Source organism: Gossypium hirsutum, chromosome A12 (assembly GCF_007990345.1).
Source record: "Gossypium hirsutum isolate 1008001.06 chromosome A12, Gossypium_hirsutum_v2.1, whole genome shotgun sequence".
NCBI lineage: Eukaryota > Viridiplantae > Streptophyta > Magnoliopsida > Malvales > Malvaceae > Gossypium > Gossypium hirsutum.
In genome coordinates this window covers 84,122,023-84,194,111 of record NC_053435.1, presented here as the reverse complement: position 1 = coordinate 84,194,111, position 72,089 = coordinate 84,122,023, and the positions used below count along the sequence as shown (strand labels likewise).

At 32.3% G+C, this 72,089-nt stretch overlaps 4 protein-coding genes across 4 annotated transcripts in view; 1 reads left to right on the top strand and 3 right to left on the bottom strand.

Moving 5' to 3' along the window:
* Positions 1–3,051, top strand: part of LOC107951310 (boron transporter 1) — a 3,735-nt gene extending 684 nt beyond the window's left edge. The window contains exons 2-11 of the mRNA XM_016886312.2: positions 1–19; positions 103–295; positions 405–543; positions 630–962; positions 1,057–1,230; positions 1,318–1,413; positions 1,497–1,634; positions 1,816–2,135; positions 2,233–2,500; positions 2,591–3,051. The exon at positions 1–19 is cut by the window's left edge and continues 64 nt beyond it. Of these exons, the coding sequence (XP_016741801.1) occupies positions 1–19; positions 103–295; positions 405–543; positions 630–962; positions 1,057–1,230; positions 1,318–1,413; positions 1,497–1,634; positions 1,816–2,135; positions 2,233–2,500; positions 2,591–2,875 (1,965 nt within the window). The 3' untranslated portion in view covers positions 2,876–3,051. The remainder of the gene's footprint in view (positions 20–102; positions 296–404; positions 544–629; positions 963–1,056; positions 1,231–1,317; positions 1,414–1,496; positions 1,635–1,815; positions 2,136–2,232; positions 2,501–2,590) is intronic.
* A 31,886-nt stretch (positions 3,052–34,937) lies between these two features.
* On the bottom strand, positions 34,938–35,526 carry LOC107922654 (protein NIM1-INTERACTING 1). The gene has a single exon (XM_016852784.2). It carries the CDS (start codon positions 35,376–35,378, stop codon positions 35,010–35,012), a length of 369 nt encoding a protein of 122 aa, XP_016708273.1. The 5' UTR covers positions 35,379–35,526; the 3' UTR covers positions 34,938–35,009.
* Positions 35,527–53,660: 18,134 nt separating this feature from the next.
* LOC107938494 (polygalacturonase At1g48100) lies at positions 53,661–56,302 on the bottom strand. Its single transcript, XM_016871669.2, has 5 exons — positions 55,591–56,302; positions 55,339–55,506; positions 55,160–55,204; positions 54,420–54,627; positions 53,661–54,331 (listed from the first exon to the last, which is right to left on the bottom strand). Exons 1-5 carry the CDS (start codon positions 56,002–56,004, stop codon positions 53,745–53,747), a joined length of 1,422 nt encoding a protein of 473 aa, XP_016727158.1. The 5' UTR covers positions 56,005–56,302; the 3' UTR covers positions 53,661–53,744.
* A 2,780-nt stretch (positions 56,303–59,082) lies between these two features.
* LOC107922663 (shaggy-related protein kinase alpha) lies at positions 59,083–62,925 on the bottom strand. The gene is made up of 13 exons (XM_016852796.2): positions 62,668–62,925; positions 62,059–62,270; positions 61,862–61,954; positions 61,712–61,771; positions 61,329–61,601; positions 61,120–61,194; positions 60,601–60,657; positions 60,367–60,507; positions 60,229–60,279; positions 59,977–60,072; positions 59,811–59,894; positions 59,586–59,688; positions 59,083–59,491 (listed from the first exon to the last, which is right to left on the bottom strand). Exons 2-13 carry the CDS (start codon positions 62,170–62,172, stop codon positions 59,409–59,411), a joined length of 1,230 nt encoding a protein of 409 aa, XP_016708285.1. The 5' UTR covers positions 62,173–62,270; positions 62,668–62,925; the 3' UTR covers positions 59,083–59,408.
* Positions 62,926–72,089: the final 9,164 nt, after the last annotated feature.

The window sequence follows — 72,089 nt, the reverse complement described above, 5'->3', positions numbered from 1 at the left end:
CAACTTGAGAGAAATACAGGTATTATATGATTTTAAATCTTTTATATATGTGTGTGCGCGTATATATATGAGGCACCTGATCCACCATGTTTTTATCTGCAGATGGAGTTCTCAAAGCAGTTCAAACCTTAGCATCCACTGCAATTTGTGGGATCATACATTCAATAATAGGTGGTCAACCATTGTTAATACTAGGAGTTGCTGAACCAACTGTCATTATGTATACATTCATGTTTGACTTTGTTAAAGACAGATCGGACTTGGGTCGGGACCGGTTTCTAGCCTGGACTGGATGGTGGGCTGTGTACCTCATCTTTTTTTATCAAATAAGTTTGTTCATTATATTTTGTTGGGGGCTGCTATAATTTGATATAGTTGCCTGGCTTTTTTGTTTAATTTTGTAGGGTGTGTGTATGGACTGCAGGGTTGCTGTTCTTACTAGCAATCTTGGGAGCTTGTTCCATTATCAACCGGTTTACTCGTGTCGCCGGAGAATTGTTTGGTCTGCTTATAGCTATGTTGTTTATGCAGCAAGCTATCAAAGTAAGATCAATATTGGTATATAACATGATGAAAACTTTTATTGAATGTCATAAATTAGGCTTTATAATGGTAAATTTGAATTGCAGGGCCTTGTGGAAGAGTTCCGAATTCCGCACAATGAAAATCCGAACTTGACACAGTTTATACCTTCATGGAGGTTTGCTAATGGCATGTTTGCTTTGGTACTGTCATTTGGCCTTCTTTTCACCGCGTTACAAAGCCGAAAAGCGAGGTCATGGCGCTATGGAACGGGTTGGCTTAGAAGCTTTATAGCAGACTATGGTGTACCACTTATGGTACTAATTTGGACAGGAGTCTCCTATATACCAACCGGAGATGTTCCGAAAGGTATCCCACGTCGTCTCTTCAGTCCAAATCCTTGGTCCCCCGGCGCTTACGAAAATTGGACGGTCATCAAGGCATGTTTAACTAAGTACACTTACCAATCAATACTATATATATGCTCTTGTCTCCTTACAGGACTAACAAAAACATGTAAAAAAAACCTGACAGGACATGCTGGATGTTCCGGTGGTCTACATTATCGGAGCCTTCATTCCAGCCACAATGATTGCAGTGCTTTATTACTTTGACCATAGTGTAGCATCTCAACTAGCTCAACAGAAGGAGTTTAATTTGAGAAAACCATCTTCTTATCATTATGATTTACTCCTTTTAGGATTCTTGGCATGTATTAAGTTCCATCTATGTCTCCAAATTTCGCCTTTCCGATCAAATCCTTAACACGAATTTCGGGTGTTTGTTCGGTGGCAGACATTGTTATGCGGTCTCATTGGCGTCCCTCCGGCAAATGGGGTCATTCCACAATCTCCAATGCATACCAAGAGCTTGGCTACTCTCAAGCACCAGGTAATTAAATTCATTAAATTCTGCGTTTCACTCTTATGATTATCACAATGTTTTGCTGATAGTGATTTATGGTTATCCCGCAGCTGCTTCGTAACCGGCTGGTCACAACAGCACGAAAAAGCATAAGCAAGAATGCTAGTTTAGGACAATTGTATGGAAACATGCAAGAAGCCTATCAACAAATGCAGACCCCTTTATTTTACCAAGAACCTTCAACTAGAGTAAGATATTATTTAATTTCCATAATCCTATAAAAAGATATCATACTTTAAAAAATTCAGGGAGACAGCAGTGAATATAAAAATCCATTAATACTTTTAAAATGTTCACTAGCATGCTTGCTGCCATAATCATGCACGTTATTTTATGATTAATTAATGAAATAAATTTTGTCTTAAGCAGGGACTAAATGAACTAAAAGAATCAACAGTTCAAGCTGCAACGTGTTCAGGCAACATCGATGCCCCATTCGACGAGACTTTATTCGATATCGAGAAAGAGATTGATGATTTATTGCCTGTCGAAGTAAAAGAACAGCGTCTAAGTAACTTGTTACAAGCTACCATGGTAGGCGGTTGTGTTGCAGCAATGCCTATACTTAAAAAGATCCCAACTTCGGTCCTATGGGGTTACTTTGCCTTCATGGCTATCGAAAGCTTACCGGGGAATCAATTTTGGGAAAGGATCTTATTGCTCTTCACGGCACCGAGTAGAAGATACAAGTAAGATAATTCATTAACTCATCTCTGTTATTTGCTTTTATTCGAGTTGAAATCGAAAGTTTTCTTTATAACCAAGAAAGGTTTCGGTTTCTTGCAGAGTTCTTAAGCAGAAACATGCAACATTTGTGGAGACTGTTCCATTCAAGACAATTGCGATATTCACCGTTTTTCAAACTATTTATTTACTTATATGTTTCGGGTTAACTTGGGTACCGATAGCCGGCGTTATGTTTCCTTTGATGATCATGCTTTTAGTCCCAGTTAGACAATACTTGTTGCCCAAGTTTTTCAAAGGGGCACATCTTTACGATTTGGACGCCGCCGAGTATGAAGAGGCACCTGCTTTGCCATTTAATCTTGCCACGGTATGATCACTTCTCCAACGATCAAAACATTCAGGTTCCAATTTAATCATATCTAATTTCAGTTACATCTTTTATGTTTTGAACATACAGGAAACAGAGTTGGGACACGGAGCATCATATGAAGGGGAAGGTGAGATATTCGACGAAGTTATTACTCGAAGCCGAGGTGAATTCAGGCATACCTCCAGTCCTAAAATCACAAGCTCCACTTCTACACCAGCAAACGACCCTAGAAGCCATCTAAGCCCACGCCTCTCGTCCAGTCCACATCTCGGCGAACTAAGAGGAGAAAGAAGCCCTCGGGCAAGAGGAAATGAACCGCACAGTCCAATGACCGGAATAGGGAGGAGCCCTCTTAATCCGTCACCGAGTTAATATGGAATGTTGTCGAATATTAAAAGTGGTTTGGTCATTTTCTCTAGTCCTTATCTTGTGTGTTAAATGGGTTCGCTTAGGTGCTTTGTAAAATGTTCTCTTCCAATTTCCTTTGTAACAACAGATTTCATTTACTTTTCTTGCAAGAAATATATATAACAGTATTTCTTTTTCCCCCTAAAGTGTGTGATATTAGTTACAAAATACACATAAATTGCATTAATTTAAGAACCATGTATTTTCACTATTAAAACATGTTGCAGCTCATAAATACCATACAATTATGACAAAAGTAGCATGGAAGGCCCTATATGAGGAACCAGATTACATTTTACCTCATTTACTCATTAAATGGGTAAATTAGTCTTTTCTACTATTACAAATTGGAGCTGCTGACAAAATAACCATACAATTTCACGTGACGTGCTATGTGTACCTTATTCTAATGTATAGGGACCAATTTTTAACAGTGGAAATGAATAGCATCTTTAGCACAAGAGCCGATTTGTTTTTTGATTTAATGTATAGAGATTAAGTTGCCCTTTTTTTTTAGTAAAAAGGACAAAATGCAATCCGACTCTTAGTATAAATGTCTCTATGATACTTATACTCTCGAAGAATCTTGGTTTCCTTGAATTGTAAGCAAACATGAAAAAAAAAGCAACAGAGGGGTCAACTCTCAAATACTATCATGAAAGCATGAAAACCAAAATTACAAAAGGAAAAAAGCAATGACCATAATTATTATTACAGATTTGAGGTCCTACATTCTCAATCACAGGGGAGAAATATGGCGAATGCAATATGTGGTCTACAACAGACCCCTTTTTGTCACCAATGAACTAGTGAATAATGTAATCATATTTATCGTAATTGTGGCCATAATATAAATTTAAAAACCGCGAAATTATAAGTATATGTACTGATGCATGGCTACATCAAATACTATTATCAAACAAATCATGGGATTAAATTTACCATTTGGTACTTATATTTAGATTAAATGTTAAATTTGGTATATAAGTTTTTTCAAATTGATAGTTAATTTTCTTTTTGTCTCCATACAAATATTTAAATTTGACTTCAATGTTTAATTTGATACTTGAATTTTTTTCTTGTCCCGATTAAATACCTGTGATTTTTTTTACTAGAGAGCACATGCGAATTATTTTCTCAACTAAATGATATTGTTTGGTTTGAATACGAAATTGAGCATAACCCCAAGTCAAATCAGAAAAGGAAAAGGAAATAACAGATATAGTTAAAACCCCAGAAAGAAAAGCAACTAACAAGATAAAACTGACCATGAAGATGAACAATTACAAAGAGCAGACATCAAAGGGAAAGATTGAGATCCAAATCTTGACGTTGATTTGTTTTGTTGCTCTCATGTTCATCATTGTTGTTCTTGGAAGAAGAAGCAGGGAGAAGTGATGAAGTCAGCTCCCATGTAGCAGCAAAGGTGGCCATGCAAGGAACGTGCTTCAACAGCAAATTGATGCAGCAAGCTGAAGCTATTCATTTGGTTTCCTTAATTGAATGTTTTGTATTTAGTTAGGATCAAACTTAGTTGGTAGCTGCATTTTGATGTAATTAGGTGCTGAATGACAAGCTTAGGTAGAAGTTTTTTGTTTTTCAATCAAGTTTACCAAGTTACTAGGCATTTTAGTGGTGTTAGGTATGTTAGTAGGTGATTACTTGTTTGTTTTACTTATTGACTGATATATGTAATGGCTTAATGCCTTGTTCATGTGTTAATGAAAAATATCAGCTCATTTTCATTCAATCTCTTTCTCTCTTTTCTGTTTTCACTTGCTAGCTTCATCTTTCTGTTTTTTCTGCTTTCGAGTTTGCTTCTTCACCAAGCCTCGAGGCTTACTACTCAAGCAAGACTAGAAACAGCTTGCTGCTGCCTCTTGCACCAACAATTGGTATCGAGAGCTCTTGTCTTAGTGGACCTGTTGCTTCAAAACAAGGAACTTGATGGCTTCTTCAGGTTTTTCACCAGCAGCCCCACCAGTCTTCAATGGAGAAGGCTTTCACATATGGCTGGTCAAGATGAAGACTTACCTACAGGCCTTCGATCTGTGGGAAGTTGTCAACACAGATACTGAGCCAGCAACACTGAGGGCTAATCCCACAGTAGCTCAGATTAGGCAACATGCTGATGAGAGGACCAAAAGGCACAAAGCCATGTCCTGCATCCAGAACTGTGTGTCAGATGTCATCTTCACCAGAATCATGGCCTGTGAGACTCCAAAACAGGCCTGGATAAGCTTAAGGAGGAGTTTCAAGGCACTGAGAGAACAAGGCAACAGCAGCTGTTAAACTTGAGAAGGGATTTCGAGAATTTGAAGATGAAGGAAGAAGAAACAGTGAAGCAGTACTCAGATAGAATTATGGCAGTGGTTAACAGCATAAGGCTCCTAGGTGAGCACTTTGATGAGGCAAGAATTGTGGAGAAAGTCCTCTCCACTTTGCCTGAGAGATATGAGGCCAAAATATCCTCCCTAGAGGACTCAAGAGACCTTGCTAGCATCTCTTTGACTGAGTTAATCAACACCTTCTATGCTCAGGAACAAAGGAGAGCTAGCAGAGCTGAAGATCACCAAGAAGGTGCATTTCAAGTCAAGGCCAGAGAAACCTCGAGCACTAATGCTCAACGAGGCAAAAAGCCTTGGAAGAACAGGCCTAAGCCTGATGCTGCAAGGTGCAATGACCAGCCCTGCAGATATTGCAAGAAGCCTGGCCATCCAGAAGACAGATGCTGGTTTAGGCCAGATGCAGTATGCCAACACTGCAAGAAGAAGGGCCATGTTGAAAGGGTCTGCAAAAACAGAAGTAAGCCAAGGCAGAATCAACTTCAGCAGTCAAAGGTTGAAGCTCGAGTAGCTGAGGACAGTAGTGATCAAGAAGAACAGGTCTTTGCTGTTTCTTGTGTAGCTTCTGAGAAGAAATGCTCCAAAGGCTGGTTGCTGGACAGTGGTTGCACTAACCACATGTCACCAGATGCCTCCTTGTTTAAAACCTTGGACAGAAGTTATAAAACCAAGGTCAAGGTTGGAAATGGTCAGTTTATAAGGGCTGAAGGAAGAGGAGAAGTGCTGATATGTACTCCCACAGGCAATAAGATCATTCCAAATGTGTTGTTGGTACCTCAGATTGACAGAAACCTTCTCAGCATAGCTCAACTGCTCGAGAAAGGTTATTCTGTTGTGTTCAAGGATAAACAATGCCATATTACTGATCCAAGTGGATCAAGCCTTATGACAGTCACAATGACTGATAAATGCTTTGAGGTTCACTGGGCAAATGACTCAAACTCAGCATACACAGCCTCTGTTGAAGACTCCAAGCTTTGGCATCAAAGGCTTGGACATGCCAACTTCAGATCAATGGCTCGATTGGCCAAAGAGGGCATGGCAGAGAACTTCACCAGCTCAGTGGAGCATGATGATGTGTGTGAAGTCTGCCAAATGGGGAAACAGGCAAGACTGCCATTTCTTACAAATTCAGCTTGGAGAGCTACTGAAAGACTGCAGCTGGTGCACTCTGATGTATGTGGCCCGATGAGGACTGAATCACTCAGCAAAAACAGGTATTTCATCCTCTTCATTGATGATCTTACAAGGTTTTGCTGGATTTTCTTTTTAAAACACAAGTCTGAGGTAGCTCAAGTGTTTGTGAAGTTTAAAAATGCTGTAGAAACAGAAACAGGTTGCAAGCTGAAATCGATAAGGACTGATAATGGCACTGAGTACACTTCAGCTCAGTTTCAAGCCATTTGCAATGATGCTGGTATCAAACATCAGCTTACAAATGTCTACACACCTCAGCAGAATGGGGTAGCTGAAAGAAAGAATAGAAGTCTGATGGATATGGCCAGATGTCTGCTGTTTGAGAAGAAACTGCCCAAGACCATGTGGGCTGAGGCAGTAAACACTGCTGTTTACCTTCAGAACAGGCTTCCTACTAAAGCTCTTGCATCCGAGACACCTTTCGAGGCTTGGTTTGGTTTCAAGCCTTCCTTGGCACACCTGAAGGTGTTTGGTTGCCTGTGTTATGCACAAATACCAGCAGCAAAGAGAGACAAGCTCTCTAAAAGAGCTCAACCAGGTGTTCTAGTAGGCTACAGCTCAGTCAAAAAGGGCTACAGGGTTCTGGATCCCTTGATAAACAAAGTCCAGGTGAGCAGAGATGTCATCTTTGATGAGAAAGCCTGCTGGAATTGGGAGAAAAATGAGCCAGAAGCAGTTTCAGAAGACCTAGTGCCTAATCAAGCTGAACTTGAGCAGCTAGGACCTGAAATGGATGTTGATGATGTGCCTGTGAGAGGCACAAGGCCCCTAGAAGATATTTATGAAAGGGCACAGGTTGCAATAGCAGAACCTAGCAGTTTTGAAGAGGCTGAGGCAGATGAAGGTTGGAAACAAGCTATGGTTGATGAAATCAACATGATTGTAAAGAATCAGACATGGGAGTTGGTTGAAAAGCCTGCCAACAGAAAGACTATCGGTGTAAAATGGGTCTATCGAGTGAAGCACAATGCAGATGGAAGCTTAAACAAGCTAAAGGCCAGGCTAGTTGTAAAGGGCTTCAGTCAAAGGTATGGTCTGGACTACATGGAAACATTTGCTCCAGTAGCCAGACTCGATACAATCAGATTGCTGATTGCAGTTGCTGCTCAGAACCAGTGGACAATCCACCAAATGGATGTCAAGTCTGCATTCCTCAATGGATTTCTAGAAGAAGAGATATACATCGAGCAACCCCCAGGTTTTATAGTGCCTGGTAAGGAACATTTGGTGTATAGGCTAAGAAAGGCCTTGTATGGCCTAAAACAGGCCCCTCGAGCCTGGTATGCTCGAATTGACTCATATTTGGTCAGTTTGGGATTTGAAAGGAGTGCTAGTGAGCCAACACTCTATGTTAAGAGGAATGGAGCTGAAACACAGCTTATTGTGTCACTATATGTTGATGATCTTCTAGTGACTGGAGGAGACAAGTTTATGATGGTTGATTTCAAAGCAAGAATGAAGGAAATGTTTGAGATGTCAGACCTGGGATTGATGACATATTTCCTAGGAATGGAAGTCAATCAAATAGAAGGAGGAATCTTCTTGAAACAAAAGACATTTGCCTTGAAAGTGCTGGCTAAATTCTCAATGGAGAATTGTAAACCAGTGAGCACACCAATGGCTATTGGCATAAAGCTATCGAGCCAGGAGGAACATGAATCTGTTTGTGAAACAGATTACAGAAGCCTTGTTGGGTGTTTATTGTATTTGACAGCAACAAGACCTGACATTCTGTTTGCTGTAAGCATGCTATCAAGGTTCATGCACTGCTGTAACCAGCAACATTACAAGGCTGGGAAAAGGGTGCTAAGATACATTAAAGGTACCTTAAACCATGGAATACAGTTTAGAAAGGCTGAAGAGTTGAAACTGATTGGCTACACTGATAGCGATTGGGCTGGTTCAAACGATGACATGAAGAGCACTTCTGGCTATGCTTTTACACTTGGCTCAGCTATGATTTGTTGGAGCTCAAGAAAACAAACAATGGTGGCTCAATCGACAGCAGAAGCAGAGTATGTAGCAGCTGCCAATGCTGTTAATCAAGCTATGTGGCTGAGAAAAATTTTGAGTGACTTGAATCTACAGCAGAATGAAGCAACTGTGATACATTGTGACAACAAGTCAGCAGTTGCTATTGCTAAAAATCCTGTCTTTCATGGCAGGACAAAACATTTCAACATCAAACTCCATGTGATAAGAGAAATGGAACAAGCTCAAGAAATCGAGCTAATCCATTGCAGTTCTGAAAATCAGATTGCCGATATCTTCACAAAGCCTCTTGGTGTATCAAGATTTCTAAGCCTGAAGAGGAAGCTAGGAGTCTGCTGCATAGAAGCTGAGGAGGAGTGATGAAGTCAGCTCCCATGTAGCAGCAAAGGTGGCCATGCAAGGAACGTGCTTCAACAGCAAATTGATGCAGCAAGCTGAAGCTATTCATTTGGTTTCCTTAATTGAATGTTTTGTATTTAGTTAGGATCAAACTTAGTTGGTAGCTGCATTTTGATGTAATTAGGTGCTGAATGACAAGCTTAGGTAGAAGTTTTTGTTTTTCAATCAAGTTTACCAAGTTACTAGGCATTTTAGTGGTGTTAGGTATGTTAGTAGGTGATTACTTGTTTGTTTTACTTATTGACTGATATATGTAATGGCTTAATGCCTTGTTCATGTGTTAATGAAAAATATCAGCTCATTTTCATTCAATCTCTTTCTCTCTTTTCTGTTTTCACTTGCTAGCTTCATCTTTCTGTTTTTTCTGCTTTCGAGTTTGCTTCTTCACCAAGCCTCGAGGCTTACTACTCAAGCAAGACTAGAAACAGCTTGCTGCTGCCTCTTGCACCAACAAGAAGGGATGTAGCTGCAGTGGTGGTGGTATTATTATTTGGTGGAACCTCGGCAGCAAAGTCTTCCCATTGAAAAGAAGGGATCCAAGTTGATTTCATGGCTACTTTCTCCTTTGTATCTTGAGACCCAATCATCATCTGGTTATGATGAGCATCTCTAATATTTCTTACCAATGTGAAAAAAGCATTCATCTCTTCTTCATCATCATCATCATCATCATTTTTATTATGCTCAACTGGTGGGGTCTCCTTTGTTTTTGCTTCCATGTTTTTCCTCTTCATCAAACCCTTTTATGTTTTATGATTGTTTTACAATTTCTTTTTTAAGAACACTTGGATTTGTACTTAAAATGAAGGAATTGTTAAAGAAGAAAGAAGAAGAAAGTAGGAAGAAAGACAATAATTTAAAAAAAAAAAAAAGAGATTACGGGAATCAAGAAGATTATGTTCTTATAAGAAATTACTAATTGGTCCTTTGAAATTTCCACTACAACCACCTTCAGCTTGGACTTGTTTATATAATTTGGTAAATTTAATTGAAACCTATAGAATCAAATGACTTAATCCTACATGTCGTGTTTTAACTTTGGAATATGTACTTACGATAATATATCATTCGATACTTAAATTTAACATTAATGTTTAGTTTGGTATTTGAGTATTTTTTTATCCCAATTTGATACTTGAATTTGACTTCAATGTATTAATATAACAATAGCTTTAATGTTCAATTTGGTACCTAAATTAAATAGTGTCATGTGGCTCAATGAATATTTAACACGTGTGCTCTGGTAAAAAAAAGTATATACTTAATTGAGATAAAAAAAAAGCATAAATATCAAATTAAATATTGAAACCAAACTTATGTACTTAATTAAAAAAAAAGTTAAATAACTAAATAAAACATAAGTCCTTCGAGTATTAGTTGGCAGAGTATAACTCAAAAAAAGAATTGAATACTTCTAAGTTCTCCAAGATTTTGTCAACTTCAAGATCTTCAAACAAAAAAAATATATATGTTAAAGTATATAGGATGTCCCTATATTATAGGGATTAGATCCAATTAGTCCTTCTATTATTAAATGGGCTGATTTAGTCTTGATATTATTAAAAGGAATCAAATAAGTTAGAAATTGTAATATAGTTAACATTTACTATATAAAAAAACATCTTTAAAAAATTCTTTCCAATTACAGCTCAATTTTAAGCAAAAGATTTCATTTACAAAATCATAAAAACTTTAAGAGTATGAATTCTGTTAGACCGTAAATACTCTTTTCTAATTTGACTTTATTTAGTTCTTTTTAATAGTATAAGAATTAAATTAATTTATTTAATAATATAGAGACTAATTTGATCTAATCCTATAATACGGGGACTTTCCAAGTAAATTCACCAAAAAAATACACTCAAATCAGTCAGTGACACGTAAGGTCTTCAAGTGACCATTTTTAATTAGGGATTCAAAGATTAAGTGGAAGATTATGAATATATAAAATAAAAAATAAGATGTAAAATACAAAGAATATTATTCTCCATTCTCTTTGCAAAGCACTCCATTGATTTGAGCAGGGCGTAGCTAGGGAATTGTTGGGATGATTTTTACTTTTTAAAATTTATTTTAAAAATTTAGTAAAGGTAAAATTGTAATTTGACCCTCTTAAAATAATAAAATTTAATTTAATTCTTTAAAAATTATAAATATATACTGTATTAAAATGATGAAATTACATTTTTATTATTATAAAAATTATAATTTAATTTTGACACCTTAAAAGGATTTTCTGACTTCATCTCTAGGTTAAAAATTATATAGTTTTGTACATTTGAATATTTTAAAATTAGATGGGCCAACCGACCACAGCTCAAGAACAATAATTTCTTGAGAGACCCAAATCAAACACAGGTCCTAATATGTGTTGTTGGACTGCATGGAACTACACTTGGGCTTAGTGTTACATGTAACACTGATTTACAACTTTTATGAGATGGATTTAGGATTGTAATTTAGACATTAGTGCTTTTATGTTATTTGAGTTAGATTAAAAAAATTTTAAATTTAATTTGGTATTTATGATATCAAATTTGAGCATTGTAACACCTGTTTTGAATTAAAGATGGTAATAAGACGAGGTGGGTCAAATTTTTGCCTGCTCCAACTTCAACTAGATGTACTACTCATATGTCTCGAATCTAAACCTAAATTTAACCTAATTGATATGCAAATTTTCATATTTTAATACAATTTTTTTTTATCTAAGATAGTGTTGTTATGTATGAAATATAATTTTATTATTTTTCGCATTAAATTGTCTTTATATTTCATTTATGCTACGAAAATAAGTAAAAAGGCTTAACTTAGGAGCAGTGGCGGAGCTATGGCTGGCAGGGGCACAGTTCCCTTAAAATGGAAAATTTTTTATTTAGGTCCTTTATAATTTATAAAATTTTAAATTAGTAATAGTAAAATTACACTTTGACCCTCTAAAAATGATAAAAATTTAATTAAATCCTTTAAAATTATAAAGATATAGACTATTAAAATTGTAAAATTACGTTCTTACTATTGTAAAAATAAACAATTTAATTTTGGCCCCTCAAAAAAAAAAATTGGCTCTGCCACTGCTTGGGAGAAGAATATAGAGGTGCGTGGCACAAATAATAGAAACGAGGATCTAATATTAATATATTATATATAAGACTAATTTTGTAATTATCTCAAGCCAGGGTAGGGTGGATTTTCTCTAAACCCGACGATAGCTTCACTTGATCACTATAAAAAAAATACTTGACTTGATCTACCCCGAACCCGATTTCAAAATTAAAAAATTCAAATCTATCGAGTCAAGTCAAGTCAGAACCTATCTAATATAATTTTTTTTCCATCCTTAATTAGAACAATTCACAAATTTAATCAAGCTTTTCATTTTATATATTTTTATATTATGAAATTATATTTTTACTACTATTATATTATAAAAAGAGTTTAAGTATGAATGAGCTTAAGTTTAAGTACGATTAAACTTTATATTCGAGTTTGAGATAGACAAAATTACTTTATCTTAAAAATTAACATTCAATCGAACTCAAATCAAATATCAAATTAACATTAAAATTTTAATTTTAATTACTATTCATCATCACATTAGTGATGGAAATTTCGTCATTGAAATACGAAGGAACCTTCCTATTTCATTGTCAAGTTTATCTTTATTCCAGGACGTCCTTCTTATTCTTAGGCTGGGCGAATTTGGAAATTGCACAATATTATTGTCAGTTGTCAATTGTGTCCTTATCCTTTTTTTTCTTCTATAGATTTCACACTAAAAAATTAAGTATATTTAAAATATCTCTTATCTTTGTATTGAATTTCATTTCAATCGATATTTTTATTATTGTAGTTACGAATAATTATATATAAAGTTATTTGTACACCCAAAACAATTATAATCAAACATCAATTTACTAAAATCGAAATAATCAAATCGAACTTTTTTCGTGAATATTTTGATTTTAAAATTTTCTGAAATTTTATTTATAAAAAAGATTACCATTGTAATTTAATATATCGGCTCTTCTTTCATTCTCCTCTATTTTTTAGATTTGGAACAGACCATCAGATCAAATCAAGATTTAGTTAGAGTATTAATTTAGAATAAAGGATTCGACCGGTTGACCCGTGAATCAATTGAATCAGCCGGTCGAACTGAGTTTAATTATCTTACAAGCGTATTTACCTGCTTGAAATTTTTGTTTTAGTAGCAGCAAATGACCAAAATATATAAATCTCAAAACCCTGTGCCTTTTACCATCCTAGCAGGCAATACTTTAGGTTTTAGGTTTAGTTTTTTTTTAAAATTAGATTAATTAATTTAATTTGTAAGTTTTAACTTATTTTTAATTTTTCCGTTGAATTATTTGCAATATATTTTAAACCAGATTGGTAGTCGAACTGGTCAAGCCACCAATTCGTCGATCCAACCAATTCGTCTAAAAAATTAAAAGAATTTTAAAAATCTCAGTTCAACCACCGATTCAATTGGTTTTTTAACCGGTTCAATCATTTTGTACCGATTCTCAATCTAATCGGTTCAAATCCACTTTTTAGACTAGTACTCTAGCCGGTTTCCAATCCGACCAACCGTTCGGCCCAATTCCAACAATATTGGTTATTTGAGTATTTAATATTAGGGTAATTAGTTTTATATTTGGAATTTTGTTGGGTTGGGCTTTACATGGGCGTTAGGTATTTGATTATTTGGAATAGGGTTTGGAAATGAGTTCATGGTTTATTAATCACAAAATTAATTCACTTTTTTTGAAAATTCAAAATAAAAAAAATTAAATAAGCTGTCAAAACCAATTCTTTATATAAAATAAATGGAAAATTTGATTAAATCCATTTTATTTCGGTTAAATCAATTCGAATCATTTCGATACATTTGGTTAATCAACTTTTTACTTACCATTAACTGAATCTTATTACTATGAGGTTAATTTAATAACTGAACCCTAATATTATTATTGTCGTTAAAAAAATGCTTTTTAATTATTTGCGGGGATTTATGTTTATTTAAAGTAGTTAATACTTCATCCAATTAATTCATAAATTTAATTAATATTTTTATTTTAAATATTATACATATCAAATTATTATTTTACTTTTTGACAAATTATTAAATCTTAATTAATTTAAGCTCAAGTATATGAATTTAGTAATGAAATTTGATTTCAACAAACTCAAACAGATTATATTTAAAAAATAATATTCAATGAAGTTCAAATTTGATTTTTCTTTTTCATTATTGTCCATTGTTTTTAGAATTAAATTGGTTTGGCCATGTGAATTAGATGTCGAAATAAGGGGTTGAACCGATTAATTCTTGAACAAATTAAATTTACGATTGAACTGAATTAAAAACCAATTAAACTGATTTAATCTATTTTTAAATATATTTTTAATAATTTATTAAATTAAACTGAAAATCAATAATTTAACCGAATCTAATTTTGAAAATCTCTTAGCGTAAGAAGCAACTTCCTATTTCGTTATATAAGGTTAGGATGAAGTGGGCCCACATAAATAGGGGACATCACCAGTTGTGTCTCTATCAAATTAACTCCCACTATATTGAGTTATTGACATTTCCACCCAAATACATTTATCAAATCAAATTTGTTGGTGTAAAAAATTCCAAATGGAAATGCACAAAGAAACTTATTTAGTAAAAATATTATTTATTATGTTACAATAGTGTTGAGTTGTTGGTTAATTGTTCTGAGTTGCAATGAGATATAATTGAAATTGGAAAATAAAAAAGTATATATGTAAATTTGTTAAGTAATTTAAAATCTCAAGGTTTTATCTAGAGAGTAATTCCCTGTAAGGTATAAATCAACTGTACAAGATATATCCTTTTCACCAAGAGCAAACGTTTGGTTAGAGATATTGTATAGTTTTGCATAGAAATCAAATGAGGTTTCATTTTCTACCATTCTTAGAGTGTCATACCTGGCCATTAATATCTGAAGTTTGGATTATTCAACACCTGAGGTCCTTTAATGTGTTGTCTCAAATATGGTTCAAGGGTCACAAGCAATTTGTATTTTGAAATTCTTCTAAACTCATAGGGTCCACACCATTGAAGATGACATTAAGAGTTTTGAAATTCGCATTAGTTAGTTAATGCTCCTCTATGGTCCAAATGATCTTTTAGCTAAGGGTCGATTTTGATGGGCAATGTGTTTATCTATTGTTAGTGTAAAAACAGTGATGGCGGTGAGATTAAATACTGTAGCGTGAGATAAAAAATAGGCTAAATATACTACACCACATTCCACTGTCTATCCAAACTCATCCTAAGGCATCCTTATACCATTAACATCAATAGTTGGTGGCTCCTAATGATTAAGTACCGCTCTCTATGTCTTTTCATCTAGAGACTATAGAAATGCTCTCATACTTGCTTTCTAGTAGGTGTAGTTGAAGTCATTGAGCATAAGGGTTTAGAGACCGAATTACCTTTCATATTTTAGGGTTGTACCTTAATATTATTATTGTGGTTGAAAAATGCTTTTGAAGGAAAAAAACTGTTCAATTATTCGCAGGGCTTATGTTATTCAAAGTAGTTAATACTCCATTCAATTAACTCAAATTTTTTTTAAATTTTAATATATATTTCAAATATATTACATTGTCAAACTATTGTTTTACTTTTCATACAAATTATTTAATCTAATTTAAGCTCAAGTATAAGAATTCAATAATGCACCCTAATTTGAGTAAACTTAAATAACTTATTTATATTTCACAATCATCATATTTAAAAAATAATGTTAGATTGAGTTCGAATTTGATTTCTTCACTGTTTTTCATTGTTTTCAGAACTAAACTGAAATGATGAATTGGATCAAGGTACTAGTTTGGAATAAAGAGTTAGATTGGTTTATTTGCAAATAGGTTGACCTGATTGAATTGATAACTGAATTGCACTAAAAACCGATTGAACTGATTTTATCTATTTTTAATTTTTTATAATTTTTAATAATTTATTTAACTGAATCAAATAGACCATTCAAATTAAAAATAATCTAACCATGATCCGGTCTATTTAATCACCAATCCAATTTTGAAAACTTTGAAAACGTTGAGAAGGAATCTTCCTATTTCTTTTTCAAGTTTCTAGCTTCATTGACTGGGAAGAAATGACAATAACGTTATTGGTTGTGTCACTATCAAATTAACTCCCACTATAGTGAGTTACTGACTTTTCCACCCAAATACGTTTACCAAATGGAAATGGTAGGAGATTAATATGCCCAAATAAATTTAATTAGAAAAAAATAATTTATTCTTGTACAAGCCCAATTTTGGGCCCAAATAAACATAACTTAACTACCCAATTAAAACCCAATACAAACCCAAAATCCTTAGCCCAAAACTTAGCCCAAAACACTAACCCAACCCCAAAAAAAAATCAAAAAAAGAAAACCCTAATCCTACCTACTCCACCACCCTTGTTGGCCACCCACCTTGGCCACCTACACCACTATACCACCACTCCACTTGCACTTACAAAAGGAAGAAATATAATATAAAATAAATCATGTAACAAGGCTATAAAAGCCATCAAAACACAATGTAAAAGGACCCTTTTTTGTCTTCATCAATACAAAGGAGGGACATTGAATAAAAACAGCAGCAATTCAAAGCAAAAGAACAACGAAAGCAATTGAAATAGAAAGGAGGTTCAAAATTGGGCTAAGGTTTTCTTTTCTTTTCTTCTTCTTCTTTTTTTTTCTATTTTTGAATCTATCTTTTCCTATACAATATATTAGATTATATCAAAAAAATATTTTAAAAAAATATAAAAAGCGTACCTTTTATATTTTCCGACCACCGTGTGCTGTGGCCGGCGACGGCGGCGACGGATGTGGTCCACGGTGGCGACCGGACTGAAACCTTGCCGGAGCAATGGCCATACCCGTGCGACCCGACCCGCCTTACCTGAGATCCGCGCGTTTTTGCTATAGTGGGTTATTTGCCAAATAAGTCCTTCCACTTTTAATTCAGTTTGCAATCATTTTTTGTTTATCTAAATTTGTACTTAATAATTTGTTTCAGTCCTCAATTTAATCCATTTTTATTATTTAACTATTTTACTGTTAAATTAGTTAATTTCATTATTTTTGTTATCATTTGCGCTATTATCAGTATTTTTCATGTATATATTATATTGTTGTTATTATTACTATTATTAAATATTCTTATTATTACTATTATTTTTATTCCTTTTATTATTTTTTATTATCAATATTTATTATTGCTATTATTGCTATTATATCTTAATTTATATTCGTCTTATCTAATTTTATTTCTCTCTTTATATTTATGTTTATATTTTATGTATTATACCTATCTTTATATTTACGCATGAACATTACTATTCTACTATTGCTGTTTTTTTTTATCTTCATTGGCATTTTTCCTTATTATCATTTTGTATCTTTATTAACATTATTACTATTATTATTTCACTATCATGTTTTTCTTATCACAATTTTTATTATTTTACTGTTACAACTTAACGTGCTATTATTACTATTATTTTTATTTTTTATTACCATTATTGTTATTGTAATTATATCTATATGTATTTTGTTAATACCATTTATTACTATTTTATGCTTTTTATTTATTATAAGTTTGTTTACTTACTCATATGTTTATTTGCTTACCCCCGATTTAAAATCCAATTTATACTATAATTTGCTTTGTTATTTCCTTTATCGTTGTATTTTTATTTCGTTTTGTTCTCATTATCATTATTTCATTATGTTTATTCGTTTATTCTTATATGTCTCAATATATATGCAAATCCATATTATTTTGTCATTATAATTGTTGTTTATATCACCACCTTTGTTATTATTATGCATGTTAATACTGCAACTCATTTCTTATTTCACCATGCGATTATGATTACATTGGTCTTTTACTCGACGCACATAATCGCGTTTTTTTTTTAAATAAAACAAGTTTCGTATTTAGACAATTCGAGAAAATTGCGCCCTAACTTACTGGGTTTCGATTTTCCTTGTTTAAATCTAAATAACGATATAATCCTCTTAAATCGCAATACGAAAAAAAAAACTTATTTTCGGAAGTACGAGGTGTTGTGCCCTAACTTACTGGGTACGACATTTTGTCACCTCGAAATAAGAATTTGTTTTAAAATAAAGGCAATATTTGGTATTAGGAAATTCGAGAAAACGTGTCCTAACTTACTGGGTTTCAACTTTTCTTGTTTATCCTAAATAACCGAACAAGCTTTAAAATTTTTTTTAGAATATATGAATTTTAAATAAAGGCAAGCTCATTCTCGAAGTTTGAGATATAGTGTCCTAACTTACTGTGTGTGACATTTTATTACTTTGGGATGAGAAAGTCTTTAACATTTGTTTTAATTTATTTGGTCATTTTTAAATTAGCGTTTTTACGAAGAAGGATCGTATTTCAATGTCTTTCAAGCTTTCAATTTTTGACACTAAGACATTAATTAATCAACTAGGTACCAATTTTTGGGCATTACGAGGGTGCTAATCCTTCCTCGTGCGTAATCGACTCCCGAACCTGTTTTCTTGATTTACGTGGACCAAAATCGTTGTTTAAATAAATTAAACTATTTATTAAAAAAAACCACTTTTACAAGGTGATCCAATCACACCTAAAAAGATTGGTGGCGACTCCCAATTTTCGTTTCCATTTTTAAAACCAAAGTCGACATCCCGTTTTTTTTAAAAAATGGTTACGACAGCTTGGCGACTCCACTGGGGACAAAATAAGAGAGTCAAGCCACAAGTTGATTAACTTTTGTCTTTTTGTCGAGAACTGAAAATTTGATTTTGATATACGATCCTTTCATTGCATTTCACCCGTTTTTCTTGCGGTTTTCATCATTTTATTCTTATTTTCTTTAATCGCTTCGAGTTTTTTTTTATGCATATATCCTCGCACATTACATTGCATGACCGCTGTGGTCACACCCCTTTAAGTGGGAGTGAGAAACTACTCCTTCGTGAGGTTTTCACCTCCGTGTAGGATTGTGGATCGCTTTCGGGATACATCTGTACCTATGTCTTCGTGAGATTTTCATCTCCGTGCAGCCATAGGGAAATGTATTCTCCTGAACTGAACTCGGTCTGTATAAGCCTATAATGGGTGAAGATCAAGGAATCTGCTGGTTCAGGTACCCTTACTCTAGAACCAAGCCCCATGTAGCGAGCCTTAAGAACCACCCTAGGTAGAGCCACTCCGAAACCCTAGTGGGTACCCGAGCAGGTGCTATATTATTCTTTGTTTGCTTTAAACTGTGTATAAATTACTGACTTGCTTTGTTTTACTTTTATTGTATTTGCATGGCATTTTTATCATAAAAGGTGTTGATTCACATTCGGTTCCTAAATAGATAGCTTATCATAGAAAATGGGTTTTTTGATAAAGTAGAAGACAACGCGGCTGTCCGGATATGGGCTGAGACAACACAATAAGAGAAAGGTGACAGTCTTACCAGGGGGTACGTGTCAGAGTTATGGAACTTTACTCGGATCAGCGTAACTCAGAATAACCTCCAAGAGATGAAAGAAAGTTGGGGACAGTGGGATGACGAGGTCAAACAACTATTCTATTGTTATTACGGTGATTTACCTTATCTGCTCGATGTCAAGGTGGATGAACACCTGTTTCGAGCCCTTGCCCAATATTGGAATTCTGCTTACAGTTGCTTCACTTTCGGGAAAGTAGATTTGGTACCTACTATAGAAGAATACACGACCTTGCTCCATTGCCCAAAGATTCAGGTTGACAGAATTTATGCCAGACCTGCTAATGTCCTAGCATTTTCAAAAAAGTTGATGAACATCACAGGGATGAGCGAACAGTGGGTGACAACTCGGATCAAGCAAAAAGGAGATAGTAAATGCATTTCTTGGAGGAACCTGAGAGATCTAATCTTAGCGTACCGCGATGTGAAGAAAAGGGTAGATGTCTTCGCATTGAGCATTTATGGACTGGTTATCTTCCCCAAAGCTTTGGGGCATGTAGACGAGGCTGTTGCCGACCTTTTTGACAGGCTTGGTAAAGGAACCACACCTATACCCGCAATCTTGGCTGAAACTTTCAGATCATTGAATGCTTGTAGAAGAGCGGGTGAAGGGAGATTTATTGGATGCGCACAGCTCTTGCTATCTTGGTTCCACAGCCATTTTTGGAAAGTGGAAAAGGTCTCGTATCGTATCTTCTCTAAAAATTACTCTCCGCTGAAAGAGTTAGTGGCTACACCGAGGCGAGATAATGTTACAGAAGAAAATTGGATGACGGTTCTCTAAAATTTGCAAGAAGAAGATGTTGAATGGAGAGCCCCGTGGATGGTTCCTGATGAAATATTATACCGATGCGGAGACTTCGATTGGGTTCCCTTGTTAGGAGTATGGGGAGCTGTCGGGTATGCTCTTCTGCTTGCATTGCGATGGTTCAGATCCAGACAATTTACACCACTAACATACAGGTTAACCCAGTGCGAGTTCGTGTTCACAGGGAATAATTACAAAAAAAAAGTTCGTGAGATATCAAATGCCTGGAACCAGACTCGTAGAATGAAAAAATTTTCTGCCAATCCCATGACTACTCCTGAGTACGACCGATGGTAGAATCAGAGGCTTAACGACAACATCCCTATATCAGATCAAGGGAATCCTCAGTCGATAGAAGAGCACTTGAAAGTAATCCCCTCTGAGCTAGAAATCATCAGGCAAGATTTTGAGAGAAAGAGTCTGGAGCTAGAAAAAATGATCAAGTAGTTGGAAGAAGAAAAGATACAGTTAGGGTTAGATGTCGATGTCCAGAAACTAGAAGCTGAAAAACTCAGAAAAGGGAAAAACTAGGCTGAAGAGGACTTAGACAGTTTGAAAACGGACTATAAGAAGCTGCGCAGATCAATGAGAACTGCTGGGTTAGGAAAAACATCTGAACAGTGGCGACATGAAGTTAAAGAAGAACAAAGCAAAACCAACTAGTGGGAAGAAAAATTTCGCGATGCTCAAGCTCGAGAAGGTGCTCTGAAAAGAAGTTTGGTAGAAAGCCAAAATGAGAAAGAAGGGTTAAAGACCCGGGTATCAGAGTTAGAGAGGTCAATGTATCAGTATCGCTCGCGTAACTCTGCAATCGAGTTGAAAGCTAGTCAGAACAGAATCAAAGAATTAAAAGAGAATATAGAAGAACTTAAAATAGTGCTGCAAAATCGTGAACTTCAGATAGAAATTCTCGAGGTAAATAACAAGCGATGGAAGGAGCAACTTCATCAATCTCAAGACCAAATCAGGAGCAGGGACTATGTCATGGGCGAAGCTTTGACTCAAGTGCGAGAAGTGGCTGACCACTTGCAAACATTAGTAGTACAAGTCGATGTGCTGAGTTTTAAAATACGAGTCAGAATCGGACCGAGGCCGAAAGCTAGCTTGGCTTCTTAGGCAGGTCAAGGCCTTAAGTATCAGGGCCAAGCCTTATATGTAATCTATTTTATGTAAAGAAACTTGTTTTCTAGAAAAGTTACTCTAATGAAATCGAATTGGAATCAACACTTTTTTGCATTCATTGCATTCATGCATCGGTATTGCATCACACGCACTAAAACTCACAAAAAACCCTAAAAATCATGGCAGTTACCCTGGAACATCGTTACGGTACAAGAGGAAAAACAAGAGCAATGGATCAAAGGTTAGAGAGATTGGAACAAATACAAAAAGAGATGCAAGATCAATTACAAACACGTATGCAAGAACAGCTTGCCAAAATCCAGCAATATATGAGGGACCATATGTTGGAGTATCAGAAAAGCATAATGGACCAATTAACTCGTCTATTGGCTGGCGGATTAGAAAAAGAGAAAAGCCCTTTGATTAATGCGGGAGAAGATAATGAAGATCCTACCTACCCTCCGGGTTTTTCCCCAGCGGACGTTCAGACACAACCTGACATGTACCCAAGAAGGCCATCGGTCACAATTAGGCCCCAACCATTTCAGGCCGGTGTTTCAGCACTGATGAATTATCAGGCCGGCTCGGGCTCTAATCCGGGGGACAACCCAACCCACCCTGTGGTCCTCAATCTTGATGAAGTAACAGAAGCAGAAAAGACAAGGGTAAAACTCTCGAGAGAGCTTGAAGAAAGATATAGATAGTTGGAAGAAAAATTTAAAGAAATGGAAAGCACCGACTATCGTGGTGGAATCGATGCTAAGGAATTAAGTTTGGTTCCAGACCTTCAAAACTCCAGAATTTGAGAAATACAACGGGACTAGCTGTCCCGAAGCTCACATCACTATGTTCTGTAGACGAATGGCAGGCCATGTCAACAATGACCAACTATTAATTCACTACTTACAAGAAAGTTTGGTTGGGGCCGCATCTAGATGGCACAACCAACTGAGTCGCGCCCAGATCAGTTCATGGAAAGATTTAGCACAAGCCTTCATGAAGCAATACGGTCATATGGCGGACATAGCCCCTGATAGAATCACTTTACAGAATATGGAGAAAAAGCATAATGAGAGCTTTAGGCAGTACGCCCAGCGATGGAGAGAAATGGCCACACAGGTCCAACCCCCTCTGTTGGAAAAGGAAACTACGATGCTTTTCATCAATACCCTGAAGGTACCTTTTATGAACCACATGCTGGGTAGTGCAACCAAGAGTTTTTCGAACATAGTAATGTCTGGAGAAATGATAGAAAATGCTATAAGATGTGGGAAAATATAGGCTGGGGAAAATGCTAAGAGGTCAGCGCCGAGAAAGAAAGAGAACGAGGTGAATAATGTGAGCTCATATTCGAAATCGATCACCGTAAGCCAACCAAGGTCGACAACTACTGGACAGCAGGGCCCACCCAGACCAAAGCCCAACACGAAACAAAATAGGGAGAAACTCCAATTTACGTCCATTCCAATGACGTACAATGAGTTATACCAGAGTTTATTTGATGCACATGTCGTGTCTCCCTTCTATCTGAAGCCAATGCAACCTCCAAACCCCAAATGGTATGACGCAAATGCCAAATGCGAATACCATGTAGAAGCCAGAGGACACTCGATAGAAAACTTCATCACTTTCAAGAAATTGGTTGAAAGACTCATCAACATGGGGATTGTGAAATTTGATGATGCATCCAATACAGAGAACCCATTACCTAACCATGGGGATAAGGGAATAAATGCGATAATCGAGAGTTCGGGGAAAGAAATTAAGATGAGTATTGCAGAAGTGAATACCCCATTGGAAGAAGTATGGAAGAAAATGGTGGAAAGAGGGTTGATAGTACAGAATTCAGGGGTCAGACCTCGAGAAGCGGAGAATTATTGCGAGTTCCATGATCAAGAGGATCACGAGATTTAGAAATGCGGCAAATTCAGGGCTTTGTTACAAAGATTGATGGATAATAAGGAGCTGGAATTCTTCAAATATGTCGGGAGCCCGGAAGAAACAGATGTGTGTGCCTCCGAAGAAGGATCGATGAAGGGTGTTTACAAAGCCAACCACCAGTGGTTATCATATTACGTCTGAGAATGAATGAAGCCGGGGCACAAGTTGCGCCAAAAGTCGTGATTCATAAGCCCGTTGCTTTCCCTTACAAGGATAGCAAAAGGGTACCATGGAACTATAGCTGCAATGTAACATTCCCGGGAGAGAAGACCCCGATTAATGCATCAGAGGAAGTTCAATACAAGGGTTTTTATACGCGCAGCGGAAGACGTTATACTCCAAGTACAAAAGTTGAATAGGTTAAAGAAAAATCATTAGCAATTGAGCAAAAGAAAGAGAAGCCGGTGGGGCCTGAACCAACTGTTAATAAATCAGTGACTAAAAAAGAAGCCAAGAAATTCTTAAAATTCCTAAAGCACAGCGAATATAGTGTCGTAGAACAGTTGCATAAATAGCCAGCGCGTATATCGGTACTGGCCTTACTTTTAAGTTCCGAAACCCATCGCAGCGCATTGATGAAGGTGCTGAATGAAACTTATGTTGCTAACGATATCTCTGTAAACAAACTAGACCGCTTAGTCAACAACATAAGTGCCGACAACTTCATATTCTTCAATGACGATGAGGTACCGCCAGGGGGTCGAGGATCAACTAAAGCTTTGCACATCACGACTCGCTGTAAAGGGTACACATTACAGGGGGTATTGATTGACAATGGGTCTGCACTGAATGTCCTACCCCTATCTACGCTGAGTAGGTTGCCAGTGGATAGTTCCCATATGAAGACATGCCAAAGTGTAGTGAGAGCATTTGATGGCGCGGAAAGGAAAGTAATGGGGAGAATTGAAGTACCCCTCTTAATCGGGCCGAGCACATACGAGGTAGATTTTTTGGTCATGGACATTAAGCCTTCATATAATTGTCTATTGGGGAGACCATGGATACACTCGACAAGGGCAGTCCCTTCATCGCTGCACCAAAAGTAAAAATTAGTGACTGAAGGTCGATTAATAACGATCAATGCTGAAGAGGACATCATCGCGACAATAACCAGTGACGCCCCATATCTCGAGGCAAATAATGAAGTAATCGAGTGCTTTTTTTGATCTTTGGAGTTTGTGAATGCAATGTTCATCACCGAAGGAAATAAGATTCCAATACCCAGGTTATCTGAGACTACAAGAATGGGACTGCGGCTAACTATTGGAAAAGGGGCTCTACCCGGAAGAGGACTCGGGAGATAGCTCCAGGGAAGGATTAATGTACCAATGATGAAGGACAAACAAGATCGTTTTGGGTTAGGATTTAAACCGGACATAAAACAAAGAAAGAAGGAACTTGAGAATAAGCAAGAAAGAAGGAGAGCGCGATTGAGCGGGGAAGAAATCGAATGAGAACCAATGATCTTCCCCCATATATCGAAGACTTTTGTGTCTGGAGGGGTCATTCACTTCGAGCGGAAGACGTCGAGAAAGGAAATCTTAGAAGGAATGATGGAGAGTTTAGACATCAACGCCACGTATGAAGAAGGAACTGGGGTAGAGAATCTGTCGGGCATTCGCCCCTATGAGCCGGGAAGCATTCTGAATAATTGGACTGTGAAGGAGATTTCTATAGTCTTTAGAACTAACTCAGAGTAATGTCCAAAACACACTTACTGCTCTAGGCCTAGGAGTAAGAAGAGTCCTTTTGTGAAATAGGCTTATGTTCGAAATCGTTATTTTAATAAAATGCATCCTTTTGACTTATTCCATGCAAATATTCTTTCATTCATGATCATACCATACATCTCTTTGTTCTTAGATTCTTTTGTTCTTTGTATCTTCCTTCGTACCTACAACAGGTCTCCAAATATCAATGATGTGAGTGACGTTGCTTCTCATTCAGAGTCTCCTTTTGAGCGGGATATGTGTCTAGAAGGATCTTAGGACTTTGAGGATGGCGGAGACTGTAACTTATCCCTTGATTTGTTAAGGATGGTAGAACACGAGGAGAAACAGATTCTACCCCACAAAGAGACCGTAGAAATCGTGAACTTGGGAGATGAACTGGAAAGGAAAGAAGTAAAGATCAGAGCTTGCATTACCACAGAGACAAGGCGGGACCTTATTGAGTTACTCCAAGAGTTCAAGGATGTCTTCCCATGGTCATATCAAGATATGCCGGGGCTAAGTACTGACATTGTGGTACACAGGCTCCCCATCAAAGAAAAATGCAAGCCAGTTCAGCAAAAGCTTCGAAGGATGCGGCCCGATATTTTGTTGAAAATAAAAGAGGGGGTCAAGAAACAATTTGAAGCAGGCTTCTTACAAGTAGTTAAGTACTCGGAATGGGTAGCCAACATCGTCCCCGTCCCTAAAAAAGATGAAAAGGTACGGATGTGTGTAGACTACAGAGACTTAAACAAAGCCAGCCCGAAAGATAATTTCCCGTTGCCTCATATTGACACTTTAGTAGATAACACGACAGGCTACTCACTCTTCTCCTTCATGGATGGTTTCTCGGGGTACAATCAGATCAAGATGCATCCTGAAGACATGAATAAAACCACATTCGTGCCTATGTGGGGAACCTTTTGCTATAAGGTGATGCCGTTCGGATTGAAAAATGCGGGAGCAACATATCAGAGAGCTATGGTAACCCTATTCCATGATATGATGCATAAAGAAATCGAAGTCTATGTCGACGACATGATCACCAAATCTCAAACTGAAGAAGAGCATGTGCAAGTCTTGAGGAAATTATTTTTTAGGTTGAGGAAATTCCAGCTGAAACTCAATCCAGCGAAGTGTACCTTCGGAGCCAGGTTTGGAAAACTACTTGGATTCGTAGTCAGTGAAAAAGGGATTGAGATTGACCCAGATAAAGTCAAAGCCATACAAAAGTTACCTCCGCCGCGTACTCAAAAGGAAGTTCGGGGATTCCTAGGAAGATTAAATTACATCGCTCGGTTTATTTCATAACTAACCGAGAAATGTGACCCCATATTCCGTCTCCTTAAGAAACACAACCCTGGTGTTTGGGACTAGGAATGCCAGAAGACCTTTGACAAGGTTAAGCAATATTTGTCTAATGCCCCAGTGTTGACACCACCTAGTTCAAATAAACCACTGATACTGTATTTGACGGTATTTGAAAATTCTATGGGATGCGTGCTTTGCCAACACGATGAATCGGGAAGGAAAGAAAGGGCGATATATTACCTCAATAAAAAGTTCACTGAGTGCGAGACGAGATATTCGTTCATTGAAAAGTTGTGTTGTGCCTTAATCTGGACAACCCGAAGACTGAGACAATACATGTTGTATCACATAACTTGGCTAATCTCTAAAATGGACCCTCTGAAGTACTTGATGGAGTCGACTGCTTTGAACGGGAGGATAGCCCGATGGCAAATTCTACTTTCTGAATTCGATATAGTCTATGTGAACCAGAAGGCCGTAAAGGGGAGTGCGATAGCAGATTTCCTAGCCAGCAGAGCCCTAGAGGACTACGAGCCTCTAAACTTTGACTTCCCAAATGAAGATCTAATGTACATAGCAACCACTGAAGAAGAACCTCAAGAAGGTCATCCTTGGAAGCTAAACTTTGACGGAGCATCAAATGCCGTGGGCAATAGAATCGGGACAGTCCTGGTATCCCCGAACGGAGATCATTATCCCTTCACTAGTAAATTGGATTTTGACTGTACGAACAATATGGCAGAATACGAAGCATGCATCATGGGAATACGTGCAGCCATAGAACGTAAAATCAAGGTGTTAGAGGTATATGGAGATTCTGCCCTAGTGATTTATCAACTCAAAAGTGAATGGGAGATAAGAGACCCCAAATTGATTAATTACCGGAGGTTGATCCTTGAGTTAATTAAAGAGTTTGATGATATTGTCTTCTACTACCTCCCACGAGAAGAAAATCAGATGGCTGACGCCCTAGCAACTTTAGCTTCTATGATCAATGTGAACCAACCAGAGGATGTCAAACCAATCCAAATGAGCATTTATGAAGCTCCGGCTCATTGTTACAACCTCGAAGAAGAAGAAGAAATTGATGGTCACCCTTGGTACCACGATATCCTGCGATATGTAAAGAATCGTGAGTACCCCGATCGAGCTACCGAGAATGACAAAAGAACGTTGAGAAGACTGGCCCATGACTATGTCTTAGATGGGGAGATCCTTACAAAAGAAGGAAGGATCAAATACTGTTGAGATGTGTAGATGCTATAGAGGCTAAGAAAATCTTAGAGGAAGTCTATGAGGGTGTCTTTGGGACACATGCTAATGGGTTTACAATGGCCAGGCAAATTATAAGGTTTGGATATTATTGGTCCACCATGGAAGGAGACTGTATTAACTACGCCAAAAGATGTCATAAGTGCCAAATCTATGGAGACAAAATTAATGTACCTCCCTCACCTCTGCATGTCATGACTTCGCCATGGCCTTTCTCGATGTGGGGCATGGATGTGATTGGGCCAATTTCATCAAAAGCTTCAAATGGGCATCGTTTCATCTTTGTGGTCATTGATTATTTCACCAAGTGGATGGAAGCCGCTTCATATGCCAATGTTACAAAATCGGTAGTTAGCAAGTTTCTAAAAAAGGAAATCATTTGTCGATATGGAATGCCGGAAAGGATCATATCTGACAACGCATTGAATTTGAACAATAGTATGATAGCGAAAGTCTGCAGTCAGTTCAAGATCAGACACCACAACTCATCGCCGTATCGCCCAAAAATGAACGGTGCAGTTGAGGCAGCTAATAAAAACATTAAAAAGATCGTGGGGAAAATGACTAAAACTTATAAAGACTGGCATGAGAAGTTGCCATTCGCCCTCTATGCTTATCGAACGTCTGTCAGGACTTTTACCAGGACAACGCCTTTCTCATTGGTCTATGGAATGGAGGCGGTTTTACCTATCGAGGTCGAGATTCCTTCCCTCAGAGTTTTGTTAGAAGTAAAGTTAGATGAAGCAGAATGGATCCAGTCCCGATATGATCAGTTGAATTTGATTGAAGAAAAGAGGCTAAGGGCTATCCGTCATGGTCAGATGTACCAAAAGCGAATGACGCGAGCTTACAACAAAAAGGTTCATCCCAGATAATTCCATGATGGAGACCTAGTATTGAAAAAGATCCTACCCATACAAAAAGATTTCAGAGGAAAATGGATGCCTAATTGGGAAGGACCTTATGTGGCAAAGAAAGCCTTTTCTAGAGGAGCATTGATATTGGCTGAAATGGATGGCAAGACCTTACCCAATCCCATGAATTCAGACTCGGTTAAGAAATACTTCGCCTAATAATAATAAAAAAAGGGGGAGAGGCCAGGGTGAAAACTCGCAAAGAGCACCTTGAGACCAAAAGGATTTTGAATTGAAAACCCGTAAAGGGCGATTCAAATTTTGATCAAAGGTGGGGCATGCGATGGTCTTATGATACCTAAAATTAACAAGGAGGAGAGATGTTACATTTTGGGGCATCTACAAGAGTACTCTAGATCCCCTAAACACATATTGGGCAAAAAGGAGTCCTCAAGAAGCCAGTACAGAGAAGCTCACGTTGCGATATCTGGGGCACCTATTCCCTTCTTATTCATTTTGTATTCCAGCAATGTTTGTTGACCTTGATGAATCTATTCCTTTCAAATTTTGTTTCTGATAAATTTCAATTCCATCATTACTATAATCTTTTTCAAGCATTTTGCATTGAAATAATGATTAATGGACTAAAAGTCATTTTCACAAAAAGAGTTCTGCATATTGCTCTGAAAGTTTCTAAAATAGTACAGGAACCTAAAACAGGACTATTATTTAGAACTAACCAAACTTAAAGATTGGAAGCATATGAGAAGAGAGAGTTTAAATTGAGACTACCTCTTCGGGTTTTCTGTTCAAAATTTGAGCTGAACAAGAAGATAGGGTACCATTTCAGTGAAAGAACCTTGATGAACGAAGAGCAATGGCAACCTAAACATTAAAAGGGATTCTCGCTCACAACATGTTGCACCTATACATTCATAGATTATTCATAATGTATCTGATTAGGAGCATTTGATTCATTTTGATCATAGCATCCTAATTCGTTGGCATAAGCATAAATACATAGGACTGATTCTACAGGTCATGTTCCTAGAATCAGTGAATTCACCAGACTTTAACCCCCTAAGCAGTAGGGTAATAGGCTGAAAATTACAGATCTCGTCTCCCTGAAGTTGCAGTGGAACAGATCAAATCCAGTGAATCATGTTTTCCTGAAGTCTCAGCGAAGCAGATCGAAGTCACTAGTCTCATCTCCTTGAAGTCGCAGTGGAGCAAACTAAATATAAAGATAGGTATAATACATAAAATATAAACAGCTCATTCTCGAAGTTTGAGATATAGTGTCCTAACTTACTGGGCGTGACATTTTATTACTTCGAGATGAGAAAGTCTTTAACATTTGTTTTAATTTATTTGGTCATTTTCAAATTAGCGTTTTTACGAAGAAGGATCGTATTTCAGTGTCTTTCAAGCTTTCAATTTTTGACACTAAGACATTAATTAATCAACTAGGTACCAATTTTTGGGCGTTACGAGGGTGCTAATCCTTCCTCGTGCGTAATCGACTCCCGAACCTGTTTTCTTGATTTACGTGGACCAAAATCGTTGTTTAAATAAATTAAACCATTTATTAAAAACAATCACTTTTACAAGGTGATCCAATTACACCTAAAAAGATTGGTGGAGACTCCCAATTTTCGTTTCCATTTTCAAAACCAAAGTCGACATCCCATTTTTTTAAAAAATGGTTACGATAATTCTTATGTTTCAATAGTATTGAATTGTTGGTCAGTTGTATCGTGAGTTATAATTATAGATATAATTAAAATTGGAAATGAAAAAGAATTAGGTAGTTTAAAATCTCTTTTCATGACAACGAAATCTTGTCTAGAAAGTAATTCACTATAAATCAACCACACAAAACGTGTACTCCTCACCAAGACCAAATGTTTGGTTAGAGATATAGCATAGTTTTGCATAGAAATTAAATAAGGTTTCATCTTCTAAATTCTAAGAGAGTCAAACTTGATCAATAATATTTGAAGCTCAAATTGTTTCATACTAGAGGCCCTTTAATGTGTTGTCTCAAGTATGGTCCGAACTTCACAAATAGTTTGTATTTTCATATTCTGTAAACTCATGGGGATCCATACCATTGAAGATGTCATTAAGAGCTTTGAATGAGTCAATTTATCCTCCTCTATAGCCCAAATGACCTGCGGCTTGGGCATCCCTACACCATTAACATCAAGAGTTATTGGCTCCCAACTAGTAATTACCGCTCTCTGTGTCTTTTCATTTAGGGACGTAATAAATGCTTTCATGCTTGTTTTCCCATAAGCGTAGTTGAAACCATCAAGAATGGGGGGTTTGGAGACATATTTTAGCAATTCAACAACATGATCTTCACCAAATCGTATTAGTATTTAGCTTTAATACCAATTGGTAGTGTTGAGTTGTTGATCAATTATATGGTGAATTACAACTAAAAATGTAACTAAAACTAAAAAAATAAAAACAATGGACACACGAATTGATCACATAATTCGAAACCTTAAACATGATTCCCTAATTGAAAATTGAACAAACTAAATCTTGAGCCTTAAATGCAAGCAAGAAAATTATTATTTTTTCATGGGCTTGAGACAAAGTTTGGTTCATCAAAATTAAACTTTTCCCAAATAAAATTCAAAAATATATAAATAATAATTATTATTATTTTTCAAAAATTATTTAAAGGAAATGAGCAATAACTAAATAGAAGGAATATGTATAGGTGAAAGGCAATTATTATGCTACTAAAATGCATTCACTACATTACCTTATCATTAAAGAAGTTGAATGAATTAAGATTCCTTACCAACTTGAAACTCTTGATGATTAACTTGTCATTAGAATTTTCTCAAGTGGTTGATAAAAGCATAATAGTTAAATATTGGTATTAGTCCTTATACTCTGTGTAAATTATAAATTTAGTTTTTGTATTTTAATATAGCTAATTTTAGTCCGGTATTTTTTGAATTGGCTAATTTTAATCCCTATATATTTCAAATATTGAAATTTTAGTTTTGATCCAAATAGTATCAGTTAAATCGTTTGATTAAATTTTACTATTAGTCTTGTACTACTTGTAAAGTTATAAATATAATCAGTGTTCTTTAATTGGAACTTTTTTAGTCCCTATACTTTTCAAAATTCAAATTTTCAATCTTAAAGCAAACGATAGCTATTAAATCCATAAGATGACTTTTTGGTGAAGTGAAAATAACAAGTTGATATGGCATTACACATGTGATAATATGTAAAACTTAATGAATTTAACAACTATCATTTTGTTCATGGCTAAAAATTTAAAATTTGTAAAGTATAAAGACTAAAAATGATCAAATTAAAATACAATGACTAAATTACAACTTACACATAGTAAAGAAACTAGTAGAAAAATTTAACAAAATATAATATACAAAATGATAATATAAATACGATATTAATATACAATTTAATTAAAATCTCTATTATGAATACATAGACATAATGCAAAATCACAATTTGTTATTGTTGTATGTCTCCATCTTGTTTAGGAAACCTTATTAGGTTAACCACCATGCATGAAGACACACGTTATCTCACATCGCCAAACACTGTATAGCTATCCACGTGCAGGCCATACATGATTTACACGTGGCACACGAGACTAGCGGTGAAGGAATTCGTGCATTGATCTCTCAAGAGAATAGAACCATAAAACTCTTCTCCCCATCTCTTAAAAAATCATGTGTATAACATTCAATCTTCGAGTGAACCATCATCAACTATCAAACCCTATTTTCTCATCACATGTTACATCCATTCTAAAGTGCTCGTTGCCTTCTTAACCTTATCTTATCATTTTCTTTTTTTCTTTTGGGTGGAAAGGTAATAGGAAATGCTTTAGTTTGCTTTCTTTTCTCTAATTTATAATCTTTAACCCAAAGTTTCGAATATTCATTTATTGTCAGTTCTCAATCAATTAAAATTTGAAACGTGAAAGGTAAATATAAAGTTTGTTTTAATTGTTTTACAATAAAGTTATAAACAACTTTATCTTCGTATTTAGGTAGAATTGTGAAATTCACTTTTAACATTTCAAAAATTTTTCACTTTAGTTCTTAATTTTTTTTAATCTTACACACAGCGTTGCAAAATATTTCAAATAAGATAAAAAAAATGGACAAAAACCTTTAACCAATTAATAGGAAAATTTATTTTATGGATCCTTCTCACCACATCATCTATAGTCCCTTTTTAATTATTTAATAAAAATTCAATAATTTTTTTATGTCATTAACACATATTTTTGGTATTTTTCTTATTCTTAACTCTGAATCTTGAATATTGAAACTTGAACTCCAAATCTTGAATCCCAACCCCAAACCTCAAACCCCGAACACTAAACCTTGACCCTTAAACAATGAGCCTCAAACGATCACATTAAACCTAAACTTTGAATCCAAATCCTAAACCTCGAACCTCGAATCTTAAACCTTGAATCTCAAATTTGGACCCTGAACCTTGAACTTGGGGTTTGAATTTAAAGTTTAGTGTTTAAGGTTCAGGTTCATGATTTAAATTCGAGGTTCAGGGTTTAGGGTTCATGATTTCGGTTCGGGTTAAAATTTGAAAGTAAAAAATTACCCTTATGTACCCTTTCGTTTATGTTCCCAAATCTCATCTTTTAAAGTAATTTTTTTATCATTATTCTGAGAGTAAAAGATAGAGATATATGTGGTGGCACCACCCCAGTGATCAGATCTGTGTTCCATCGGCGGTGGGTGGGAGGATTTACGAGATTACTAAGCTTGGAAAGGCTGCAATATAAGCTTGTGTTGTTTTTATTCTTTTCTTTTAGCCTTCAAAACCCTTCATTTCCACTAACTTCGAAATTGTTTTTGGAAAACAAATCATTGTCACAATTTTAATGGATTTTCCATTCCCAGCATTACGAAGGAAAATTAGTAGAACTGAAAAAAAGAAGAGAATTTTGCAAAAATATAAATGGAAAGAAGTTCGATTTAGAGCAGTGATCTTAAAGAGAATTTGTAATCTTTTTAATTATATATTCTAAATTTTTCATTTTAAATGTTTTTTAAATAATAATCCTAAGCCACATCATTGAACAGAGGTGGCATTCCACGGTGGATAAATATGTTGGCAGTTAATTGACTAAAGGTTTCATCCATTTTGGTCTTATTTAAAAATTTTACAACGTTGTGGGTGAAATTGTAACAAAAACAAAACATTAAAGACTTAAGTGAGAATATCTCGAAACATTGAAGGTGAATTTAATAATTCTGCCTAATATTTATTTTGGTTAGTGCCATTAACTTTTAAAAATATATTTTAAAAAAAAAATTTAATCATTCTTTTCTTATACAAATAATTGAAATCCTATATTTTATTATTTTCTCAATGTCAGGCCTCATGTTTCTCAAAGTTTTTAGCAGACTAACCAATGGGTTAATTGCACTTAATATCTTCAAATTAATTAAAAATTGATTTTTGAGTTTTTGCGGTAATCTTTAAATATCAAAATCATATAGATAAATTATAGCATTAATCATTAAACTATGTATAAGTTTTCAATTTAATCACTTAACTTTAAAAACTAACTATTTAGTCACTTAAGTAATTAGGATTTAATTTTTTAGTCACTAAACTGTCTATCGGGTGCTTAGCTGGCTGTTAAGTGTGTAGGTGTCCACCTATATTCCATGTGGTAAATAAAATTTAAATTCTAATTAAAAAACAAATGGAAAAATGTAAATTCTAATATGATATGTAATTAAGAGTTAATTGCACTAGGCACCTTCAAACTATGATCCCCATTTTAAATTGACCTATAAACTTCAAAACGTTTTGATTATATCTCAAATTATTGATGTCATATCAATTAGATCCTTCATTATTGAATCCATTAATTCCCGAAACCAAGATTTTAAAGAAAAATAAAGAGTGCACAATAGGTTTTGTAAAAACTTTAAATTTCTCAAAACCAAAACCTTTTACGAAATCCATTTTTATAATATTTATTATTCTTTAAATTTTTCATTTTAAATTATATCACATAAAATTTAATTGTCTCATTTCACAATTAAATTAACGATTTTAGTAATAGAATGATCTTATTGATATAATATTAGAATGTTATAAAGTTTGAAGATAAGTTAGAATGAGAGTCATAATTTATAGATGTTTAGTGCAGTTATCTCTAATATTTAATACTTTAAAAGCACTCAATTAAAATGAAATAAAATTAGAATATCAATTTAAAACCAAACCCATAGTTAAAGGACTTCTGATAAATTAACCCTAAACTGATAAAAAAAATATCTGCACACATTAGGGGTCCTATCATTGCAGAGAAAATATTTCCCACCCAAATTAAATCTTACTTTATAAAACCGAATCGAACCGAAACGATTTTACGAGGACCATATTTCCACTCATAGAAAACCAATCCCTTTTTCTTCGTCGATGAAAGCAAATACCGAATTTTAGAATCCCAGAAATCAAAACATGAATAACAAAAACCTAAATTTAATTTCATTAAAAATACTTAGTAATTAACATTGTTTTAAACCCATAAAAAAAGGCTAAAGGGTGAGCTTAAGATCTAAACCATCGTTTTCCTCATCATGTTGTTGCTGTTTTTCCTTATCGTCATCGTCGCCGTTGTATGGTGTTGGGTAAATAATAGGCGGTTTTCGAAACTCGATTTCTTCATTAAAATCAGCCCATTCAAAACTCGGAACCCAACTCGGCTGCTCATTGTTGTTTAACCTCCTTACCTTGTTTTCCCCCTTCATCGTCTTCGTCTTCGTCTCCATTTGTTTCAGCTCATTTCTTCTTCTATCACGTGCCTCTTGAAAATTCCTTATTAAGGAAAAGAACTCCTCCATCTTCTCATCTTCTTGTTCTTCGTCTTCGCCATTAACGTAAGCTTTACTTTTCTCTCTTTCCATACAAGAAAACAGGGTATGAAATTGAAACAGAGCTGCTTCTTCTTCTTTTCAGAAAAATAAAATAAGGTATTCGTTATCCTTGCAGTGGTTGCTCATTGCTGATTTCTTCAAGTTGAGCGTTAATTTATACCACAAATTGATTTGGAGAAAAGACTGAATTACCCTTCCTGCCGGCCAAGATTTATGCAGTGTAGGGAGCTAAGGGGTTCCGGTTTAGCGGGCGCACACCGTGACGCGTGGGATGATGGATTCCGTCACTTTAATGACGTAAGCATGGATATTGGTAGCTTGTCGACGTAAAGGGATTCGAAATAATTTTACGTAACGTAGGTGACGTAATATAAAAAATCCGGTGACGTTATGGGGTTTTACGGATTTGCGTTTCTTTCATGTTGCTGTCCATGTTGAAGGTTCGAGTTTATCTGTCGTCAATTTTATAGTTTATATTATTTTAAATTTTAAATTCAATGTTCAAATGTTAGAATAAAAATATTATATCTAATAAATAAATAAAATTAAGTTTTTAAAAATATATAATAAGTTGTCAATTAATGTAATAAATATTGTATGAATAGATATATCAATTTATTTTAATATTAATATATGCCTATAACAATATGCTTAGTTGTATTATTTTAAATTTATTGATTTTTTTCTTAATTCATTGTTGATTATGTTATGTAAGATTTGCATTGAAAAACGTGAGTTTACTTTTTAACCAATTCAACCGATTTTAACATTAAGATGGAGAGGAATTAATTCAGATTTAACAAGTTCTAGGTCACCAACATAATTTTCTAGTTTTTGACTTGATTTGATCAAATAACTATAGTCTCTTCATTTTTGTTTTTTAACCACAATCATTGATTTAAAAAAGATCTCACAATAATAAGGTCTCATCTTAGACGTTACTGAAGTATATACATATAAATATTTTTATATAAAATATTAATTTTGAAAGTTATTGATTATGTTGAACAACTTAATTAAATGATTATATTTTATTTTTAAATGTAATTATAAAAAAATAGTTAAGATAAAAAAAAAGTAAAAACTAATTTAAAATATTAAAATCTTGTACCAATTAGTATGCACCTATACAAACCAAAACGGGCCAAAGAGCACCAGTATGGTCGATACCAATTGAAATTTGCAGCAGAACAGAAACTAGAATTCGTTATTCTAGTTTTCGACAGGAACAGAACATTTTGACCAGTATGGGCGATACTAAAATGAAGTTGACTTCCTTGTTGCCTACTACCAACAACATAAGGGGGATAGTGGTTAAGCTCTTTGTTTGACACTTCAATGAACAATGTACAACCCGAGTTTTTTTTTTCAATTTTATAATATTTTTATTTTATATATTATATAATTTATAGGGTAAATTACTACACCCAAGGTTACTAAACTATTCAAAAGTGATCATTGAAGTCATTGTGGCCTTCTTTGTTCGCATGTCAGCACCAATTGAAAGTTCTCATTCCCCTTCTCTTCTACAATTCAAAATTTTTTCATGAAACAATTTTGAATGTTATGAATCTGTGAACCAAAATTCAAACAGCTTTATTCTTCAATTTCTAAAACTGATTATTAGATCAACTTGAATATAATGTATGTTCTTCTACTCGTCATCTACCGTACCGATCGTGGAATAGTTGCTTAGAGCTCGCTAGCCAATCTTTTAAAAAAATAATAGCCCACTTAAATAAAAACTTTCGAAAAATTCAGTGACTTAAATGAAAACTTTCGAATTGTTCAGTGACCATTATGTAATTTTTTAAAGTTGAATAACTAAAATGTAAATTTACTAATAATTTTATGACATTAAATATAATTTATCCTAATTTATATCATATAAAAATTAAATATATAAATAAGGTAAATATTAAAAAAAATTATCTTGTTTAAAATTTTAATATAATATGGTATAAAGAACATATATAAACATGGTGGTCAATGATTTTATCAAGTGGGCATTAAATTTACATATCAGATTTCCATAAGTTAGACTGTGAATTAGTCAACGGGTAATCTTAATTTGTCTTCTATTGATACCTTTAAAAATACAAATAATTTAACATATTTTAATGTTCTTATTGTGATATTTACTTATATAATTTATATAATATATAAAAAAACAATACAGCCCTTTCATAAATTTTTTATCATCAATATTTTAATAATTTAATTGTTAAATTTCATGTTCCATTTATATAAATCGTGTATGTTAAATTTGAAGTAAAAAAAAGTAACTTTTTGTTTTACGTAAAAACATTCGATTGTTAAGTATATATTAACATATCGTATCTGAATATTTTTAAGTTGACACAGTGTTTAGAACTATCTATAACTCATCGCAACCCTTAAATAGGAAGATAAACGCGTTTCAGCACGCTCTAACCTACGTCCTTATACACTGGCAACAATATCAATGTCAATGCCAACCAAACTAATACTCAATCGGAAATTTTATAAATTTCAACTTTTTCTTTCTTTCTTTTAAAAAACTAAATGATCTTTGTTTCTGTCTTCATCAGAAGCTCGTCAAAATTTTATAAGAAATAAATCAACAATTTCAGTACCAACCAATCTTTTTTATAAATTTATTTTGAGATAATTGTACTGGACATCCTCAAATTATGTCTCGTATTTTAATTTAGTTCTCAAACTTCAAAATATTTTAATTATATCTCTAAACTATCGATATTATATCAATCATGTACTTTTATTATTGCAATCGTTAATTTAACCATTAAATTACACGTAAAATGTGATATACTTACAATGAGATTTCGAAGGAAAGTAAAATGTTGCGGTATACCTTCTAAAATTAAAAACAAAAAATAAGGTAAAACTGAAAAGAAAAATAAAGTGAACGATAGTTTCTTTAAAATATTCGAAAACCTCAAAACCAATATTTTTACAATATTAATTTTTTTTAATTTTCATTTTAAATCATGTCTCATAAGATCTAATATCTCATTTAATGATTAAATTAACAATTTTAATAACAGAAGGACCTTATTGATAGCATCAATAATTTGATGATGTAATTAGAATATTTTAAAATTTGAAGACCAATGTAGCGACGTAAAAATTTTAGCTTAGCTTGGTCGCTAATTGTGGCGATTTATTGAAAAAAAGTTTGAAATTTGACGTTTGATTTTTGAAATAAACAGGGAGTCGCCACCGATCCTTTTTCCTAGGTGTGATCGGACACCTATTAGATCTCTTATTAAAACAAATAAAAGGCTGAGTTTAGGTCTACGTTAAAATCCAGAGAAAATTTAGGGTTCGGGAGTCGGTTACTCGCGAGGAATGTATTAGCACCCTTGCGACGCCCAAAATTGGCATCTTATAAACAAGTGTTGTCTTAATTTTCAAAATTGCAAGTTCAAAGTAACATTGAATCGTGACCGAGTAAAACACGAGAAATTTCAAGTTTTGTTTTCTTTTGAGAAGGATATACCGTTTTAACACAAGTCGATTAATATTCACCCAATATAGCGATGAAATCGATGGCTTAACGTTAAATCGTTACGTTGCCTTGATTATTGAAATTAATTAGAAAACAAGAATATGGCTTTCGAAGTAATGCAAAGCAAATTAATAAATAAATAAAAATAAAAGACAAATCTAGAGGTACATTGAAGCGAATATAAATGTGACAATAATATTATAAACAATAAAAATATATATGATACTAGAATTAAATATGAAATGGAAATAATGAATATAGATACATGATATTAAGAGTATGTATGTAAACTATATATAATGTTTGATAGTGAGAATATAACTAATAATGTTAAAATATATACATAATATATACATGTATACATATGAAAAATGTGTGCACATGACGTATATGAAAAATATATACATAGTAATATAAAATAATAAGTGATGATAGTGAAATTAATGGGTATAATAATTATAATGATATATGAAAATAATACTACATATAAAATATGCATACAAGTATAATAAAATATATGTCTTGATATTAATAACAAACATAGTAGGAGTAAAATAAATGTAATAATGATATATACACAATATGGTATTAAGAATATATATATATACAATATAGTATTTAAAAATATATACATAAGATGGTATAAAAATATATACATGGAAATGTATAAGAAATATATATAATTAGTAATATTAAAAATATATACATAACATATATAAAACATATACAATATATACATACCTTAGAAATGATAATAATAATAATAAACTACTTTGTACACTACACAAATATACACACACACATACATATATATATAATAGTATTAGAAATATACAATATAATATTAGAAATATACATATAATAGTATAAAAAATATATAACTAATAATATTAAAATATATATAATAATATATAAAAAATATAATATTGAAAACATATATACATAACATACATAAAGAATATATATAATATAATATTTAAACATGTACATAATATATACATATTAGAAATAAATAACGACTAATAATAATAATAATAATAATATTAGAAATAATAATGAAGTATATAAAAAAGCAAATATAATATAAGAGTAATATTAAAATAAAGTAATTAAAATAGTACTATATATAAATATATATACATACATATATAATATACATACACTAATATTAATAATAATAATAAAACTAGAAATAATAATAATTAGTAATAATAATACGTTAGAAAATAATTAATATGTTAATAAAAATAATAGTAATGAAAATAATACTAACAGTAATAATAAAGATAATAATAGAAATAAAATAATAGTAATAATATTAATAATATGTAAAAAAAATTGAAAATAAACTAAAAAGGACTAAATCGAACTAAGAACAGAATTTTGGGGCAAATTTAAAAAGAAATATAGGGAAAAGGACCAAAATGAACACGTGGGCAACTCTGGGGGCCCAAAAGCGCAATATTCCCTCCTCCTAAAACGCAGCGCATGGCAGAGGACTAGATCACAAAGCGCGACAAATTTCGGGGCCTAATTAGGAAATATTAAAAACTCAATTGCGAAAACATGAAAAGGCGGAAGGGCCAATCGCGCAATTAGACCATCAAACAAAAAACACGCGGATCCTAAGGTAAGACGGGTCGGGTCGGATCGGGTTAGGCCAAAACGACGTCATTTTGGGGTTAAAGGGCAGCCCCCAAAATGACGTCGTTTTGGAGGGCTATATAAGGCCAATATTTGACAAAAAAAAATAATTTTGAGGAGAGAAAGAAAAAAAGAAGAGAGAAAGAAGAGAAAAGGGAGGGGGGAAGGAAATCCGGCCAGGGGGCCGGTCACCGGCCGATCGTCGGCTGCCGTCCGTCGCCGGCGCCGGCCATCACTCGCGGAGGCTGGAAAAGGTAAAAATTTTCCCTTTTTTATATTTTAATAATATATATATGTATATGTATATATATAAAGAAAGAAAAAAACAAAAAAAAGAAAGAAAAAAGATTCGAAAGAAGAGGAAAAAAATGCAACCTTTTTTGTTTATGTTTCTTTTGTGTTCAAAATTCGGAGGGATTTTTGTATTTTTTTCTTTTCAATCTTAGTAAAAAAATCCCCCTATTTACAATTGGATCTGGCTCTTATAGCCATTTTAAAATAATATTTTAAACCTCTTGCTACTGCTCTGCCTCTGTCTTGGTGTTTGTCTTCTTTTGCAGGGTATGGCCGTTGTCAGAGAAGCATGGTGGGCAGCAGTGGCGTGGTGGTGGTAGTGGCTGGTGCCAGGTCTCGGGCAGAGGCATGCCTAGCATGCGGCGGCCTAGGGTTTCCCTTGGCTGAAAGTTTTGGTTTTTTTTCTGGGCTAGGGTTAGAATTGGGCTATTTGTTATTGGGCTAATTTGGGTATGGGTAGTGGTTAGGTTGGTATTGAGTTGTATTTGGGTTTTAAAGGGTTTGGGTAATTGGGTTGTACTTGGGTTTTATTTGGGTTAATTTAGATGGGTATTAGGTTTATGAAATGGGATGAGATTTAAGTGTGCATAAAATTGGGCTGTGGGTATTTTGTAAAAGGGCCCAAATTTGGCTTACAACAACCAATTTAAAGTGAAAATCATAATTTGGGGATGTTTGAAGCCATTAACTCATTTCTTTTCTATCACTGCAATTAGTTTTGATTAAGTTCATAGGTTTCAAATTGGCTTTGTGGACTTTCAAATTCGCTTTGTGGACTATGTAACAAATATATTTATAAATAAATTAATGTTAAAAATAAATGAGTATTTGATTGAAATAATAAATTTAAAATATTAAAAAATATTATATTTTGAGTTTGAATTATATAAGTTTTTTTTATTTTACATAATTTAAAATAACAAAAAATAGCATCATATTAATATGTCTTGTTTTATAAAATAGAGGATTTTCGATAAATATTCAATTTATTGAAATATAATTAATAAGTGATAGCAACTCAATTAACACTTTAAATATAGTATAGATCAAGGGCGAAGCCAGGGGATTAGCAGGGGCTACAGCCCCCTCCCTTAAAATGAAAAAAAATTCATTTAGTTTCCTTTATAATTTATAAAATTTTAAATTAATAATGGTAAAAATACACTTTGGCCACACAAAATTATAAAAATTTGATTTAATCTTTTAAAAATGATAAAGATATAGGCTAATAAAATGGTGAAATTACATTTTTACAATCATAAAAATATATAATTTAATTCCGCCTCTAAAAAAATTTCTAGCTTCACCCTTAGTATAGATAGATAGAAAGTTCCTCATTCCTTTAATTATAGTTTTTTAGTTCCTCACTATGAGAACTTTTTCATGATATCCAATCAATATATTCATGGATTAGATCGGATAATTATGTATTGTATCAATATCATATATAATTGTTTAAGTTCAGTGCAATTGAAAAATGCACCTTAATTTTTACTCAAATTCACTCATATTCGTACTAGTTATTCTAAACTCTTTTAGGCATACCAATATTATTTTTTAGAATATATATATAATTATTTTTATTCAATCTTTGATAATTATATATCTTTTACTAACATTATGGGTTTTTTTCCCTTTTATTAGATTTTTAAATATAAACAAATTAATACTTTTTTTGAACAATCTCGTTATAAGTTTTGATCATATTTATTTTTATGTTTTTTACACAAGCTTAAAACTACCCATAGCCTTTCCTCAATCCATAAATAAGAGGATAATGCGCTTCAACGTATACGAATTAATGTCCTCCTGTATTGACAACAATGCCTATACTAATCTCATCACTAAACATGTTATCAATTTAGATTTATTAATAAAATTATATAAAAATTATATAAATTAAAATAAAGTAAATAAACTTAATATAATAAAAAGGCTACCTATATCTTTTAACTAGGGGTGGTCCTAGATCTAATCAAGTGGGATTAAGCTTATTACAACTGAGATTAATATGACACATCATACTTAATCTTAAATAATCTAAACCCATTAAAAATTAATTTTTTTAATTCGTTGGTTCTATTTTTATAAACTACTAATTTTATCTTCTTGAATGCCTAAAGTAAATTAATTACTGATTGAGTCTTAGCTCAATTAGTATGAATATTTGTTGTCAATATAGGAGGATGTGGGTTCAAGTACATTGAAGTGCATTATCCTTCAATTTATGGGTTGAGAAGAAGCTATAGGTAGTTTTAAGCATTATGTCAAAAAAAATGATCAGAATTTATAATAAGATTATTCAAAAAAAATCCTACTATTAATTCCCATAATTTATATAAAAAAATCATTTTGGTTTTACATTTAATTTTTCATTTTTTTACCCTTAGATTTGTGTTTTTTATCTAATTACCCAAAAATGAATAGAAAAGTTAACGATTTTTTACATTGTAGACAGCATACACGTGAATTGTCACGTGGATGGCACATTAACAAAGTTAATTGACGTTAACTTTTCCGTCCGTTTTGGGGTAATTTGATAAAAATACAAGTTTAAAGGCTAAAAGAGACGAAAAATTAAATGAATGGCTAAAATAATTTTTTTATTATTAATTTGGAGGGTCAAATAAATCATTATGCCTTTCTAATTTGTTTCTTGTTACAGTATGTGTGTAAATAAGACATTGATACTCGTATGTTATTTGACTCAAAAAATAAAACTCGAATTTATTTCATTAATTATTGAACTAAATTTGAGTCCTAACTACTCGAACTATCAAACGAATCATCACAATACTCAACTTGAATCGCTCACGAATCTAATCAAAAATTTCATTTTTTATTTATATCATAAAATTAGTTTCGGTAGGTAGGACTTTAGCCATGTTTGGTCATATGATTCACATTTGACTTTTTTGAAAATATTGATGAGAGACACGTGATTTTGGGAATTATTTATATATGCATTTTATTAATTGAATTTCTTTTTTCAAAATATTAATTTCGGGTCAAAGCTTACTTTAAATAATTAGACTATGGATGCATTTCAAAAGGTACCATCCAGTAAGTTCAAAATACGAATTATTTCCAATTTTTACATTAATATGTCAGATGACATTAATAATAATAATATGATAGTTTCAAAAAGGTGTCGCTAAATAATGGGCGGCATCCTATTTTTCACATACATTTTTACTTTTTCAAACAAATTTTATATTTTTATATTTATATTTTATAGTTTTATATTAATAAAGAAATTAAATTGTTTTATTTTCATAATTTTATTATTTTTCTTATTTTATAATTATAATTTTTTGAATTTTTAGAATAATGATCAAATTGATAATTTTTTTGGGTAAAATTGACATAAAAATATTAGGGTAAACTACTTAAATAGTCACTCAAGTTTTTTAGTGAGTTCCTATTTTGGTCAACGAAATTTTTTTGATTAATTTCGTCACTCCCATTAAGTGAATTTTCAATTGTAGTCACTTCACTATTAAAATGTACTTGGACACCAAATAGAATGTCGATGTGGCCTTCTTTTGATTGGTGTAATAACAAATTTAGCCTTTAATATTTTACACATTCTATCAAGTTAATTCTATTTCTAAAAAATTAAATATATTTCATCCTCAATGTTCACACATTATTGGCTCGGTCATTGTTCTAAATATTAAAAAAATTATAATTAAAATATATATTAAAATTTTAAATTTTAAAAAATAAAACAATTCAACCATATTTTTTATAAATATTAAAAATTTCGATGACTAAAATAAGAACTCGCTAAAAAATTTAAGTGATTATTTAAGTATTTTACCCTAATGTTTTATATCAATTTTATCAAAAGTTTATCAATATTATTTAAATATTATAAAATTATAAAATTTTGAAAATAAAACAACTTAGCTTGCTTTATTAAATAAAAATGTAAAATATAAATATAAAACTAAAAAATATGTAAAAGAAAAGTAAATGTGCATGTGAAAAAGGAGTGAGGCCTTTGGCGACAGCCCTTTTGAAATTAAAATATTATTTTTTATAGGTGTTGTTGGAAGACCACATCATTTTTTGCAATTCAAAATCACCCATTTTTATAAAATAATTTCTTTCCCACCTCTTTTTCGTAATTAACTTTTTCGTATTATTAACATAAAAAAACCCCGATTCTCCACAAAATTTGTTTATATAAAATTATATTTAATAAATTAATAATGTATAAATCTATATATATTATTAATAAATAAAACAAGCCTCACATGCTTAAAAATAGTTTTTTTAATTAAAATTTGATGTGAATTGAGTTCTAGTTTGGCTGGCACTATTATCGTTGCAATTAGCAATAGTAAAATATTTGAATTCGATAGGTTTCGACCCAAACTCAACTTGTTAGGGTCAGATTTTTTTTTTTTGAAAATTGGGTTCGAGGTGGGTCGAGTCAGGTGAAATTAGAAAAATAATCGAGTTGGGTAGCGGTCAAGTTTGAGGTAAAACTACCCAGCCCTACCCTAGGATATTTACAAAAATAGCCCCTAATATATACATATATTTAGTTTTTGCTTTCAATAAATAAATATATTAAGTTTTAAGTCTAAAATTAAAAAATTAATCTTATTTGCTTCAAAATAAAAAAATTAAATTAAATTCATATCAGGTCGAGACGGAGCCATGCCTCCTATTAAATTTTGGGTTCGAGTTTGGGACGGATTTTTTTTCTTAAGAGTCGAGATTAGGGAGGATTGATCAAGCTTCGTGTTTGAATGTGCTTAAGCAAGTAATATCTTTCATTATAGAATTTTAGGGATAGTTATAGGTAATTTAAGTATTAGGGGTGATATCGGTTCGGTTCTCGATTTTTCATATTATTTTTTTTTTATTTTTTACACTTATTTTGATAAAATAATCTTTGTTTTATGGCTTTTGAATAAGATTTGATAAAATCTCAAGATTTTTTTTCATAAATATTTCTAAAAACCAATAAATTTTTAAAAAATTTTAAATTATTTTTATTATTTTAAATATAAAATATTTATTTTCGTATCATGAAAATTAAAATTATTTATATATTAAATAAAAAAAAGAACTCAATTCGATTTTAGGTAATAACATTCCATATTCTATCTAAATACTTCAATTTTGATGGATTTTTTTTGCTCACCCCTATTAAGTAATGTATAAAAATATGATGTGATAGTTTTTGGTTTATAAGGCACGAGAGAGAATGCTCAGTAGATGTATGTATGGGCTAGGCTGGAACGCAACCCAAATCTAAATTTTTCCAAGCTCGAATCAGAACTCATTCTTGAGTCATTCGATTCTAAAAAAATAATATTTCATATTGATATTTTTATACTTTTATAATTATATTAAAATTGTGGCTCACTTAGAGAATAATTGTTTTTAACTAAACCTAAGTCAAGTCTATAGAGCTATCAAACCAGTTTGAACACCAGATTCATCAAGAAGTTTTAGTGTGAGTTTGGATGTACAGTGCGGTATGTTTGGCTTACGTTTTCTCTCATGTTACAGTATTGTTATAGTATCTAATTTCACCGTCATCGTTATTTTTATACTAACCGCAAGTAAATACGCTGTCTATCCAAACTCATACTTAGTAATAAATACACTTTATGCTTTGGGTTGACGAAATTTATTTAGGTGACCCAAAATACAAAAAGTAGACTGACCAACTTGATCAAATAAATTCCAAATCAACTCAATATTTCTTTATTGCTTTATGATTATGTTTACTCATAAGACATATCATATTCAAAATAAATTTTGTCTAAAATCATGTATTTAATATAATTATATTTAAATTATTTTATATTTTAATGCATCAAAAAATATATATATACCAAGCTTTTGAAAAACATAATGAGTCTATTAACATATACTTAATATGAAACGTGAACCCTCATCCTTAGGCTCTGCTTTCCATGCTTATGCGCCGGAGAGGCTAACAGTAGTAGTACAATATGCTTGAAATTTGCCAGTTAGTATATATTCTTTTTCGTACAAAGTTAAGCCACAAATAGAGAAGGAATATATTAGATGTAGTGGTAAGATATATTACATTTTTAGAGAGAGAATTTGGATTTAAATTTTAGAGAGGATACTGTTAGAAGGGATAGTCATTAATCTCGAAAAATTTATTCATAGATTGTAAAATGAATATGAAAGATACTTTAGTTATACCCCAAAAAAAAGATTACACACATTGCATTCTCAAAGAGAGAACTCACATTCAAGCCCTAAATACGATGTTATTGAGGCAATTGCGAACCCTGAGAAAAATTGTTTTCATGGATCATAAAATGAATATAAACAATACTATGATAATGCCAAAAAAATGAGAAAATATTACAACAACATAATTTAAACTCCTTATTAAGATTTCAGGAAAAGATATTAACCATTGTTCCATATGTTATTAATTTAGGCTATGGTTAATAAATTGTTGAAAAAATAAGTGCTTAAATTAAGTTAAAAAAATCTTATTACTATTATCTAAAATCTAGTCCAATCATTGATATCCCTTATATTTTTCGTAAAATTTATTAGCTTGATATGTTGATTAAACTACTTTTATATGACTCTTTTAAGAAAATTACCATGGTTTTAAAGATTAGACTATGGTTTTGAACTAAAAAAGGGTTTTGAACTAAAAAAGGTAGGAAATGTAATTTTTAGTTCTTTTAGTAGATAGATTAAATCTCAAATGCTGTAAAAGTATAAGGACTAGTAAAAAATTTTGACCTATTATATCATGAAAAAAGACATGTCAGCAGACATAGTTAGTGCCTTATAGTGGAGTTTGACAGATTCCATTTGTTTTAAGGTTTGTTTTTGGGGGGTTAGCTTTAAGCAGCCTTCCTTGCATGCCATAATCCCTCCATTGTAATTATTGGAAGAAAAAAAAAACCCACTTGCCTACCCATTCTCCCCTATACTTTATTATTGTTTTAAGATTTTCTCCCTCTAAAATGTGTCTTCGAGTTTGAAATCCATAGTTATTGTTAGAATTGTTAGGATCGTCCCGAATAAGCAACGAACAAGTAAAAATAGTAGAAGAAATTGAGAAGATGAACACACAAATTTAACGTGGAAAAACCCCTCAAAAGAGGATAAAAAACCACGGGCAAAGATAATTTTACTATAATGGCAAAAGAATGAAGAGTATAAAAGATGGAGATAAAAACTAAACCCCGAAAACCCGAAAAACAAAGAACCCTCAAACGTAAACACAAAATTCTCTGAATGTGTTATGAGTTCTAATCTAATGTGTGACCCAAATTCTAAGAGATTGCTTGCAAGTCAAGTTAAACAAAAATATATTTTCTTTCTAGAAGATTTAGTATTTATTAGTATAATATATTTAGCATTTATTAGTATAGTTTATTTGACTTACTAATTTAGCCTATAAATAGGCTCCTTTACAATCTTAGAATTAAGAGACACCCATTAGATTAGAACTCATAACACATTCAGAGAATTTTGTGTTTACGTTTGAGGGTTCTTTGTTTTTCGGGTTTTCGGGGTTTAGTTTTTATCTCCATCTTTTGTACTCTTCATTCTTTTGCCATTATAGTAAAATTATCTTTGCCCGTGGTTTTTTATCCTCTTTTGAGGGGTTTTTCCACGTTAAATTTGTGTGTTCATCTTCTCAATTTCTTCTACTATTTTTACTTGTTCGTTGCTTATTCGGGATGATCCTAACAAGTGGTATTAGAGCTAGTTTAACTTTCATAGATCAGCCCGGTCAGAGATGGCAGCAACAAGGTTTGAAATTGAGAAGTTCGATGGTGAGACAAATTTCAATCTGTGGCAAGTTCGGATGATGGCAATTCTAGTTCAAAATGGCTTGAAAAAGGTTGTTACAGGGAAAAAGCCTGAGAATCTAAATCAAACAGAATGGGAAGAGCTTGATGAAAAGGCCTTGTCTGCAATCCAGTTGTGCCTCGCGAATACAGTATTGCAGGAGGTATTGATGGAGAAGACCTCATTCGCCTTGTGGAAAAGGTTAGAAACTCTTTATGCGACTAAGTCTCTGGCTAACCGTTTAGTGTTGAAACAACGTTTATTTACGTTTCGCATGAACGAAGGTGAGTTTCTTAAAGATCACATCAGTCAATTCATCACTCTTTTAAATGATTTAAAGAACGTTGAAGTTCATATTGACGATGAAGATCAAGCTATGATATTATTATGCTCTTTACCCTCTTCATACAAGTCTTTCAGGGAAACCCTGATTTATGGCAGAGACAAACTCTTGTTCGAAGATGTGAAGGGTCATTTGCTGAGTAGAGACAAACTCGACAATGAGTTTGATTTGAATAGCAAAGCAGATAGACAAGCTTCCGTTTGGTAGCATCAAAGAAACGAGACAAAAGGTGTCGCTATTGCAAAAAGTTAGGTCACGTCAAAGCAGATTGTTATAAACTGCGAAATAAAAGAGCTGCTGAGAGTAACGAGGAAGATGTAGCTGGTGCTAATTTGGTCGATGAAGGCGGTGATGATTTCTTGTTAGTGTCAACGAGCGATAACTCCAAGCTTACATCTGAGTGGATCCTAGATTCAGGATGTTCTTTCCACATGTGTCCCAATAGAGAATGGTTCTCCACATACAGTTCAGTTGAAGGTGGAGTTGTGCACATGGGAAACGATTCATCTAGTAAAATAATCGGTATTGGTACTGTTAAAATTAGGATACACGATGGGACGATTAAGACACTCTCAGATGTCAGGTATGTACCTGATTTACGAAAGAATCTCATCTCCTTGAGTATTTTAGACTTTAAAGGATGCAGAATCAACATCGAGTCGAGCAACATTAAAGTATCTCGTGGAGCTCTCGTTTTGTTAAAAGGTAAAAGAACCGGCAGTCTTTATATTCTGGAAGGTTCTACAGTGACCGGTGAAATCGGACGTCCCTCGTCCGTTACGGAGTCAAAGTCAACTCATTTGAAGCGGAGGCAACTTGGTCATAGAAGGGAAAAAGGTATGACCGTTTCGTTGAAGAGAGATTCTCTTTTGGATGCAGGTTTTGAAAAGTTAGGGCACTGTATTCGTGAAAATTAGACCCGGGTTAGTTTTGATTTGGCAGTGCACAAGTCGAAAGCTAGAAGTCTTCCAGCTTCTAAGCATAGATTCGACTCAGTTAATTCCCTGCATAGTTCAAGATAGGCCCGTGGCGGGTTTTGGCAAAGATGGCATTGAAAGAATTCGTGTCAAGGTGGAGATTGTTAGAATTGTGTGACCCAAATTCTAAGAGATTGCTTGCAAGTCAAGTTAAACAAAAATATATTTTCTTTCTAGAAGATTTAGTATTTATTAGTATAATATATTTAGCATTTATTAGTATAGTTTATTTGACTTACTAATTTAGCCTATAAATAGGCTCCTTTACAATCTTAGAATTAAGAGACACCCATTAGATTAGAACTCATAACACATTCAGAGAATTTTGTGTTTACATTTGAGGGTTCTTTGTTTTTCGGGTTTTCGGGGTTTAGTTTTTATCTCCTTCTTTTGTACTCTTCATTCTTTTGCCATTATAGTAAAATTATCTTTGCCCGTGGTTTTTTATCCTCTTTTGAGGGGTTTTTCCACGTTAAATTTGTGTGTTCATCTTCTCAATTTCTTCTACTATTTTTACTTGTTCGTTGCTTATTCGGGACGATCCTAACAGTTATAAAGTGAATTCTTATATATAGAAAGTTTTGAATTCGAATTGATAGAAAAATACCTTAAAGTGATAAAGTCTCGAAGAATCAACGATTACATTATTAGACTATGCTTTCCACACCAAACAATGCGATCCGGCCTATAAGGTAGTGGTATGGTACTTAATTGTGACACTTTTACCTTATCTTTTTGTAATAACAGGTGTTTTCATCTGTTTACGATTTGAGCACGATATTGTTCAAGTTGAAATAGTATTCAAGTAAAGTTCTCCCAACAATATCGATTCTAGAATTTGAACTTGGTCTAACACTTCACTATTTTTAATAAGAAACAAATCACTCTTAAATTATGTATTTAATAAGTCTAAAATTCTAATCGATGACAAAATTTGAATCGTTTGATAGATTTCTAATCAATCCATGTTGATTGGAGTGAATTTTTTTTTTTGAAAAGTTGATGTGGGGTGGGATCTTTGTTTTTGAATAGTGAGTATGGTGTGATTATAGTAATTGCTTGCCCCACCCTATCCCGCTTACTATATAAAATTATCATTTTACCTATATATAAAATAATTAAAAAAGGTTAAAATGTAATAATGTGTTATTTTAAAAACCATATATTTTTTGTTTAATTTTTTAAAAATAATTATATTTAAATACTAATATGTCTTTAAAAATATTAAAAATATTAAAAATAATTAGTAAAAATTAAATTGAAGCAAAGTTGGGCAAGGGATGGAACATAGCATGCTAACTATAGAATAATAATGAATTTAGCAATATTGATACAAGGATGAATAGGTAGTGAAGATGAGCGATCCATCCTATTTTGGACAAAGCAGAGAGTTACCAAATAATGTGGTCGGAGTTACCAAATAATGTGGTCGGAGTGGAAAGAGAGGAGAAGATGATGTTGAGGTAAGTTGAGAAAAGAAAAGGTAGAAGTTGCTTGTCCCCTATCCTTAGGCCCTGGATCCTTATTCCAAGGTTTCACATGTTGTGTTATTATTGTTTAGAGGCAAGTAGCTTTGTGTCATGAGTTAAGTAGAGTGACATTATAATGTGCCTTGAATCATTTTAGATGAAACGAGATAGTTGAGACCTAATGTGACAGTTATCAAGTCCCCGGAATAGCTACTCCTGAGCTTGGCCGCCCAAACTATGATGGGGGGAGTGTAAAACTAAAGGTATACTTCAAATGTGTATGTTCTTAGAAAATAAAAAAGAAAGGTGAGACATTAAGGATAGAGGCCATGCAACGACCTCCCACTTTTACAGAGCACTTAAAGGGGAGTCAACAGTCTATACATATACTCTCTACTGGGTTCCTTATTTATGATTACAGTAGCTGCTGCGCGTGCTGTAAGCCATGGACACCCTTGTCTCTCCACTTTTTAATACCCACGCTAGCTTAGCTTTCTATATTAACCCAAAACAAAAAGAATATATGTGTGTGTGTGACAAATTTAGGGTTGTTGAAATTTATCCACTTGCGCTATTGATTATTCTCTAATTATAGGGTTTAGTATAATATTGTATTTGGATTCATCTCGTCTACTACACTGACTTTTGCAGTTTGATTTTGTATTGTTTACCAAAGCTTTTTTGTCCTTAAGACGCATGAACAAGTGGATAGTGGAATATTCTTGTATTTCTAATTCTGATAATAGGCAAAATGAGAGTTTTTTAAACTTTGATTAGCATTGATTAGGATAATATTAACTTTTTTGGATAGATTACACTCCATACCACTAAACTATTAATAAATTTATATTTTAATAGTCACTAAATTTCTAAAGGTTATAAAATAATTATTGAACTATTCAAAAATTTTCATTTAAGTCATTGGGCTAAAAGTTGCTATTGTATGGCCTTCTCTGTTTGCACCACTTGCACCAATTGAAAGCTCTCATTCTATTCTCTTCTACTGTTCAATTTTTTTCGTGAAACAATTTTGAATGTTGAGAATTTGCTAACTAAAATTTAAGCAGCTTTCTTCTCAAATCTTTGACTCTAGCTATTAGATCAACTTGGATCTAAGATACTGTTCTACTCATCGATGGGTAATAATCTATTGTCCGATCATTAAATCATCACTTAGAACTAGCTAGTGAACTTTAAAAAAAAACTTAATTGCCCAATGAATTAAACAAAAATTTTTCAATAGTTCAACAGCTTAAATGAAACCTTTCAGATAGTTCAGTGATCATTTTATAACTTTTTAAAGTTGAAAAGACCATAATATAAACTAATTAACAATTTAATCCTTAGATGTAATTTACCCAAAACTTTTTATGAATAAAAAAATTTCACTTCATTTTTTTAAGAATTAAAAAATTTTAATTCTAAACCTTGATCTTAAAACGTAAATCTTAATTTCAACCTTAAAGTTTGAACCTTAAAACCTAAACTATTATATCTAAATTCCTAATCTTTAAATTTAACCTCTAACCCTTAACTCTAATAGATCAAACCCTAAGCTTTAATTTTTAATGTACTATTATTATCAATTAATTATTTATTTATTTAATTAACATAATTAGGTTTAAAATATTGTTAAGCATAATTAAAATGACGATACATGTTGTATGATAATAATTAAGAATACGTAGAGTCATTTATTTAACATGACAATACAATCAATAAGTGTTGGGTATAGTGATAAGGTACATTGTACTCCTAAGAAGAAAATGCATATTCAAATCTTGAGGACAACATTATTGGAAGCAGTAGTCACGAACCCTAAACATCAATTATAAAATGAACTTGAAAAATACTAAAAACAAATTATTTAATAGTTGAAGCAAGCTAGAAAATTCGTTGAACCAATTTTCTCTATTTTTTTTAAATTTTTTATGAATTTTTAAATTAATCTAGAGAAATTGATCGGACAAATCAAATTAAGAACCAATGCTCTAACCAATTTATTTACCGATTTAATTCTGATTTTTTTTCTATTCCTTTTAATGCACCACCAAACTTGAAGTTCTCATTGTCAAATTTCCATGCATGACACAGCTTCCAGAACATGCATGAAAACCACTCAAACCATAACATGTATGTATGTATGTACGTATAAGTTTGCAAGAATGCAAACTAGAAATGGAAATTAATACGGACCAATAATCCATATAGTAATATCATAAAATTATTAATTAGAAACACAATCCATAACATCTCTTTTAATTATATTAACATATATATAATACATGTATGTAATGAAGCTAATATACATTAAAATGAAGGGTTTCTGAATCATCAGCAATGATCCATATCCTTATTATCCAATATAGATCGAGGAACACCCTCTCGCAAGCAATAAACAGGTGGTATCGTTAGTGTTTCCAACTCCCCATAAGCATTCCAACAAAATGGGTCCAATACTATATCTCCTTGAGCTGGAAGTAGCTCGATATCCGACAACGTAATATTCGTACAAGGAACCGAATCACTGCACCCAAAATGCATCGGTGGGCTTCGGGTATCGTACGTCCCTTTGATCCCTTCATAGAGTATGTCCGACACATAAACGGCGGACGTTTGGTTCAAGCAATCTTTAGTAAGGCAATAGAATTGATCGATTATAATCGGATTCCTAACACTTATCATATGAATGTTGCCAAACATTATACCCGAAACCGCCCCGGACCCACCTTGCCATGTCTTGATCCTAACGCCATTATCCGATACCTTAATCACCGAGTCTCGAACGGTGACATTGTGTACACAGGCTTTAGAGTTGTGGTTACCTAAACTTCCGATACTGATTCCATGACCTGGTCCACAAGTAAGGTTCCGAATATCGACATTGTAACATCCCGATCCAATTGATACGCAATCATCACCTGAGAAAAGCAAAGATCATTTTAAGATTTAGAGAAACGAGAGTTTAGGGATTGAATTTTATATATGGGGATCATTGAGCAAATATACCATTAGAGATAACTGAATTATATATTTGAACACCATTTGTGTTGGCAATGTGGATGCCATCAGTGTTGGGACTAAGGGCTGGAGCTGTAATATGAAGTAATTCAACATGCACATTTTGGCAACCATCGAATCTGAAATGGAATTGGGGACTATCCTTAACTTTAAGTCCTTGGACTGTCAAATTGGAGCTCATGAAAAACCTTATTGCCTGCACCATAAATTTGATAACCATGTCAGCGTACAGACACCAAAGTTAAATTATAAATTTTTTATTTGTATTAATTTATAATTTTATTATTTTTATAAGAATTAAATTATAATTTTATTATTTTTAGAGAGTTAAAATGGAAATTTACCATAAACTTTATATATTTTTAAAAGGCTTAAAAGAAAATTTATGAAGGTCAGCCCCTTGAGTTAAAATTTTCATTGTTACGTCTACATATCATAAGTACCTCATGTCGAGGTACAAAGAATAATTTTTTAAAAGTAAAAATAGATGAAATTTTTAATATATGAATCAGTTTGCTCTTTGATTTAATGAAAGGGATAAATTTGTCTATTTTTTCAATAAAAAAGAAAAATGCAATTTGACTTCTAATACATGTGCCTTTATAATACTTTTACCAGTCTAACTTGACTATACTTTAAATTGATTATACTTTAAATTTAATCGAGACTCAGTAGGATTAAAAGAAGGGGAAAATGAACCTAAAATAATTTAAAGTGTGACAACTTACGACGGGGCTATCACAAGGTCCAGGCAAAGTTGTTCCATTTATTCCCTGCGCAGTCGAATTTCAAAAGATGATTAATAAACTTAAGTGACGAATAAGTTAAAAACTGAACTTAAGTGACGAATAAGTTAAAAACTGAATCTAAAATTTAGGGTTAAGGGTTTAGTATAATAATAAAAAACCTTGTGGGGCTTGCAAGGGAGATCCCACCATTTTTGACCTCTACCATCAATGGCACCACCACCTTGAAGAGACATTTGATTAACTCTGTAAAAGACCAACCACTGTCGCTTGCTGTTATTCTTTGGCCATTCCTCGGGTCCATCAGGTGGCATCAGTGTACCATCAATCTTCACAACATGTACCCCATCATCAAAATCCTTTTAAAAAAGAGACTCTGACAATAAGAACAAAACAAGTATAATGTTCAATACCTGAAACACTAATCCACCTTGACAAGGACCTGTAAAAATTGTGGACTGAATCATGAATGAAAAACCATTGGGAACATAGATGGTTGATGATGAATTAACTTGACAAGCAGTGTCCCATGCCATCTTGAATGCATTTGTGTCGTCGGTTACACCGCTGCCTATCGCCCCGAATTTCCTTACGTCGAACACTTCAGTAGAAACACCGGAGTTTTCGTCGTCAGGTGGACCGGAGGGCTCGGGTGCAAGTGCAATGGAAGGCTCATGGGGTGCTGAAATTTCAGGCATTTTATCATGGTGAGAATGATGCTTGTGTTTGGTATGGTGATGATGATGATGCCATCTACCTTGGGTTGAAATCAAGAAGCAAAGCAAAGACATCCAAAATATAAGTAGAGACACACAAGAATACTCCATTTTTAAACCAAAAAGTTTAGACCCCCCCCCCAAAAAAAAAAAGCTCAAATTTTATAGTTACTTCAAGAACTCTAGAGCAACTTGTTTGCATGGTGGATCTGAAAGGCTGAATGAATCTATATATATAGAGAGAGAGCAGTGTATTATATAAAACAGATAGTGGGAAAAAAAGTATTAAAGAAAAACATGAGCAACTTTAAATTATTTTAATGGAGTTTTGAAGGAGGAAACCGACCAATGTACATATAGGTATTGGTGGTGGTGGTGGTGGTGGTGGTGGAGTTTGCAGATAAGCCCTCCCCCCATGCAGTACCCCATGTTCTTCCCATAACTTTGTTTTTTCACTTTTTATTGGTCACCAATCAATGTTTTAATTTAACCCTAAGAAATTAATTTATGAAACATAAATTATAAATAATCCCTTATGTGAGTGGAGCATGCATGGTTATCGAGAACCTGTTGGTTCAGAGATGGAAAACTGAAAAACACAGCTTAAATTCCTACATAATGTGAGACGTTTACAGAGGAATCTAATGTTTTAAGCAATGGCATATGCGGATTAACTTCACTATTAAAAATTAATATAGTTGATAAAATAACTATACAATTACACATACAGAAGTGCTCTTGTTTGATAGTTCCACCTGGCCAACAATATGAAAGGTAAATCTGTTCGTATGGTCGGTCAGGTTTGTTGCCATATGCATATCGAATGGTCCTACTTTGATATTCTCTTTATTTCGTATGGTCGGTTAGGTTTGTTGCCGTGTGCATACCGAATGGTCCTACTTTGGCATTCTCTTTATTAAGGTTGTTCTAAATTATTATGCTTTAATGGTCAATCGATAGTCTCCACAAAAGATCATAACGTATGATCTCTAAAATAACTCAAATAAGAAACGCAAAAAAATTAAACCATAAATTTATTGATTAAATTAATTCTTTTTAAGTTTTTTTAACTAAACTGATCAAACCGGACCGATTATTCTACCCCTCGTACCCCAATCCTCCCTTGCTGAGTAGTGATGCTAGAACCTTGGTCGGTTATGGCGTAGCCACAAGGCATATGCAGTGAACCCTGCTTGAAAGGACCATGATTTCAGGGGGCGGTGGGCCACTAGTTTAAGGTGCCCAAAAACAACAACCACCCACTAACTCCCCCAAAGTACCTTTCTCCATGCATATGTGCCCCTTTTCTATTGAATCATATTTTGTCTATATGTATATGATTACGAAATAAAACAGCTTGTTTTTTTTTTAATTGATATGAGGCTAATAAGAAATTGATATAAAAATTTTAGGTAAACAACCTAAATAGTCATAGTTGTTATTTTAGTTACCGAAATTCTTTTTTGTTTATTTTGTCACTTAAATGAATTTTCAATTCTAATCACTCCACCATTAATTTATATTTGGTCACCAAATAGAAATTCGATGTGGTATTCTTTTGATTAGAATAATAATAAATCTAGGCTCTAATATTTTACACATTCTATCAAGTTGATTCTATTTTTAAAAAACCAAAACATTTTGTCCTCAACATTTACATATTATAAACTCGGTCATTATTCTAAATATTCAAAAAATTAAAATTATAAAATATTAATAAATAAAACAATTCAACCATTTTTTATAAATATTAAAAATTTTGATAACCAAAACATAAACTTGTTACGAAATTTGAATAACTATTTAAGTAATTTACCCTAATATTTTTATGTCAATTTTATAAAAAATTTATCAATTTGGTCATTATTTTAAATAGTCAAAAAATTATAATTATAAAATATTAAAAAGTATATAAAATTATGAAGTTAAACGAACATAGCTTTTTTATTAAATAAAATAAAATTATAAAAACTATAAAATATAAATATAAATATAAAACTAACAAAATGGCATGTGAAAAAGGGGTGCCGAACTGCCGATCCCTTGTTTTGCTACACTCCTTTTGGAATTAAAATATTTTATTTACATTAAAATATTATTTTTATAAATAATGTTACTGATAAATTAACGATACTATTTTTTACTATTTACAATAACTTATTTTCGTAAATAATTTATTTTTCCACCTTTCAGTATTATTAATTTTAAAAAGCATAAAAGGTGCCCCCAAAATCAACGACCACCCACTAACTCCCCAAAGTACTTTTCTCCATGCATATGTGCCCCTTTTTTATTGAATCATATTTTGTCTATATATGTGATTACGAAATACAACAGTTTGGTTTAAATTTTATTATTATTATTGATAAGAAATGTACAGAATATGCTTTTATTTATTTGTTAAGGATTTTAAAGATTCCTAGAAAAGGTTGTAGTTGTGTTGCGTAGCCTTGGAGAATTAAAATAGGGTGAAGTTACGCCGAGACATAACATGACAACACATTATTACTCGACATGACTTGAGGATTCAACTTCCAAATGATGCCTACATACCTTGCTTTTACAACTTAGCTTTGCTTTTTGTACATCCTCAGACTTGGCTACTTCATACACCTACCCTTTCCTTTCTATTTCAACATCATATCATTTTCATTTTGAAATTATTTTGGGTTTATGTTATTTTGAAGTCTTCTAACTTATTCGGGTTTTATATTTAGGGACATACTTATTTTTAAATTATTTTTCAATTTTTAGATCATTTTTATTTTTATATTATTTTGAGTTTTAGGTTTGTTATCAATTTATCATATTAAATCGTTTCACATTTTAAAAATTATTTGGAGTAAGAGTTATTCTCATTTTTAAATTTATCAAAAGAAACCATTTCTTTCAAGTTATTTGTTTACATCATTTTATGTACCAAAAACTCATTTTCAAGTTCAGATTAGATGAATTTCTTGATTTATGATCGAATAAAATGGGTTTCTTGATTCAACTTGGAATTGACAAGATTTTTTTATTTTTATTTTTTTGTTGTTGTTGACAAGCATCATCTAAAAATAGGTGCAAGTAAGGCCGAAAACTCAATGGTGAACCCAAAATTGATTCATTTCATGCTATCATCTTTATGCCAAAAACTCTTAATTTACAACCTCTACCAAACCCCTAAAAAAACATAAATCAATTAAATTATACTAATAGGAAATTACATTGAAACCAACAAATATATTGTTACAATCTGGTCATAAAAGGGTCAACATTACTCATTAAGGTCTTTAAGGGCAGATACTCAAGTTTTGTTTTTTCTACAAAAGGGAGAAGAAAAAAAGAGAAAGAAAAAGAACATAAATATTGATAGAAAAAAATATTAATAAAGGGAACAAATAAACATTAACAAGGCTTCTTTATCATATAACTGAAACAGGCTTACTAACTACTTTTTTTCAACAATAGCCCATGATTTCTGCAAGGAGCAGACATCAAAGATTTAAGCAGAAAGGAATTATATTATTCCATTATAATCCAATGAAGGAACATTGCTTTTTTGCATGTTCCGGGATCAGCTTCGGTAACATATCCGTAGGAACTCCCTTCAGTTCTGAAAAAAGGGGAACAATTCTCATCAGTTTGACAAGAAATTAGTTAAAATAGTAGAGAAACATCGATGTTGTATTGGTTAGGGTCTGTTTTACCGTGAGGCTTAAAGTTGAACAGTGGGGGAAGAAATCGACCGTTAGGTAGGCGGGTGTGAGGATCACGTAGCTCATCAAAGAATGGATGAACCAAAGCCTCAATCTGTGTACAGGAAATAAAAGCACTCATCGTAAGACAGCACATTAAAATGCAAATAGTAAGCTTGACCTAAAGATAGCACCGTGGGAATTTCATAATCGAATGAAAGCACAGCTGATACTTACAGCTGTGCTACGCAGATTTGGAGAGTACTGCAATAGTCGTGAAACAAGATCCACAGCTTCCGGAGGCATACGCTTATGAAATATCTGAATACCGATGATACATTGATCAATACCATATGTTGCATATAATTCTCAACAAGTAAACAAAATGACGTGATCCAGTTACCTTGTGCCATGGGTGAGCTTTAATTTGGGGGAATTTGAACTCTGTATAGTTAGGATTCATGCACTTGATTTCTTCTCTTGTTGGGGTACCTAGAACCTGTTGCACCAAACCACATAAATCAGAAAAGGGAAGAAAAGCATAATGGAGCAATAGGCTACATAAAAGCCACCATCCATCATGTTTTACCCATTAATTTTTCCAATAACATCATGATAAAACTATTATTGATGAGAATATTGAACTAAAATGTACCTTAATAATTTCAACAAGCTGGTCTACTCCACTCTCACCAGGAAACAGAGGCTGGAGTCACAAAAATAGTAGTTGTTAAGTAATATAAAGGGAAAATGCATATAAATAAGCAAAAAATATATGCAAGGAAACATGTACCTGCCCAAGCAATAGCTCAGCCAAAACACAGCCAGCAGACCAGATGTCAATGGCTGTGGTGTATTCAGTTGCACCAAATATTAATTCAGGTGCTCGATAGTACCTAGAACAGATGTAAGATATGTTTGGTTCCCCTTTCACCTGACAAAGTTAAAATCAAAATTAGGCTCACGAACAATAAGGTAGTGACTGAAGAAGCGACTAGACAAAAAATTGAGATTCTATCATACATACCAAAACTTTGGCACTTCCAAAATCACACAGTTTTAGCTGATGAGTGTGCGGGTTGACCTGAAACAGGAATCATTGTATTAATAAGAGTAGGAATTTTAGTTTATATGTACAAAATGATAAGCAGATAAGATTGGAAACCTAAGTTACTCCTCAAAGTAAATAACATGACCTATAGCGTCATGACAAGGGACGTCATGGTGGCAATATTGTTAACCGAATTTATTGGTGATATAAATGCCTCAATAACCTTACAGATCCTTTCTGTTTAAAATTATGAGATCCAAAAGCTCTTCAGCTTAAGTTTCCAGTTTCATGTTACAATGTAGTACATAGATTCTTCAGAATGCTGGATTGTATCTTCCCTTTCCAAACTACAAATGATCTTTTTGGATTTATAATTACGGTGAACCACCAAACTATTTCCAGGCAATGCTTGTCCGGCAATCATTTAAGATTTTAAAACTAATAAAGCTGTAGTAACTGCCAATGGAAAGCGTTTAGCAAGTTGTTTGGACATACCAATAAATTTTGTGGCTTTATGTCCCTGTGGCACACACCAATACTGTTATGAATGTAAGCAAGTGCTCTACAAATCTGCATTAAGACCAAAACAAAACCAATTTCATGAAAGGGTTTGCATATTACTGTATCCCGGATTCTTGTTACCATAGAGAAAAAAGAAGGTAGAAATAAGATAGCAAAAGTGAATATTTTAACCAAGCTGATACCTGGTAAAAATAGAGTTTAACATATATCAGTGGCATCCTTTGGTTCATCTTATTATAATGCTTGATAACTCGGTGGACAGTCTCCGGAACATACTCAAGCACCAGGTTAAGATAGAGCTCATCTTTTTCAGTAGTTGAAAAGAAACAATGCTTCAGAGAGACAATGTTGGGGTGGTCTAGAAGACGCATGGTTTGCAATTCACGGTTCTTGTATCTCTTGTCTTGAAGAACCTTCTTAATAGCAACAGTTTCGCCTGTCTCTAAACATTTAGCCTGATATACAACATATATAATTTAGTACAAAACCTAAAACTCAAACTTAAAATATGAAAATATGAACATATCTTCAAACCAAGTAAGAAATGGATGAAACTAATGTGTACCTGAAACACTACCCCAAATGATCCATGCCCAACAACACGTTCGGCCATATAGCTTATTGTCTGAAAATGAAAGAAAGATTAAGTTAGAAAACCATCAAACATCCAAAAACCCGACCCTATAGTTTTCAAGGAGAAAATTATAAAACTAACCTGTTTAGGCTGGCCATTTTTACCCCCAATAGTGGTGACAATAATATGCCCAGTTTCGGTTCCGTTACCATCAACTATAGTTGCTTCCACTTCCTACAAATAGTAATAGCTTTTATAAAACCGAAAACCGATCCGGAAGATCAAACAACCAATTAATGGAATCAAAGCAAAGAAACCATGAAACCAAATCAACATACCTTGTCATCCCTAATTTTCATATCATTCATTTCATGAGGTAATCTATCAACACCAACTGCATTCCCACTAGGTTCTCTTAACCCAGAAGTAGGCGCCATACCTATAGAAGCCATCGGACTAAACTAAAAAGCAAAAAACGATAATCTCACAGATCCTCAGTCGAATATCAAGCTCCTTTTAAAAACAGCCCCAAAAAAACTCAAAAAATTACCTGTAAACACATAAAAAGAAATGTCAACGTTTCATCCTTACATAAACCAACAATACAGCTTTGAAATCTCTAATCCTTAGAAGAAGAAAAAATTTTAACGCAAAATTTTTCCAAAAAAAAACATATTAGCTACAGATTTTGCATAAAATGAAATCAAACGCAAACCGTTATTCTTCCTTAGTACATTAACTATAGCGCTTTAAGTTCATTATAGATGTTTCCTTTCCGGCAGGGCGGAAAAAATCTAACCCTAGAAGGAAAGATGGATCTAAGATTAAGTAAAGATCAAGCAAAAAAATTAACAAAAATTTTAAAAATTTTCGATCTAACATCAAAGCAAGGAAACCATTAGATTCACAACCAAAAAAGAAAAAAAGGTATGGATGAAATTCATTACCGAGCGGGTCAAGAAATCGGTACGTACTGAGGTGGAATCACGAGAGGGAAAATACGGGCAGGGAATTCGGATCTTAAAACGGATCTTTGAAGTTGCGGATAAAGATCGTCGTTTATGGAAGATTTTTTTTTCAGAGAGGAAGTTGATTTTTTTTTTTTTGGGGGGCGGGGAGGGGAAGAGAGGAGGTGTTGGTTGGTGGTATTGTGGTTGATGACAGTCAAAAGAAAGATTTATATTTGTTTTTTAATTTTCATTTTTACAATATTTATTTTGCTTTTTCTCGGTTTTCAACAGTAAAGTAGGGTCTTCCTTTTTGACCGTTCAAACTTCGAACACAGTGTGTGGGCCTCACTTTCAACTTTCTCTCCCTTTCAAGTTTTGAATCCAACTGTTCCCACCACCGCATATATTATTTACTCTAATATTATTTAAATATTGGTTTGATTGAAATGGTAATATTACGTATCATTTCGGTCTTAAATTCTGTTCAGTCAATATCGATTTGTATTCATGTATATTAATTTACATGATTGGTATAAAATTTTAAATTAATTTTATTTTTTTATATTATTATTTTGATTTTTCAATATTGTTTAAATTGAACGAGACAATTCGAAGAAAGTTATTATACCAATTAACCCATGAGTTAGGAGGTTAAATTGGGAATTTTAATATTTTTATCGTCGAACTGATAACTTAATTAGTTTGTCCATCCATCCAATTATGAAAACTTTAAATTTTTTTATAATTATATTTAGGGTGTGTTTAATTAACTAAATTTTAAATTAGTTTTGTAATAAGATTAAGAGTGAAATATAAAATTATTTTATTTAGCTGAATTGATAGATTCGTCTAGAAAATAAATTTACCTAAAAACAAATTTTATTAATTTGTCCTTACTCTAAAATTTTTGTTTTTATAAGTTCAACAATTTTTACTCTTATATTTGTCATAAAATTATAATAACTTACGAAATTCATTTTAAGTACACCTTGATTTTATCATAAAAATTAAATTGAATAATTTAACCAAAATATCAACTCAATTATTAAATTATATAAATACTCATTCTTTTAAAATATAATTAATATTATCATTACGATGTTTTTGTTTTTTAAATAAAACAATTGAAACCATTAATAAAATTGGTAACGGATCATTAACAATCAATGCAATAAATTGCAAAACAGTATGAATATAACGGGTAATTTTAGATTTCGCCCAGAATCTTACATAACTTAAAAAAGTAGTCGTAATTAGATTGCACTATATATTACGACATCTTGACATTCTTCAAGAATGTAAGATTATAGTATGGTTGGAACGTTAAAAATTCAAACACCATAATCTCATTATGAAATGTAATATTATAGGTAGTAATGTAAGGTTCGACCAACCAAATACCACTTAAAATTCATAATTATTAAATTATATAATTGAAACTAATTAATAATTTTAAAACTTATATTTAAATATAAATATATTTATATAGATATATGTGCATGTATATAATATATATTTATTTACCAAAATAATATATAATTATTAAAATTAAACTATAAATATATAATGAAAAATATTTAAATGTATAGATAATTTATCGAGAAATAAAGAATTATACTATAGATATATAAATGTAAAAATATTTTTAAATGTCGATAAACCTGAAACGGTACATCAATATATTGTTGTCATCTGTACGTACCATAACCAAGATAAAAATAATACGCCATGATACGGTATTGACTACATTAGCTCAAATTCAATAAAGTGTATGTATTTTTTTAGATTTTACATAAAAATATAAGAAGACAAAATTACCCATAATATAACGTTTGTTGTTTTGTAAAAATAATAAGTTTTTGATAATTTCGCAACTAAATTAGAATCAGGTTGATGGTAGTGTTAGGAAAATTTTAATAATAAATATAAATTTTGTATATGTATTTTTTGGCAAACTTTGTTAAAATCTAATAATTTTAATTTTAATGATAAACTTATTTGAAAGTTGTGCATTTACTAAATGGGAATAGATTTGACCAAATAGAAAGTTTAAAGTTGTTGGCATGGATTAAACCCTTTACCATTAAGGTGAACTTGTCAGTCACTTGTACACACGGTTTTGATGCAATTGGGCCCAATACTTCAATAACACTATCTCAAAGAGTTGCACACCTCTTTATTTTAGTTTGAAGAATGTTGAAACCAAATGTAAACTATATAGTTGATCTTATGTAAAGAGAGGAGTTATTAATAGAAGATTAACTCGATTTAAATCCTTCCAATCAAGCATTCTACCCCATAGATGAACAATTTTGTCAAGCCTGAAAGGTGATGAATTAGTAAGGCCAGTAGAAACCCTTTTTCCATATATCTCTTAAGGATTGTGAGATCAATGGTTTGGTAAGTCGAGAATAATATTTTTCTCTCCATGAAATCACAAGGACGAGTTTTGAAATATATTCTTTGATTGCAATTTATCTAAATAATTCGAGGAAAGAGCTAATTTGACTAAACTACCCCTGTACTTTACCATCTGCAACTTAGCTTTTATTGGTGTCTGGCCATGATTGATTGGACTTTAATATGAAATTCCACCTTATAACATAATTAAGGCCTGCCCTTTTTGCCACTTTACACACACTGCATTTTTTTTCCATTTTAAACTAAGTACTCTGTAAATTGAAATAAAAAAGTTAAAAATATGTATATACTAAATTCTATATTTTTATTTTTCTATTTTTTTAAAATTTCCTTATCAATTTATCAACAAAAACAAAAGCTTATAAAATCATTTTTTTTTAATATTAATCGTGTTTTAATCTCTTACCATATTTACTATTTTTGATATAATACTTAGAACTATCTTAATTTTTCTCCATCTCCTAAATAGGAGATTAAGGGTGAATTTAGATGAGCGATTGGATGCGATATGTTTAACTTATTTTTTGTCTCATGCTATAGTATCTAATCTCACCGCCATCGCTGTTTTTACATTAACTGCAATTAAATGTACCATCCATCTAAATCCATCCTAATACGTTTTAACATGTTCAGATTCACGGCTTCTTACACTGATAATAATGTTAATACTAAAAATAATTAGGTGTGCAATTAATTGAGATTCCTAATAATCCAAAGGAGAGTAGAAAAATGGATAAAGATGAAGGTTTGGATGAATTTACAATCCAAAATGGAATCATTCAAAGGTTAAAGTTTAAAAGCAATAATAAATGTATTGAACCCTTTGAATATTTTAATTGAAATAAGTCAATACCTACAAAATATGACCATCTGGCAAAACGTTTGATTCAATCCAAAATTTCCAGCTTTTGAAATTTTGATATTTAATTGAAAAAAATAAAAAACTATTTAGCCTTTGAGGGTTTTAGGGTATAGATTTGAAAATTTTATGCAAGTGGTGGCTAGGCGGGCTAACAGTGACAATTATTACTATTTTAAATAGTTAGGTTGAAAAAAAAACCCCGCAACTTTTAAAAGGGTTTTGGTCAATTTTGAGGTTTTAGTCCGTACATTTTGATTTTGATTTTTTTTTGTATAATTTAAATGTATTCTTTTAGCTAAATTTGATCATTAATCTTTTAAAAAGAGTCAATTTATTTTTTTAACGGAAATGCTGAAAAAGCAATAAATTTTAACAATGTTCGTGTGATAATGTACGTGTATTTCATGTTATTATGACACAATGAGTTGTATATGTCACTTCAATATATAATTTAAAAATTATAAAAATATTCAGTAAAATAAAAATAATTCCAAATTTATAAAATTTCAAAAAAAAGTAGCATGAAGTAGGCGTAAATTGCCATGTAAGCTTTTGTGTTTAAAAATTTAACGTTTTAATTAGCTTTTTAGTTAAAAGAAACAACAATTTAGTTATTTTTGAAAAAATTGATGGTCAAAATTCGACTCTTTTAAAAAGTTAAGGATTAAATTTAACTCAAAAGAAAAAAATATAAAAATTAATTTATCATTATGGTTAATTTTCTTTTCATTTTATAATGTCGTTAATGTCCTTTGCATGGCATTTGGAATTTGCCTATAGATGATGTACTGGATGTCAAACATGAAAAACAAAATGAGCACCTAGGGCATTGTAATGAAAACCTACTTTTAACAACAACAATAATAAAGCTTAATATAAAATTTCATCCATGAGTTTGAAATTTTTCTAATATGGTATTTTTGTTTTTTTATCTAATACAATTTTTGTATTTGACAAATGTTATATACCTTTTGATAGTTGAAGGTATAGGTGTTTCTGGGTCAAGCTTTAGCATTATATTAACACACTTTATGCTTGTACAAGTTCGATCCAACTCGAAATATGTGTTTAAAATTTTGTCCAGTCCCGCTCATATTCATAAATGATTAACTCAAGCCCATTTTAGACCCATGTAATTTTTTATTTTTTCAAAAGTATTTATATTATTTGTAATCTAATATTTAATAATATTATTTTTTTCGTTTATTAAATTTTTATATATAATCATCTTAATATTTTTTAATATTTATATTGTTACTTTGGATTTAGTTTTTATGCATTATGCATTATATAATATATGCAACATATATAATATATAATAAATATAGAAAAGAGATCAGGTCGGGTCTTAAATGTTCAAGCTTGGGCTTGACCCACATTTTAAACGAGCCTTTTTTCCCAAACCAAGTTTTCGAGTCTAATATTTTTGTTCAAACCCTTTTAAATTTCAGGCTGGGCTTCGAGTTTGGATGAGTAACCCTAGCCCATGAACAAGTCAACTTGAAGCTAATACTATTAACAATTAACTTTTTTTATCAAATAAACCCAAAAACTTGAATTAATCACATCCATTTGATTGCATTTAACAAATTAAACGAAAAATTAAACAAATTCATAATTAATACTAAATTTATTATATTAACAAAATCATGAAATTTTCAAACACAATAATATTAGCAATTAACTTAATAAAATCAACCCTAAAACTCAAATTAAACATTGAATCATTATCTTTAGGTACTAAAATATACAATTTTAGTAAAATATAAGTACCACATTGGACAAAAAAACATAAACTCTACATTAGAAAGAAGTGTCGAGTAGATATATTAAGCCTAAAAAGACACCCTTTCAATACAAAAAAAGAACCTATACCTAAATATGAGTTGAAAGAGGTGTTTTTAAGAAAAAAATTACGTCAATATTTTAATTGAAATAGTTAACGAAGTTAATTATTTGTATAAATAAATTCTATAATAAAAATAAAAGTTTAAATAATGATAAATTAAAATATAATGATTAAATCTTAAATTTAATTATATTCAAGTGATCAAAATTTGAATTGGACTTTTTATGAGGAGGGGGGATTGATCTAAATGGTAGAATGAGAGGGATTTGATTTGAAGGTCTCAATTTTTTTCACAGCCTTTATGATGGAGGGGGTGGTGCCGGCAAAATCAGCTAAAGCTAAGGCAATGCTAGATTCTTGCCTATATTGAATTTGTGTATGCTACCAGCCCAACAATGTCAATGAAAATCACTGTCACCACTCCCATTATTCAGCATAACTCTAATCAAATTTTTGATCCCTAATTTAGGCTTGTTTTTAAAAAGCATCTTAACAACCATGAAATGATTATAAGTTAAACTGTATTGAAGTGTGAAAAATGATTATAAATAAATTTTTATTTTGGTTAAAAAAATAGATATGATTAAAATATCAAAATATATCTTTGTATATTAACATAAAATATAAGTAACTCACACATGTTATTATTTAATTATTTCGTTAATCATATATATTTTTAATAATATATAAAATTAAATTTTTTAATAGAAAGTATTAATATTTTAATAGTATAAGTACCTTTTTAATATATATATTATATTTAAAAGGAAACCCATGAGGATGAGGATTTCCTATTCAAACAACAAGCCTGAATACTTGGATTCAATGATTACAACGATTTCCATAAATTTAGAACAGTTGCTGCACTAAAAAAACATGAGAACTGTAGTCTCTAGGCCTAGGGTGGGGGTGGGACTAGGGGTCACACTTCACTTCTTCCTGCCTTCACCTGCACCATTGCCTTGCTTATTATAATACCCCTGATTAGAATTTAAAACTTGGGTTTAATTATAAAAAACAAAGTTAATAATCTAAATTTATTTGAAATCTCATATGATTTTAAATTAGTCATGAAATGATTCGAAAAATTAAACCTTAAACTCAAATCAGAACAAATTTGAATCAATCTGAATTTAAAATTAGCTGAAATAAAAATAACTTTAAAATTTTTAAAACTCAAATTGTTTTAACTCTAAACCAATTCCACCTTCCTTATTTACTAGTTTTGTTTTTAAGCATAATGATTTATTTGGTTATCCAATTTTATAAATAAAAAAAAGTCATTTTAAGTTTTAACCCTCATTTTAATTATTTGTCTTTTTTAACTTTTAAATCTATATTTTTATCAAATTACCTAAAAATGAATAGAAAAATTAATATTTGATAACTTTTAATGTGACATACACGTATATGTTATATTAACAATTAATTAATTGTTGGCGTTGGTAAAGTTAAAAAAACATTAAATTTTCTATCTATTTTATGATGATTAGATAAATAATGCAAATTTAAGAATTAAAATAAATGAAAAAGTAAATATAAAATCGAACTTAGTTTTTTTATAAAATTAGGGAATTAAATAAATCATTAGGCCTAGTTGTTATTTTTTTTGCAAATGCCTCAGTTCAAACATAGTACGGACTTAAACTTGGTCTTCAATAAAGGAGGCCTAAATGATAATAATATTTTACATGGGCTTGGGCTCAAATCCTTGATTCAATTTTGAAAAGATGTGAAGTTTAAAGCCCAATAAAATAGCAAAACTATCCCATGAATGTTTAAACAGCCCATAGCATAGCATTCAATTCTATGACTTGGAAAATCTTATTATTACATGAGAAAGTGATTAATTATATTAGATTATGTGAATTATTTAATATATATATATAATAATCTCATTATAGTCTTTTTGACATTATCTAAAATTACCCAAAGTCCCTCCCCAACCCATAAACACGAGAATAATAAATTTCAGTACACTTGAACTTACATTCTATTATATTGGCAATAATGCCCATACCAAAGTATGTAGAAATAGTCAAATTGAAAGTTTAAATAACATGTAGAAATTTAAAACCACTCTCATAATCGGGGGCGAGTCCAAACTAAGGATTAGCTATTTTTCTAGTCATTTAAAAATTTTTAAAATTAATTTTAAAATATTTTAATATAAATTTTTTTATTTTATCTCAACCATTAGCTTCATCTCAACTCATAATTCACTTCATAAAAGAATGATATTTTAGTAATTTTTTCAATTAAGTTAGTACTCGGTTGACACGTGACATTACTTTATAGAAAATGACTTTTTAGCTTGTTTCTAGTTGAATGAATGTCTATTTAACTCGTTACGATAACTCAATTAATTTTGAGATCAAAATGAAAAATATTATGTCAAAAGAAAATCAAAATATTTATTTGGACTCTTAAATTTACCCTTAAAATATTAGCGTCATGATTACTAAAAATGAATCAAACCGATCAATCTAATTACAAACTGATCAATATATTAATCCGAAATAAAAAGGAGAACCAATATAAACCGTGAATTGCAAATCTAATAAACCAGTATTTTATATTTTTGGACAAATCGAACTTAGCATTTAAAAAGTCAGCTAGCGGTTGTTGTCTAACGAGATTCTCTCCTGCAAATGCATCCCCTTTCCACCCAATAATCTATCCATCGGTTTAGTTTCTCACCAATAGACACAGGCAGCTCCATTTTAAAAACCCACAATAACAGATATAAAGAGAGAGAGACAAAGAAACCATTTACTATATTCTGGAATACGAAGATGCACAAATTATTAGTAGATTTCCATGTATTATTATTTCTGTCCAAAAATTAGTATATAGAACTGTTAAGTGTATAGGTTAATTATGTGTATTTGTATGATATGGTCATTGTTCATATATGTGACATGTTAAATAGGTCTTTCTATTAATGATAACATGTACCTTATCTTAAGGTTAACACATGTATACTCGAAATGAGTTCGCACCATATATAAATAAACTCATATTACATTTTATATATTATACGTCCTCATATTGGACTAACCTATATTGCTAATGTACTACAGAATATGAGCCAAGACGTAACAAGCTAACGGATCAGTAGGTTAATAATAGTTAATATCATAACAACAACCATTATTAATATATTATGATAATGGACCATCTAATTTGTTTAAAAATATTTGGTTCATCATAACTAAAGCTTTACACTTGCAATATAACAAGTGAATGTTGATGTTAGGAGGAACTTTCCTCAACTATCAATAGCAAAAACTAAAAAGAAAAAGTTGGCTAGAAATTTCCTGATAATCAATTTTCTTTTATCAATTAATTTAATTGGTTTAAGCAAATTTTTGTATTTAATTGATAATCATTTATTATAATTGAATGGATCAAATTTCATAGTATTAATTGATTTAATCAACTGACTTAACATTGGTTGGTTAAGTTTATCAATTTTCATAGTATTAATTGATTTAATCAACTGACTTAACATTGGTTGGTTAAGTTTATGGTATATTATCCCATTTTAAACATGAATGGAAAATGCGAGTACGTATTGGATAGAAACTATGTAATGATTAGATAGATAAATAGATAAAAGCGTAATGGAGTCAAACCGAATTTAAATATTAATAAGCTTAAGGACAATTTCGACTAAATAATTAAGGCTTGTTTCAAGGCTTAATCGAGCTACTTAGTGGTACCATGGTTCTAAGTAAGTGGCTTAAGTCCATTAGATTAGTGGTTCAAATCCCCGCATGCCCAAGTGACATGCATAATTAATACATGCCTCATACTGACACTCAGGGGCAAAGCTAGGGGGCTAGCAGGGCTTCAGCCCCCCTAAAATGTATAATTACAATATTAACCTTGCAACGCTTTATACCCAATTTTAAGGAGGATCAAAGAATGGTGTGTCACTGCTTTAAAATCATTTTCTTGGAAACCATATCTAGCGTATACCAATTTTACTACAGTTTAAGTTAGTATGAAATATAAACTATTTGTCATTCGAAGATAAATAAAATGATATACTTTGAAAACCCATAAATACTTTACTGGAACTTCATTGAAATCATAGATTCATAAGCACAATTTTAAATACAAAATTTGTTCTTTGACTGAGGACATTTTGACACCATCCCCATCTCTTGCATAATACAAAATACAAGAAGTCTCACGGCAACGATTTTCCTCTGATGTAGTCTTCAAAGATTCCTTTTCTTCGTCGATAGGCCTGAGAAGGAAATGTAACTAAGTAAGTTT

Coding starts and splice junctions, on each gene's coding strand:
- LOC107922654 (XM_016852784.2), bottom strand. CDS start 35,378: ATGGAAAGAGAGAAAAGTAAAGCTTACGTTAATGGCGAAGACGAAGAA.
- LOC107938494 (XM_016871669.2), bottom strand. CDS start 56,004: ATGGAGTATTCTTGTGTGTCTCTACTTATATTTTGGATGTCTTTGCTT. Junction 55,205..55,338: donor TCCCTTGCAAGCCCCACAAG/GTTTTTTATTAT, acceptor TCGACTGCGCAG/GGAATAAATGGAACAACTTT. Junction 54,628..55,159: donor GACCTTGTGATAGCCCCGTC/GTAAGTTGTCAC, acceptor TTTATGGTGCAG/GCAATAAGGTTTTTCATGAG.
- LOC107922663 (XM_016852796.2), bottom strand. CDS start 62,172: ATGGCTTCTATAGGTATGGCGCCTACTTCTGGGTTAAGAGAACCTAGT. Junction 61,602..61,711: donor CATTTGGGGTAGTGTTTCAG/GTACACATTAGT, acceptor GTTGTATATCAG/GCTAAATGTTTAGAGACAGG. Junction 59,492..59,585: donor GTTCAACTTTAAGCCTCACG/GTAAAACAGACC, acceptor CCCTTTTTTCAG/AACTGAAGGGAGTTCCTACG.